General features: G+C 49.8%; 5 protein-coding genes across 7 annotated transcripts; 2 read left to right on the forward strand and 3 right to left on the reverse strand.

Moving 5' to 3' along the window:
* Positions 1-6098: 6098 nt before the first annotated feature.
* On the reverse strand, positions 6099-8406 carry LOC115534329 (homeobox protein Nkx-2.2-like). The gene is made up of 2 exons (XM_030345237.1): positions 8129-8406; positions 6099-6679 (listed from the first exon to the last, which is right to left on the reverse strand). The coding sequence occupies exons 1-2, from the start codon at positions 8343-8345 to the stop codon at positions 6135-6137; spliced, it is 762 nt and encodes a 253-aa protein (XP_030201097.1). The 5' UTR covers positions 8346-8406; the 3' UTR covers positions 6099-6134.
* Positions 8407-13062: 4656 nt separating this feature from the next.
* pax1b (paired box 1b) lies at positions 13063-16121 on the forward strand. The gene is made up of 5 exons (XM_030346116.1): positions 13063-13066; positions 13654-14271; positions 14750-14877; positions 15039-15240; positions 15687-16121. Exons 1-5 carry the CDS (start codon positions 13063-13065, stop codon positions 15773-15775), a joined length of 1041 nt encoding a protein of 346 aa, XP_030201976.1. The 3' UTR covers positions 15776-16121.
* Positions 16122-42842: 26721 nt separating this feature from the next.
* LOC115534301 (forkhead box protein A2) lies at positions 42843-47072 on the reverse strand. Its single transcript, XM_030345190.1, has 3 exons — positions 46756-47072; positions 45126-46641; positions 42843-44495 (listed from the first exon to the last, which is right to left on the reverse strand). Exons 2-3 carry the CDS (start codon positions 45192-45194, stop codon positions 43191-43193), a joined length of 1374 nt encoding a protein of 457 aa, XP_030201050.1. The 5' UTR covers positions 45195-46641; positions 46756-47072; the 3' UTR covers positions 42843-43190.
* A 376-nt stretch (positions 47073-47448) lies between these two features.
* LOC115534339 (protein CEBPZOS) lies at positions 47449-49498 on the forward strand. Of its 3 annotated transcripts, none has more exons than XM_030345252.1 (5): positions 47449-47619; positions 47970-48087; positions 48213-48257; positions 48818-48927; positions 49024-49498. In XM_030345252.1, exons 2-4 carry the CDS (start codon positions 47970-47972, stop codon positions 48898-48900), a joined length of 246 nt encoding a protein of 81 aa, XP_030201112.1. In that variant the 5' UTR covers positions 47449-47619; the 3' UTR covers positions 48901-48927; positions 49024-49498. The 3 variants fall into 3 exon arrangements, with proteins under 3 accessions (XP_030201112.1, XP_030201113.1, XP_030201111.1); XM_030345253.1 differs by having other exon boundaries at positions 47472-47619; positions 49044-49498; XM_030345251.1 differs by having other exon boundaries at positions 47472-47619; positions 48818-49498.
* cebpz (CCAAT enhancer binding protein zeta) lies at positions 48089-57108 on the reverse strand. Its single transcript, XM_030345115.1, has 17 exons — positions 56872-57108; positions 54825-56335; positions 54257-54488; positions 53693-53900; positions 53492-53580; positions 53144-53197; positions 52744-52846; positions 52165-52233; positions 51864-51930; positions 51586-51692; positions 51265-51325; positions 50942-51108; positions 50577-50621; positions 50260-50355; positions 49990-50054; positions 49665-49746; positions 48089-49108 (listed from the first exon to the last, which is right to left on the reverse strand). The coding sequence occupies exons 1-17, from the start codon at positions 57067-57069 to the stop codon at positions 48939-48941; spliced, it is 3324 nt and encodes a 1107-aa protein (XP_030200975.1). The 5' UTR covers positions 57070-57108; the 3' UTR covers positions 48089-48938.
* Positions 57109-61807: the final 4699 nt, after the last annotated feature.

Raw genomic sequence — 61807 nt, forward strand, 5'->3', positions numbered from 1 at the left:
GTGAGGGATGAGGAAGGGGCCGTTCAGACACGAAGACCCCGAGCAGAGGATGAAGTGGAGGAAGACCTTCAGTCCAAACGGTCCGCTTGACGTCACCCTGCCGCGTCAGAACGTGGTCCAGATACCGCGACCAGGTCCTGTCCGACCGGGTCCAGTCCGACCGGGTCCAGTACGGACCGGGTCCAGTACGGACCGGGTCTGGTCTGCCCCCCACAAGCACCCCCCCCACACACACACACACACACACACACACACCCCCGTCTGAGTTTAGATGTGATGGAGGCTGGAGAAAACGTAGCCTATTCCTCCCCCGAGTTTAATTTAAAAAACAAACCCAAAACCACTATAACACCGTTCGTATAATTGTTATTTATTAAGAAACTATTTTTGTTAGGCCTATATAGGGATATAAAATATTTAAAATTACTTTAAAGCCTATAGCGATATAGAAGTTAAATAGACTATCAACGAAGTTGGACCCACGTGACTTTAATGCGGAGCGGAACGAAAGGCCTGCCGGGAGAAGGCCGATTTGGGACGGCGGAAACTTCCTCTGTAATGAATATTAACCTTTTAGCTCCTCTGTTGTTCCGTTAGCCTGATAGTTCTTTTTTATAGGCCTATCTCTGCTCCCAGTCGCAATCCCATTCCCAGTACCTGTTCCAGTCCCAGTCCCAGTCCCGGCTCGGTTCCTCTTAGTGAAGTACCATATGACTCAACCCGGGCACCACCTGTAGTGAGGCCCCCATCACTGAACCCCCTCCCCTCTGTGGTCATCTAACCCTTCCGGCCTCTTTCCCTCCCCCTCTCCCTCCCTCTCCTTCTCTCTCTCCCTCCCTCTTCCCTTGCTCCCCCTTCCTCCCTCTCTCTTTCTCCCTTCCTCTCTCCTCCTTCACTCTCTCCCCCCTCTCAAACCCCTTACTCTTCCTCGCTGCCTTTCCCTCCTTCCACCCCATCTCCCTCTCCCTCCCCCCATCTCCCTCTCCCTCCCCCCATCTCCTTCTCTCTCTCCACCTCCTCCTCTCTGTCCCCCCCCCCCCTCTCTCTCTCTCTCTCTCTCTCCTCTTCCTCACCCCCCTCTCTCCCTCCCTCTCTCTCCCTCCCACTCCCCCCCCTCTCTCTCTCTCTCTCTCCCCCTCCTCTCTCTCTCCCCCTCTCCCTCCCCCTCTCTCCCCCACCTAATCCCCTTCTGTGGGGGAGACCACCAGGCCCAGCAGCTGTGTGAGTGCTTCAGAAGACGGCCCACTTGAGTCAGGGTGGGGGGGTGGGGGGGGGGATGGGGGGGGGGGGGAACTGATCTAGAGTCAGACCTACACGTTACAGAACTGATCTAGAGTCAGACCTACACGTTACAGAACTGATCTAGAGTCAGACCTACACGTTACAGAACTGATCTAGAGACAGACCTACACGTTACAGAACTGATCTAGAGTCAGACCTACACGTTACAGAACTGATCTAGAGACAGACCTACACGTTACAGAACTGATCTAGAGTCAGACCTACACGTTACAGAACTGATCTAGAGACAGACCTACACGTTACAGAACTGATCTAGAGTCAGACCTACACGTTACAGAACTGATCTAGAGTCAGACCTACACGTTACAGAACTGATCTAGAGTCAGACCTACACGTTACAGAACTGATCTAGAGACAGACCTACACGTTACAGAACTGATCTAGATTCAGACCTACACGTTACAGAACTGATCTAGAGTCAGACCTACACGTTACAGAACTGATCTAGAGTCAGACCTACACGTTACAGAACTGATCTAGAGTCAGACCTACACGTTACAGAACTGATGTAGAGACAGACCTACACGTTACAGAACTGATCTAGAGTCAGACCTACACGTTACAGAACTGATCTAGAGTCAGACCTACACGTTACAGAACTGATCTAGAGACAGACCTACACGTTACAGAACTGATCTAGAGTTAGACCTACACGTTACAGAACTGATCTAGAGTCAGACCTACACGTTACAGAACGGATACACACCCGTTCATAAGGGTCTTGTTTTTATTATATTTGACACTTTTTAAAGTTAATGACTTCTCGTGTTCTTCCATTGAGTTTAATTTGACCGACTGGTTAAAGAACTTAACTTAAATCCCCGGACATACAACCCAGTTTAAATGATGAACAGGGATCAGACTGAATCAGCAGCAGCACACACACACACACACACACACACACACACACACACACACACACACACACACACACACACACACACACACACACACACACACATTTTAATTCTTTATTTGAATCCACCAATCACATTACAAGAGACAGGTTCAAATATTTCAGAGATGAGATGAGGTCTTTGTTCAAGGGTACAAAAAACATCCAAACAACTGCCTATCACTGCTGATAGGGAGCATAACTTTGCTAAAGGTTTAGATTTTCTGCTGGAGAGCCCAGCCCGCCTTAACCCCCTGAAAACACGGTTGTGGACATGCCCCAAGATGCCAAAAATAAACACTATTAGCTTGCATTGGTGGCCTAGGTCCCTTAGTAATTCCAGAATGGGCTGGTACTTAACGATTTTATCGTTGAAAGCAATTTCCATGTACAGATCAAACACACAGCCTATCTCAAGTAGGAGCACTTCCCTTCTGTCTCTGTTTAAAAACACAACATCAGGGGTTTGGGATGCAACAAAACACATCAACAGAGCTGTTAAACCATTCCGGCATGATACGTGAATGTTTGTACATTTTCTAGAAATACATCTTTAACATTGCAGGAAATCAGTTAGACAAGTCGGTCATGGCGTGCAATATACAGTCCTTTGTACATAGTACAGCCATTCACAACATGGGCAACTACAAATTGATGGCCAGAGTGCATTATACAGTGTGGATGGTGGTGGGCAGGATACCATAATGCCAGATTGTACTTAGGTAGCACCTGCAGCCTAGCTTTGGCCGTGAAACAGAGGATGTCCTCCCCAACAGCAGCATTTCTGTACATGGAGTGGAAAGCAGAGTGGTCGGCAAAGTCTAGACATGCTAGCTTTCCCTTACAAAGTGTTTGTGTCTGTCACTAAATCAACGTGGCCGTGGGACTAAACATCCGTTATCCCCCAGACCCGTCGACGTGGTCTCTGGGTAAAGGCTCGGTCAGACCGCGGACCCGGGTACGCCTTCGGAACCGGGAACGAAAACGTCTCCACTTGACCTCTAAATGGCGCCAGCCCCAAAGGTCAGGGCGGCCTGCGCCATTATGCGGGGCTCTGCGTCTGCTCCACCTGCTGCTCATCAAAACCACACCGGCTCTTTTGTTCTCCGGGCGCTCGTGCGCATGCGCCGCTCCGCGTGGGCGCCGGGAGTCGAGCCCCGCTGAGTACCTGAGGTCTGCGAGGGATTAGCTCCGTAGCCTAGCAACCCCACTACAACACCACCGCCAGGTCCGTGATGTAAGCCCCGCTGCACCAACGTTAAGGCTTAAGCTCCGCCGTGTAGCCGCAACTTCCCATCGCCTCCCTCTGCGAGAGAGAGTTGAAAAGTCGACTTTAGTTTGGAACCCCTTGGATCAACAGTTTTTATTGATGTTGGTACTCAGCCATGAATAGTGTAATAACGTTCATACTCAATAGTATAATAACAGTGATAAAGCACTCTGAGCTCCCTATCTGTAACATGAGTGAGGACGACATCTCGGATCATAACAGTAATATTAACTGTACATTTCATCTCAAGTTCAGGAGGGTTCATGAACTGCTTTTAAATATAGGCTGTTACGTCAAAGGGTCTGTTCTATCATGATCCGTGTGGGTTTCATCCCCCCCCCCACCTCTATTTCTGTCTCACTCTCTCCCACTAGTGATACCACACACACACACGCACGCACACACACGCACACGCACGAAAACCACCCAGAGACCCTCTAGCGCCCCCTCACGGAGGTGTTGGACATAACGTTAATCAATCAGTGACATCAAAAACATTTATTTTGGTTGAGTAACATACTAATGCTGTGCATCAGGAATCAGTCGTCATTAATAAATCCTCTTTTTTTTTTTTTTTTTTTCCTTCAGCGTGTGAGACGGAGACTTTGAATTCGCAGTCTTTCGCTACCAGCTGTTGCACTGGGGTGCCCCCTGGCGGCAAGACGTCGACCTCACAGCTCAGAGGAGGACTAACCATCCGTTCAAACCGGTGAATTCATATCTTTATGATTATTGCTGATGTCTAGACAGGAGGCTTCACCTCAGAACCTTCCCTTGGTGGGAAACAAACTCACGATTGAAGATTTTTTGTAAATAGATAGACAAAGTAAATGGATTAATACTAATATTTAGAATATCATAGCCTACTTAAGCATTAGTATTAAGATAATACTTAGAATAATTTATTCTAATAATTCTGTCAACAAGATATTTTCAGAAGGCTTTATGTTTAATGCCTTTCTACTAGCCTAATCCAACATATGAATACAAATGAGTTGCATTCAAGATATTTTGCATTGATGGACTTTATAGCCAACCCGTAGGCCTGTGTTAAATATTTAATGCGCAGACAATCCACGTGTGTTCGTTTGTTTTTTTAGTTAAGAAGAAGATACCTTTTTGTTCAATTATGTTGTCTCTGATCTCGATCTCGTGAGTTGTGTGTCTCCCGGTCTGTCCAGATCACGGCTTGTTTTCTGAGGATCTGCTGCCATCGTGCGGTCACACGTGTCATGGGTTCACATCCCAGCTCTATACATGGTGAAACTCCTACATTAAATAATGGTGGTTATTTACTGCCAATAGGCATTGCATTGGCCTGAATTATAACAATGCAAGAGACGTTGGATTTTGATAAATTTAGATGTTTGCGTGTGTAAAAAGCAGCAGAAAAAGAACCTCAAAGAACAGGTGCGTTTAGAAGAGACGCGCACTCTTTTCATCGGATCTTCTTTGGGATGGAATCCAAAACGTCGACAGAAGTTCCAGCCTGGATAGAAACCATCAGACCTATACCGCTCAGCCTTTATGGGGATGAGCCGACCGTATCTGAATAAAGAGCCCCCAACACACACACACACACACACACACACACACACACACACACACACACACACACACACACACACACACACACACACACACACACACACACACACACACACACACACACACACACACACACACAGGGACTCACTAAAGGGTTTATGGGTCTTTCATTGTCAAACGATGAGTAATTCTGGCTTTGCAAAACCCTGTAATCCCGGTGCCCTTTGACCCCGGGACCCGACGTGTTGTGTTAGGGGCGTCTCTGTTACTGTAACCCCTCAATGTTTAGTCTGCAGCGGCGGCAATTAAAACTAATAGAAGCGATCTTTAATTGGGCTGGTCGGTTTGTTTTCCTGTCGTTAACGTGGTGGTCGCGGGCCTACAGTCGTTGATCTTCAGACGGATTAGGAGCAGGATTATCAGCCTCGGAATCTCGTTTGCGTTAGATGACCGTCTCCATGTTCCTACAGATGATAAAGATCTTTAGAGCGGCGTGAAAATAGACGGATCCAATTGGCCCGATAAAAGATCCGTCTGTGAAAAGGCAGTAGAACAAGTGAAAGTTGTGTCGCCTTTACGGAATTGTCACCAAGTCCTCTTTGGTGAAGTTTACATTTTTTGGCTCGTGGGTCGGCAGCTGGTTTTGTAACAAAGGAGATGTTGTCTCTAATGACATCAGAGTCCAGGCCTGAATGAAGCCTATACGTCTGTCATTTAATCGAAACAAATATTCGGTATTTATGCTGGCTTATATGGTATATTTGTGTTTTCAGATTTGTTTTTCTCAAAGTTAAATTCGAGTGTCACAACGTGCATAATAAGTACCATGGTTTATTCATCACATAAATATCAAGTTATCACGCACAAAGCACCTTCATAAATATAAAACGCACGGGAAGTTTCTCACAGTCAAAATAGCATTTCCTTTATCAAACACAACGGTCAGAAAATACCAAAAATATCAAACACGATCAAATGATGCACCACAAGTTGTTTTTTGAAATTCAAATTTTCTCTCCTCATTTTCTCAGCTCCAGTCCCCCCCCCCCCCCCCCCCCCCCACACACACACACACACCGGAACAAGTCAGTGCCGTTCAGGTAGTCCGCTGAGAGGTGTTTATTTCCCGGGGCAGGTCCAGCGGTACAGCCCGTGCAAGCCGGACAGCTGCGACATCACGTCCGGCCCATAGTGGGAGTGCACGTGCATGTGGGACAGGGAGTAGCCACTGCACGTGGAGAGGGGCAGCCCGGCCCTGAGCGTGGCCTCCACGGCCTCGTGCTTCCTGAAGCCCTCGTACGCCATCCCGTCCCGCACCAGAATGGGGATGGCCACGCGCCGCGGAGGCGACACGAGCTGGATCATCTCCATGCTCCTCTCGGCCCGCGCACGCTTCATCTTGTAGCGGTGGTTCTGGAACCAGATCTTCACCTGGGTGGGCGTCAGTCGCAGCGCGCGGGCCAGGTGTTCGCGCTCGGGCGCCGACAGGTAGCGCTGCTGCCGGAAGCGCCGCTCGAGCTCGTAGGTCTGTGCCTTGGAGAAGAGCACGCGCCGCTTCCGCTTCTTCACGCCGTCCTCGCGCCCCGTGAGGCGGTCCACGTCCTGGGACTCATCCGTGGAGAGTTCTGGAGACTTGGACCTCGAGCCCGCCGCGAGACTGTGGACTGGGGAAGAGAGGCACCGTTAGGACTCGTTATTAATACAGCATCTTGTGATTATAATATTACTAACTTATATACCTTTAGAACTCTTGTGGTCAGGAACAAAATATAAAAAACTCATAGAACTCTTATATTTATGCTCACAAGATAACTTATATATACCTTTAGAACTCTTATAGTTAATACATATATGATTATAATATAACTTGTATCCAATTAGCTCTCTTATATTTAATACATATCTTATGATTATAATATGAATAACTCATATACCCTTATAACTGAGTTATAATGCAGCAGTTTATATCATAATATAACTCAAATACCTTTATAACTCTTATTGTTATACAATGCAGCAGCTTATGATTATATTATAATTTATATACCTTTAGAACCTCTCTTATAGTTAATACATCTTATATTTTTATATAGATAACTTATAAACCTTTATAACATATTTTATAATTAATACAATACAGCATCTTTTCATTTGAATATAACTTGTATTGCTTCATAAAGTCTCTTATAGATGCAGAATCTATCGATTTGAACATGAATAACTTAATCAGTCATTTAACGTCTCTTATAATTAATACACTACAGTAGCTTAGGATTCTAATATTGATCACTTTTATTAATTTATAACGTCTCTTGTAGGCCTAGTTAATAATATACAGCATCGTACGATTTTAATAAAGATAATTAATATAGGCCTACATTTAATAATGTCTCTTATAGCATCGAATGAATTGGAAATATATACATTTCATAACTGCCCTTGTGGAATCTTTGGTACTAATAACGATATAGGCATATATGAATAATATGTATAGGCCTATTAAATGTATCAAACTTTAAATACACATGCACATTTTGTAATTAATTCATGCAATCATGTAACTTAATAAAAAATAATACAGATAACAATACAGATAATTATCTAGTTAAAAAAATTCAAATAATATATACTTGGCTACTAGAAATAGTCCCCTTCTAAATGGCAATATAAATCACTCAAGTCGTATCCATATCACATTTTTAATAAACATTAACTCGATTTAAAAACGAATGGAATAGCCTTCAAACAGGCCAACTTAAATAATTGAACTTGTTGAAGACAGAGTTAATATGGGATGGGGCTTTAAACGTCCTCTGTCATAACATATATTAAATATAACATAATATCATGGAATACGCCACTAATAGACTTCCTTAACGACTGAAGGAAGTAAACGATCATTTACGGTATTAAAGTTAAGGGATAATTTAGGGTATTAAAGTTAAGGGATAATTTAGGGTCTTAAAGTTAAGGGATCATTATGGTGCTTAAAGTAATGGGATCTTAAGGTTAAGGGATCTTATAGTAAAGGGATCTTAAGTTAAAAGGATCTTAAAGTAACGGTATCTTAAAGTAAGTGGATCATTTAAGGTCCTAAAGTAATGGGATCTTACTCGCTGATTCCGCCCATCTCGTGTAGTTCCCGGAACTGTTCGGGCTCAGTCGGCTCTCTAGCTCCGCTTGTTTGACGGCTCCGCCTCGGGTCGGGTCCACGACCCGGTGCGTCAACCCTTCGTCCTCGGTCTCCTCGGGTCCAGACCCTCCGGCCGGGTCGGGGAGGTCCAGGATGTCCCTCACGGAGAAGCCCGTCTTCGAGGCGGAGAAGGACATGATAGGAAGGCGCTACTGTTGAGCAGAACTCCTGCCGCCGCTGCGTCTGGATGCCCTCTCTGCCTCCCCCTCTCTTCCCCCCCCCCCCCCCCCCCTCTCTCTCTCGCTCTCTCTTCTCCCTCCCTCTCTCTCTCTCTCTCTCTCTCTCTCTCTCTCTCTCTCGCTAGCGCGGTAAACGGGACTACGGTGGCTTTATGAGGAGGAGAGGAATGTCCTCCCGGTCTCGTCGCTCGCGGCAGAGTGCCGGTCGCGTCGCTCGGCGCGTTAACACCTCCATCAACATAACGCAGTGCTACGCTGACCTATGAGCGCTAAGCGGCGGGGGCGCGGTGGAAACGCAGAGGTAGAAAAGGTTACCGAACGCGGAGGCGGGACCCGGGAGTCAAGTTGATGCGCGCCGCGTCTCGGGTGAACGCGGTTCAGGGCGGGTGAAGGCCCCATCAGTGGTGCTTCAGAGCCCGTGAGTGTTTAGCTGATATCAGCGGCGTTTATGCTGCATATATAGTGGTTTTAAACCCGCCCCCCCTACATGTAGTGTTTTTACCCCCCCCCCCCCCCCCCCCATATAATGGCTTCCCCCCCCCCCCCTTATATAGTGGTTGTATCCCCATACTGGTTTTAACACCCTCTATATACTGGTTCTAACCCCTCCTGCCTGGTCCCACACATTATTCCCGTCTCAGCGGTTCATAACCCGGCACCAGACCCGGCTGGGGATGGAGGGGTTCCGGGTCCCAGGCCCGGGTCCATGACGGGTCTCAGAGGGATTCGAGTCTATGACGGGTCTCAGCGTCAATATTTGGTCGCGGCTTAACTCGAGGAGCGGACGGCGCGCGCGGAGCTCCCCGTGTTTGCACGTCCTCGTAACGTGGCTTATCGGTTCGAGAGGGTGAGGAGAGATGATCCATCCACAAGGCGTGATTGTACCTTTTACGGGCGTCGGTTTTTTTTTAAGTGAGACGTCAGTAGGCGGGAACGACCGAATGACTCCGGGGGGACACGAGGGTCGGATCCAGACGTAAGGGGCGGCGGGCCTTTGTCATATTTATGACCTGCTCGATATTAATATTGTTCCCTGGTTAATAGCTGATAACTATATTTATATCGGCTATGGAGTCCTTGAACGAGATGATGAACGAGAGGAGGCTTTTTATATCTCGTTTCTCTCCGCGTCACTTCTGATCTATGTCGCCGGGCGGTTCGGGCGCGCGGCGGGCGGCCCCGCCATCGGCGGCCATGTTTTCTTGATTCAATTTAAATGTTTACGTTCCCCTCGCATGCTCCAGTGCAGCGCGAGCCTCACCCGTTCTCAGCAGGGGGGGGGGGGGGCGATCCTGGGTGGTCGCCGCTGAGCAAACACACGTACAAACCGATTGCTAAGCTGCGGACAAAGGCGGCGATGTGGACAAATGTCCGGCTGGCATTGGAAGTGTTTGTAAGGAGCGCGTTTCGGCATTCATGCGGGGCGCGAGATGATGCTGAGTGACGCCCCCAGCACAAAGCGCACTAACTGGGTGGAATAAACCCGCGGGCGCTGCTAGTTGTCATGGCATTCAACCTCAATGGACTATCTCTTCATTCATCTTCCCTCGGAGGACCACAGCCACCCACGCACACACACACACACACACACACACACACACACACACACACACACACACACACACACACACACACACACACACACACACACACACACACACACACGTGTACACGCAGACACCACGTACACTCACGCAAGCACGCGCAGACACAAATACACACGCACGCACACATACACGCACACACACAAAGATAAACAGATATACAGACACATCACTCGCATAATAAATCATATTCTCGTCCCATTTCGTCTTTAAAAACTAAAAGCAATAAAAAACGAGCTAGAAGAGAAACTACGGGTCAAAATGTTTCCATTAAACCCATGAGATCCACATCCATTCACTGACTTGCGGGATTGATATTCATTAGCCCCCCATTATCTGGCGATCATTGCATTCAAATCGCGTTAATCCGGTTTATTTGCCGCCTGATTTCAGACGTTATATGGGTCAGCTCACGCGCCAGACAAACTTTTGGTTTGAGTTTTATGACCAGAACAGCCCAGAGGGGCGGAGCTTTACTGACTGGACCAGCCCAGAGGGGAGGGGTTTGACTGACTGGACCAGCCCATAGAGGCGAAGTTTTACTGCGGTATACAAACACATCATTAGTACCTTTTATGACTAGTTGGACTATTAACTGTTATTGCTGTTAGTGTCTCTAATGAATTAACCAATTCGTTTACAAATTCAATGAGTGGGCCTAGTTAATGACAAAAAATAACGAATAACGAAAACTAACCCGATGGTGGCTATCTATAGGTGTCATTATCCAGAAATACAATGTGGCAAGGTAATGCATATAGAGGCCTAATTAAACGCAATAGCTCCACTCAGAAGGGACCTGGGCCTACTTAGGGTGACCTGTAGGTCAAAGGTCAGAGTGTGTATAGTGTGTATCTTCCCCTCAGCTCTCTGTTGGCTGATTATTTGTGTCCCTTTTTATAAATACTTCAGTTATTTCAAACGTTGTGACACTTAGGATAATAATAATAATAATAATAATAATAATAATAATAATAATAATAATAATAATAATAATAATAATAATAATATAATAATAACAACAAACTCAGTTAAAGCAATAGGCCCTGCTCTATGCGTCGGAGGCCCCTTTAAGGCCCCTAACGGAACACTGGGCCCCTGAAGGTAAATACGGAGATGGTCCGTTTCTGTCCCCTGCTTTTGGCAATCTATAGAAAACACGTTGTTGTCCGCAAATACCGTTGTCAACCTCTTTAAAAATGGGCGGAGAGCGACACCTAGTGGTAGAGCTCCATATCTCCACGCCTTCCGTCTCCAGTACTGATTACACAGAGATTCAATTATAAAATAAATTACTGCACATGTACGCACAGATTAACCGAGTTAAGATTATTAACTATGGCTAAACAGTTTTTCAGATCTAATTTAGATCTCCTACAACTCTCCACCTGATTACCACAGCTAAAAGCCTTTATTTCAATCTGAGTATCATAGTCTCTGTTTGGACATTCAGACAGACGGCGTCATGTAGATTCCGGAGGTTATGTGAAGAGTTGCGATGCGGTTACCCCTCCAGAGGGGGGCGCTGTAGTACCTCAAATAGATACCGCTTCGCCTGCGAACCTGAAAGTTGGTGAAGCGTATCCATCCGGCCAGAGATGAGATGCTTTAGGATTTTGAACTTAACTGTATTAAGGTCTTCGTTACCATCACGCTTTTAAAGGCCCCTCGTTACAAACATTCCTGGTTATTTATGGGATATTTTTTATTATCACGGGTAGGGAATTTAGGCCTACTGCGGCAAAATATGACATATCAGTGCAAATAAAGATAACATTTAAATAAAAAAGAAATAAGAACAAAAAATAGAAAAGTTATAGGCCCTATAGGCCTAGGGCTTTTTTTTATATCAAATATATGAAATATCTTTCCAAGACATGTCTCTCTCGGTCGGCCTAAGACAGACCGACGTCCTTATCTCTGACCTTCTAACGCAATAATCAATGTGAAGTAACTCGTTAATACTCTCTTCTGCCCACTTCTCTCGGGGGCGGGACGGACTCCATGACGACCACTTATCTACCTAATGGAGTGGGCGGGTCTAGGACAACGTCCGGTTGGCAGATATGCCCACAGGGTTTGAACCGGACAGATCAATGATACGTTCAAATCGAGGTGTCCTTCTGTGGTTTGAGGGATATCTGACTTTAGAATCAATGGGTTATGGTTCAATTGATAATTAATTCAATTTAATGGGATCCATATTAGGCCTACTTTTTTATTATTTTAATCGACGGATAACAAACACACATTACACATCCAGTTAGGAATGGAAAATGTTGCAACTCTTAAGTTACAGTTTATGTATATCAGAGCTTTGAATTAAACTTTGAATTGTGTAATTTTAATTTTCGTCTATTTTTCCATTTTCGTTTCTCGTTCCCAAAGAAAAATGTCCTGTGTCTCTGCGCACTGTCCCACAAATAACTTTTTCTCATTCAATAATCGCACGAATTGTAGTGTTGGTTTAGGCCTAATTAAAGTTTGCAATTTGTTCCCGATCCACCGTATTACTTGAAGTTATATTATAAAGTTTAACACGAACCTTCCAAAAAGTAGAGAACGCTTAGTAGACGTATGTTTATATAGCCTACTTTAAAATATGTATTTTATCGTACTTTTTAACTTTTGAATTAGTATTTTTTTGATTGGAAGGGGGGAGGGGTTAAATATTAACAACAGGTACGAGGTGGGGGGGCGGGGGGGGGGGGGGGGGGGTTAAATAATAACATCAGGTATGAGTATGAGAGGGAGGGAGGAGGGGGGAGGAGTTAAATAATATCCACCACGCGCTGAGGTCCATTTGGAATCTGAACCACGCGAATTGCGTGGGACGTCCTGTCGACCGTCCAGCTCCAAGGAGGAGAGGCTCTGGAGGAGCATCACGGAGCGAGAGGAGGGACAGTAGGGCCGACTCCAGAGCGGCGGAGCAGAAGTACGGCGTACAGCGCGCTCCGGCCCACTGCGTAAAGCTCGTTTTACGCACATGGGGACGTCGGAGTGACGGCTCACAGCGGGTCTCTATGCCTGAGGAAATGGTTTTCTGCCTCCGCTGAAAGGAGCCGCGGGCCATGGGTAGGACCAATATAACTATTCCAGAAGCCGTTCATCTTTGTATATCTCTGTCTGTCTGTACATGAGGATAGCAATATTTGGCGATCCAGCCTCAATGTAGTGTGAAGCTGACGTGTTCATACTAACCTTGGATGAGCCACACATTAACTGAATAGTGTTGAGTGGATAGCCTACACTTCGAAGTGATGTTACAATTATTGTAATGCAGGAAGAATGAATTAATCATTGTTCATTATTATGTGACCTTTAAATATTAACAATATATTGGAGATAATTCTTTTTTTATTCATCCAAAGAAATAGGATATAAAACCCACCGAAGTGGGCTGTTGTGTTTCTATGTTTGATTCCTCTACTCATAACCTCCATTAATGTTTAATTCCTTTACCATAACCTCCACTTTATCTTTAATTCCTTTACCATAACCTCCACTTTATATTTAATTCCTTCATCCTAACCTCCACTTAATGTTTGATTCCTTCATCCTAACCTCCACTTAATGTTTGATTCCTTTACCCTACCCTCCACTTAATGTTTCATTCCTTTTCCCTAAACTCCACCCCTCCCGTTCGCCCTCCGTCTCTCCAGACCAGTCCTACGGGGAGGTCAACCAGCTCGGCGGGGTCTTCGTCAACGGCCGCCCGCTGCCAAACGGGCTCCGGATCCGCATCGTGGAGCTGGCCCAGCTGGGGGTCCGCCCGTGCGACATCAGCCGCCAGCTGCGCGTGTCCCACGGCTGCGTGAGCAAGATCCTCGCGCGGTACCACGAGACCGGCTCGGTCCTGCCCGGCGCCATCGGCGGCAGCAAGCCACGCGTGACCACGCCGCACGTGGTGAAGAACATCCGTGAATACAAACAGGGAGACCCGGGGATCTTCGCGTGGGAGATTCGGGATCGGCTCCTCGCGGACGCGGTCTGTGACAAATACAACGTCCCATCCGTGAGCTCCATCAGCCGGATCTTACGGAACAAGATCGGGAACCTCTCCCAGTCGAACCAGTATGAGAACCACCACACCAAGACCCACCCAGGCCCACTGGCCGGCAGCCCCGTGCACGCCTACGCCTTCCCGGGGCCCCTGGGGCCCTCACCGGGGAGCAAGGTCGGAGGGGTCTCCGCGACGCACGTGGGGCTCTCGCGGGCCTGGCCGTCCGTGCACACCGTAAGCAACATCCTCGGGATCCGCTCCTTCATGGACCCTTCAGGTGGGCGCAGAACGTGACAACCTCCTATGGTCGGTCTCGAGCGCACACATCAGCGTTGACGCCCGCGCCGTTACGCATGCCTTTACGCCACGTACCGTTAACCATTGAGGCTTTTAGAAAGAGATACGAAAAGAAGGCAAACACACACAGCGGCCGCTCAGTGACCTGGTACCAATGAGCCAGGCAGCTGGGATGTTGCACCAGATAGTCCAAGAATGAATGAGAACATTTTACATTTAATCCAACACGTGGTTCAATAGAGGAGAGACAACTAAATTTTTTCATTTCAAATTAATAATTTATTTAAATTAATCGAAAATTAGAAAAATTGAATTCAGTGCGTAAAACTAAATGAACTCGTCAGGTTAAAATCTGATATCAAAACATTATAGATCTTGGCTTATACAGACCTTTTTCAATCTGGATAAGACGGACAGCCTCACTAAATTCTGCACATTCAATCTAAATGTTCTCCCAGCTTCATCCGGACCGGACGGATACGCGCCAATAATGGATGAGGGGGCGGGCAGGGCCGGCGCGTTCCCCTCCGCGCGCGCTGTCCACGTGGACAAGACCGCGTCAGACCCAGACGTCAAATACTCTCAGGTACACCCTGTGTGTGTGTGTGTGTGTGTGTGTGTGTGTGTGTGTGTGTGTGTGTGTGTGTGTGTGTGTGTGTGTGTGTGTGTGTGTGTGTGTGTGTGTGTGTGTGTGTGTGTGTGTGTGTGTGTGTGATATACTCTGACCGATAAATGTGTACGCCTCAGTGCTCGTCGAACCTGTCCGGGTACGTGTCGACCTGCGCCTACTCGCCTCCCGGCCAGTACGGGCTCTACGGCGGGTCAGGGTACATGAGCCCTGCTGGGGCGGGCTGGCAGGCCCAGAGCCCCGGCTTCAGCCACCCGCTAACCACGGCCTCACCGACCTGCGGAGACTTCCATTCCGCGGGGCCGCTGAAGCAGAGACTCGGTGAGGACCGGAGGCCTCTCCACTAAATGAAATGGTTTGATTTCATAACATTTAGTTTCGGACATTATATGAAACAGAACCGTTTTAATTGTTGTCTTCTTAAAGACTGGCCCTTTATTCTATTATTTTATTATTTTATCAATACAAATAATGATAGTATTGTTGTATCATTAGGCTATTTTTGTTTTTGTCATTTAATTAATTAAAAAAATCAAATGTATTTATTTTTTATTAAAATTTACATTAGCTGTTAGCTTTTTAGGACAGATTGGCACAATCAGAAAAACGGTTAAAGTCTTAGGTCTGTAACACTAAAAAGTACATTATTGAACGGTTTTATGGCTTCATATTGCAGTTCAGGATTAATGTTTCCTAAATTAAGGAGGAGAGGGGATCTTGATATTAATTATTAGATTATTAAATATATATTGGTTTGTTCCCTCCAGGTGACCGGAAGCCGGTGGGGGGGCTCAGCAGGTATCCCCCGGAGCAAGTGACCTGCCCCCAGCGCCTCTCGCCCAGCGGCGCCTCGTGAAGTCAGAAGAACCACTCGAATGCTCGTTGATCCGTGGATGACGTCATCAGAGTGACGACATCGTGTCCGTCCCGTCGTGTTTTCCTGCAACCCCTTCAGCCTCGTGCTCAGGTGACCGCAGCTCCTCCTCGTCATCGGCGGGTCCTCGTGGACGTTAAGGAAAAAAAACGTCCACGAGCTCCCGCGCGCTCTGATCGTGGGGAGTGCTTGACAGACATGGCGGCTTCCAATGATATTATTCTTAATACGATGCGTTAAATGCAAATGTATTTTTATGAAATTATTTGTTACTTATGTTTGTTGTTCTAAAATAAAGTTACGCAATTCAAAGTGTGTCGACATGTGAGAAGTGAAAACAGTTGTAAATTAACGGCGCTTCGCGAAATGATATCTCAGCTCGTGGGCGTCGCACTGCGTCACGCGTCACGCGCCTTCATAAACATGATCGCCTCCACAACAAGCAGACGGAAAGAAACCCGAGACCCCACGCAGTATCCTTACGATCTAAACTTCTAAACTTCTTCTTGTATTTTATGAAGGTACTACTTTGGTATTGTATTGAAGCTGGGTGTTTCTAAATAACTCTGAACAGGACGTAGAACGGGGCCGGATGGGTCTCTCTCTCTCTCTCTCTCTCTCTCTCTCTCTCTCTCTCTCTCTCTCTCTCTCTCTCTCTCTCTCTCTCTCTCTCTCTCTCTCTCTCTCTCTCTCTCTCTCTCTCTCTCTCTCTCTCTCTCAGGGCCCCTCCCCTCTCCAGTCAGGGGCCCATCGTCCTGAGACCCCTCTAACCTGGGTCTCACTGCGGGGTCTCCAGCCCAGACACACAGCTCTGGGGACTGGATCTAACCTCCCCCTCACACCCTCTGCCCCCTGCCTCACCCCTCCTACCTCCCACCCTCTCCCCCCTTGCCTCCCACCCCCTCCCACCCTCTCCCCCCTTGCCTCCCCCCTCCTCACACCCTCTCCCCCCTGCCTCACCCTCCTCCCACCCTCTCCCCCCTGCTCTCCCCCCCTCCACCACTGGTGAGCAGTGTCACTGGTATCACTGGTTTAACCACAGGTTGGGGGGTGACTCTGGGTGAGCCAGCAGCCCTTCTCCTGTCCATCGTCTCCCGTCTGTTCAGAGGACCGGAGTGCCCCCCCCCCCCCCCCCTCCCCCATGCCTGGGGGGAGAACCAATCCCCGTCTCTACGCATGTGTTCCCGTATTATGGTTACCAGTGGGCGTCCCAGTGAGCTGCTGGTGTTGGACTGGGCGGGGACAGATGTGGGAGGCGGTAAACCCTCTGGTCCGACCTCAGGGGGCGAGTGAGGGGGAGACGGGGGGACGGGGTGTGAGGACGGGCCAGGAGATCTCTCTCTCTCTCTCTCCCTCCCTCCCTCCCTCTCTCTCTCTCTCTCTCTCCCTCTCTCCCTCTCTCCGTCTCTCTCTCTGTCTCTCTCTCTCTCTCTCTCTCTCTCTCTCTCTCTCTCTCTCGCTCTCGCTCTCTCTCTCTCTCTCTCTCTCTCTCTCTCTCTCCCTCTCTCCCTCTCTCCCTCTCTCTCTCTCTCTCTCTCTCTCTCTCTCTCTGTCTCTCTCTCTCTCTCTCTCGCTCTCGCTCTCGCTCTCGCTCTCGCTCTCTCTCTCTCTCTCTCTCTCTCTCTCTCTCTCTCTCTCTCTCTCTCTCTCTCTCTCTCTCTCTCTCTCTCTCTCCCTCTCTCTGTCTCTGTCTCTCGGCTAAGCAAAGCTACGTCGCTACGGAGACGGATAGGCTGTCCAAACAAGATGGCTGCCAAACTTGCGTGGAGTTTCTGACGTCAGCGGTAGGCCTCCGCTTTGCTGGTATGGAGCCAGGTGTGTGTGGTGTGTGTGTGTGTGTGTGTGTGTGTGTGTGTGTGTGTGTGTGTGTGTGTGTGTGTGTGTGTGTGTGTGTGTGTGTGTGTGTGTGGATAGGAGGGCGCACCTATAGGAGGGCGCATGCCCTCCTATAGGTCCGCTATTAAACCCTCACCCTAAAGACACGAAGGCCCGGATATAACGGGAGATTTACCGGAATTTACAGAGAAAACAGATCACGTGTCGGGCTTTGAAATCCTCCAACTTCTCCCGGCTTTGATGTCCCGTGTGTGTGTGTGTGTGTGTGTGTGTGTGTGTGTGTGTGTGTGTGTGTGTGTGTGTGTGTGTGTGTGTGTGTGTGTGTGTGGGGGGGGGGGGGGGGGGGGGGGTCTGGGCAGATGCTGACATTTTCGATGACACATCTAAACCTGCGGTTATGTAGCAACCAGAGTTTCTCCGATTTTATTTTGATGTTTCATATAGACACGTGTACACAACCACACGCACACACAAAGAACACCAGCCAGGAGGTTTATTTAAGGACCAGTGTACTGAACACTGCCCGTATCTCTAACACCAGATGCTAGCTTTAGCTTTATATTTACATATTCGATTATTGAAAATCATACAATTAGGAATTATACAATTAACCCCACATCATCAAACCTTTGAGGCCCATCAGTGTCAGGCAGCGAAAGGCTTTTCACCTTATGCTGCTTTCTCCTTAGAGTATATGAAACCCAAAAAAGCGACCCCATTTATTAATGTGTGGCAAAAAAACAGTTCCTGGGTTCAAAAACGGCCGGAAACATGATTTAAATTTTTCAAATCTAAGCGACAAACGCCACCACCTGTTTCCACTTAATTCACCAAAGACACTATGACGGGCCGACCCTCTCTGGCTATAAAGCAGCAGAACCATTAACCCCCTCGCTGGAGTTATACAACATCACCAAACTCTAGCAGAGGAAAGCGCAGTTTGTCTGAACCCTAAAAGGGGGCCGGGTTCGGAACGCGTTCCGGACGATTGACCAACAGCCCGACACGCAAGACCTGCAGCCGAGGCTCCAGAGAACCGCTGGATTCTGCGGTCTCCAGCACACGGCAGCCCCGACCGGGAACGACAGAAAACTCATCTCGTGTTGGTACGCATGTTTAAATTATGTGACGAACATTTATCTTAATTATGTGGTAGATCTGAACTGCTTACACATGTTTGGACTGAAACGTATTTCCATAAAAATCCCTTCCTCGTGGATCGCCTGCGAAACAGTGCCATGTAGCGACGAAAATAAGTCATTGCATAAACAGAAGACGCATCGTAACAGTACCAGCACCTTTCATGTTATGCTGCTTATTGATAACCTAGCACGATGGAGACACTGAAAACCGCAGTAACCCATGTTATTAAAATAATAGACACGATAAATAGATGTAGCCCTATCACATCAATACATTAAGATAAGACGGCCCCCTAAAATGTGAAACCACAATTTATTAGAATATGAACATGTTTTCACATGTTACAAGTGGGCTGTGGGAGACGAGAGCTCCCGGGTTCGGGTTAACATCTTGTGAGGGCTTCGCGTCTTTTTTTCAACGCACGGCCGAGCGGCCGCGTGGGGAGACTGGAGAGGAAGTCGTGAAAATAGATGGAAAGAGAAAGTCCCCGATGGGCCGTTGCGGTGGTCTTTCCAGCCGAAGACACGGCCTGTGTTTATGTTTAGAGGAGCGCTTCACATTCATCATTCCCAGTGCTTAATTTGTCAAGTGGGAGCTCCCGGAGCGCTGAGGACGAGTAGAAAAAAAGCGGCGGGGGGGGGGGGGGGGGGGGGGGGGGGGGTGTTTCAACATCGCAAGAAATTAGCCTACTAAAGCCTCGTGAATGGGGATGTACGCAGAAAAAATAGTAAACATATGTTAGGTTGGAGAGACACACAGCCACACGTTATAAAGTTTACCGTTGTTTACTAACAGTTGAGGAATATGTCATGCACTCGCAGGTGCGTCATTGAGTCATTGTATTCTCAACACAACAAAATACACCAAGTCCTTGAAAATGGATCTCCGTCGCATCAAAAGATGAAAACAAATAGATAGGCTACCTCATAGATTATAGTAGGCCTAGTTAGAACAACAATCTGGCATGACAACTTGGCCACGTTAACAAATAGATACATATTATTAACCAGAACAATACCAGAATACCACAAAAACCATAATAATAATAAAGTTCACTACTTTCGCTAACTCCTCGCAGATTTATCACACATCACTCAACCGACTCGCGTCACTCCAAGTCCAACCTCTCTTGCTGCACATCTGAACAAAACACACACATGCACACAGTATTAGCCCCTCACACACACACAGACACACACACACTCAAGATCCAGCTGGCGGAGCGCACGTCAGAGCTTCCGGAGCGCGCTCCCCCTTGCTCCCCCTCAAATTAAGCACTGATCATTCCTATTGGACGGTCGGCTCGGACCCGTTCCATGCTGCCACACGCTGCTCCGCTGGCTGGGGGGGCGGGGGGGGAGACGGGGGGAAATCGAGAGAAGCCGAGGGAGACAATCTTTATAGTTTGGAGTTACCGTTCAGACTATACTTCGATCTTAGTTTTGGAACGTGATGGGCAGTGCCCGTATGATGCGGGGGGGGGGGGGTGGCATTGTGTGGGGTTTGTCTCAATGGGTTAGTTAATGTTACTGTGTGATGGTGAGTTATTGTTCCCGACACACGTTAATTAGTTATTGTGAGTGTGTTTTGGTGTGTCGTGTCATATGCGTCAAAAAGTCGTGCGGTGGAAGGGGCGCGAGAGCTGTATAACTGCTGAACTTGCGCTCCCGTCTCGTAGTGATGGGGATTTCGGCTCTTTTTAGGGAGCCGGATCATTTGGATCAGCTCACCAACAAGAGAAGGCTCGTTCGGCTCCCAAACGGCTCAGCCAAATGTAGCCCGTTTTGAATTAGGATTTGGATGTGTACGGCTATATATCACTTAAATTATTCAATACATCCTATTATTATTCAAAAGTAAAAATTACATTTTCTAATGTCAATAAATTGCTGTAGCTGATTGTTTTCATTGCATATGAGCGCAGCAACCATTCCCGCCCCTCGGTGCTTGTTTAATGATCCTCGTCCATCCCCACTTTATTGGTTGCATGTATGCACGTCAGTCACTGCACACACGCATAGCATGCACGGAGCACCCGTAGCGCGGAGATCTTCATATCATTCTGCCTAGGCAAACTTTATATAAAATAAAATAAACAGCTCTCGGTCGGGAGCCGACTCCCATTGTTCACTTAAAAGAGCCGGCTCTTTGAACCGGCTCGTTCGACACCGACCCATCACTACCGTCTCGACCTTCCCGTGCTGCCCGCCACAATACTGTAGCGTTGTCAAATCTGGGCCGCATCATTTGGACTACACTGTCTAGTTTTGGAACGTGATGGGCAGTATCAGAACGACCACGATATGTAGTCTTGGAACGTGATGGCCAGTGTCCTTATGACTATACTGTGTTGTCATGTATGGGCATTGGGCCGTATGATTTGGACTACACTGTCTAGTGTTGGAACATGATGGGCAGTAGCCTATCAGAACGAGCTGTCTAGGGATAGCTTCTTATCCATGGGCGGCACCACACAGCTTGGTGTAGCTTTCCTTGGATGATGATGAGGTTCTCGTACGTGACGTACGGTCATCTATAAACATCTCATCTTCAGCCCCTGGCTACACCCTGTGTATATTCCTTGCCCCCCCCCCCCCCCCCCCCCCCTCTCCCTTCCATTGCTATGTAACGGATCCACTCCAAAGATCACAAATGCAGTAACCAGAAGGAATGTTCCCAAACAAGAACCGAACCGAGCCAAAGGCCGGACTCACTGTCCGCTCCCCCACACAGCCCGGACCCCGGCGGACCTATTCTGGGGTTGGCGGACGTTCTCTCCCGCGGGTCTGTTGGTGGCCTTCGCTTTCCTGCTGGGTTCTCCTCCAGGACTAAACGCTGCCCGGACAATGTGTTTCCATGGGCAGGTCCAGCTTCCCCGAAGGCCTGTATTGCGTTGTGTCTTTGACGGCGTTCTTCAGCCGCCCACCCCCCCCCCCCCCCCCCCCCCCCCCCCCCCCCCCCCCCCCCCCCCCCCCCCCCCCCCCCCCCCCCGAAGGCCTGCGGTGGCCGTCTGCTCGGACGGTCGGTCGGGTTTTACGAGCCGTTGGGGACAGCAGGGCCACAGTCTCCGGACTGGAGGAGGGATAGGAGTTCACTTCTGTTCAGAAAACAAAGTTCTACAAAAAACGCTGCTTCCGATCATTTCCTTTAAGAGGTCTTCGGGGGTTTGAGGACCGAGCTGACAGCCCGCCCAGCGATAGGCTTTGGTCGGACCCGAGGACCGGGGAACGCACAGAAGAGTGCACTGTGCATGTATTTAAATACTTGTTCGAACCTTAAAAAGAAAACCATTGAAACCACCGTTCTCTGTCTGTACAATTCTTGGCTCAAAAGCACAAACGGGATATGCACATGTATTTTTGACTCATAGTTCTTATCCACACAATTTACGACTGACATTTTGATATCCTGCTTTAAAGTTAAACGGTTCTATAACTGCATGTAAAAACCTTCAATTGACTGTGTAATTGTCCAAATAATTTCTGTTTTATAAAGCTTTTTCTGAAGTGCAGCATATGTTTTACGAAAGAAACCACAGCTTTCGATTGTGGTGGTGTTTACTAGGTACCTAGAGATCTTTACAACACTATAATTTAGATTTGGATCAAAGGGAAAATGTTGGTCGACGCGGGATTCGATACTACGGCGGAAGATGCGGGTGTATCGCTGCGATTCTGCCACGAGGTGGCGACACGGCACCTTTGTCGAACAGCCCGCAGGCATGCTAGGTTCTCAAATAAAACATTCCTCCCGAGGTTATGGCCTGTAGGCTACAGGATTGGCTTCCTTAACATAAACAGATGAGAAAGATTCACAATGTTATAGTTTCGTCTGTTTGTTGTTTGAGATCCGTATTATTCGGTTAGCCAGGATAGCTATGTGGTTTGCCACTCTTGTTTTCTATGTATGCCTAAGATATCACGTTGACCAATCAACCTATGTCTTCGGCTTTATCTCTAAGAAACGTTAAGTAACTTACCTGCTTATTCGTTTCTTTGTTATGTGATTATTTAAACAGATGCTATTGAAGAAACGAAGGAGGACGTCATCTGTAGGCCTACTAGGCCTATGTACCATCATCCCTCATAGAAGCGGTGCTGACCAGGTAGGCCTGCTGACACGCAGCGCAATGACGGACATTCACCCGTAGGCGGCGCCGTGGAACCACTTTTTATACTGCGCGTCCCCGGGTGATGAGACAAAAGAACGCGTGCTGTCGTCGAGACCGTTTACAACCAGGAGTCTCGATTGAGAACCCTCTTCACATGCTTCAGCGTTCTCGCCTTGTTATGTAGATCTATGGAAAATAGCTGTATAGGTCGGAAATGCTACGGTTTGTGTTGTAGGCCATGTTGTCATAAAACTGATTTTGTCTCAATGATCCAGATCAATCGCTGGCAGGCGATTGTTTGATTTGCAGATCAATGTCATTTCCACGGAAAAATAGAAATGATGGACGGCCAAAATAAACGTGTCATGTTTATTCTAGGGAGGTAAAATACGATTGAAAACCAATCGGTCTGTATTCACTGTGTCTTTAATGTAGGCTGTATCATTGTTTCTGTCTTCAAGATGGGGAGCCTCACACTATAATTAGGCTATAGAATAGTCAAATCTAAGCCCATTCATTTTGGCAATTTTAGACGTGTCAAAGTGAACTTCATTGTCAATCAGAGCATGCAACAAGTAATTACACAGAGGACTGAAATTGCGTTTCCCCATACTCCAAATGTGCAAGTAATATTTTTAGCATACAACCTATAGCATAATACTGCACAAAGAAAGTAAGTAAAGAAAGTAAACACAACATATACAGACAGACAGTGGGCATATACAATAATGCAGAATATAATGTATTCAGTGTTTTGAGGTTCTGTTGAGTGTGACGGTATGACAACATATTTAACGTACATCGTTAGCGCGAGGAGCGGCAGCTGGAGTAGCCGCAGGCCGCATTAGTAAAATATGATTTTAATGAGTTTGCAAATAATAATTCGGTAAAATGCTTTGCGTTCTCCTGCATAACAGCCCTAGAGCTTAAGTGTTGGTAGGCTGGGGGTTAGATGATCCAGCGGGCCGAGTCCAGAGTGGGCGGGGCCTCTCTCCTGGACTGACCAATCAGCGGCTCTCCCCATGCCGGGTCTCCCTCGCTCTGACGAGAATATAAAAAGGATGGAAGGCAATTTAAGCGATTAACACGAAGGCTTTGTCTGTTGGTTTATAAAGAGGTTAAATGAACGACAAATACAGTTTCCTCCCCTACCGTTTTCTCTATTATTATTTCAGGAAGTGTTTGTCTATAGGCTACTGCAGTTATTATTTAAATAGTTTAAACTTTCATTCACTTTCGTTTGGCCTGCAGGCTGTTTATCCAGCAGCTCATGAAGGATTTGACTTTTCTTTTTTAGAAGAATATGTTTTGGCTCAATTCGTTCATAAAGAAAATAACTAGCATAACAGCCTAATTCTCATTAGTTTATTTCGTGAAGGCCTGAAGGAAACAAGTAGGTTAGTTCAGATTGGCGAATAGCCTAGACAATAACGATCTTTATAAAAAATGTTGTCCTTGGCCTTTATAATTCTGCTGTTAATTTGTAGAATACTGACCATATTGTTAAAAGGCTATAGCCTATACCCCGACACCTGCAGGTCCCCATTGAGGAGAGGAAACAGCCGAGTCCGGCAATAAATACAAACCGAGGACAGCGCTGCGCTGTTTGCTGTAAACGGGAGATGATGCGCCTTTACGCCGCGGGGCACGGAGTTAAACCCTCTTCCCGCCTCGCCTCGTTCTCCTCCCATTGCCATGGAAACCGGAGAGGGACGTGCGGAGGTTAATGAACATAAAGCGCCGCTCCTCTTTGTTCCTTGAACACACTTGGAGCTGGAAGGTGGAAGAGCCCATATCCGCTACACTTCTTACATGTTACTGTAGCCTATCTGGTCACCAAATGCTTTATTATGCGAATCTTTTGCCTGTGAATTCTCATTTAATGACAGATGTCTCGAATAATCAGCCCGCGGTCCAGATATTTCTATAAGTGGAAGAGAAGGTCCGCCTGGTCAGACCTGGGGGTCCCGCAGGTACACCCAGACTGCAGACCCCCGGTTCACACTTTTGTGTTGTTGTGGGTTTTGTCAGCGTCACGTCGATCGGTGTCATCACGTCGTCACGTCAGTGTCGAGCGGCCCTCGGGCCCCGTCGCTGAGCCGGTCCATTCTGACGGGATTAGCCGCAGACGGGGGCTCCTGTCCCGGCGGCTTTAGCGGATAAATGAGGGGTTTGCGGTGTTAGTGGGGGGGTCTTAAAGCCTGGCCACCCAGGTTCAGCGTGCACGCATACACACACACACACACACACACACACACACACACACACACACACACACACACACACACACACACACACACACACACACACACACACACACACACACACACACACACACACACACACACACACACGGGACATCAAAGCCAGGAGAAGTTGGAGGATTTCAAAGCCCGACACGTGATCTGTTTTCTCTGTAAATTCCGGTAAATCTCCCGTTATATCCGGGCCTTCGTGTCTTTAGGGTGAGGGTTTAATAGCGGACCTATAGGAGGGCATGCGGCCCACCAGCCGCTGCCTTGGCGGGAGACGAACATTGTTTAGTGATCCTCGGCATGAGGATGGAGAGATAGTGGAAATATGAAGCGGCTCCGAGTCACGTGCTACGAGTAGGCCTACAGCCTTCATCTTTACAATTCTCCAATTCTAAATATTAAATATTCATCAACTCCTACGAATTTATTAATCTTACGAATCCTCAGAATTAAAGATATATATATATTTTATATTTCAGATAATGTAATTATTTACCTGTTCTACACGGCTGCGTTTTTAATATTAGCCTGGCTATAGGCCTATAGCATATTAGCCTAAATATTAGATTTTTGAGATAACACTTTTCTTCCGCAATTAATTAAAACTGTGCCCTTTATTCGGAAAACATGTGAATGATAACTTAATGGCTTTTATTTAGGCTTAATCCTATGGGGTTTACATATTTTTTTCCCAACAAAGGTGTTCTTCATCGGCTGTTAGGCCTATATAAAACCTGATCTTGATAATTTAAATCAGTGTTTGCAGGAGGGGGCGAGTTTAACCGTTCCCTTATCAGCCGGAAGTCCTCCGTCATGTTTCCGTCTCGATAAGCGACTGTCGATTATTAACCCGCTTTGTTCGGCCTGCGTTGAAATGTGCTGTAATAGGCCTACACATTATTATTGTTCAATTAATTTTATTTATTTTTTTCTCTTTGTCATGTTCTTCGTTTGTCAATATATTTACAGATAGGCTGACATATTTATGAAAAAAATAGTTTAGAAATCGGACAACGAATCAAATTGTCTGTTGGCGGCTCAACCCTGTAACCATGACGACATGTCAACGATACGCATGACAACGATGCTCTGCATGACAACCAACTCATTGTACAGAGATTAAATAAACACCGAATTTCGGAAGTTTTTTGTTTTTTTTCTTCTAGGACCCAAATCTAGTCCCGATCGGAGGCAATATTTACTCTGACCCCACCGGCAGTTTGGGAAGCGTCGTGGTCGTCGAGTTGGCGGTAACCATGACAACCACTAGGCTATACTAGGTTATTACCTTTATACTGTAGTTTACCTCTCCTGATTCATCGTTTGGTCCTCTCCATGGAGTGTAGCTCTGTTTGGCTGAGAAGGAACTACAAGCTGTAGGGCTACCATCACCTTATATCTGTTATCAAACATCTGGATGGACCCCCCCCCCCCCCCCCCCGTGTGAAGTCCCTGGAGGCCAGATGTGGAGGGGGCCTGTGATGGCAGATCAACATCACACCAGGTGTTAAAGTAGGGCCCTTTCAAAAGTAATTTACCCGTTACAACATCTGATCGTTCACAACCCCTCTCCCCTTTGTCTCTGAAGTCTCATCTCCTCCTCCCCTCCTCACCCCCTCCTCCCCTCCTCCTCCCCTCCTCACCCCCTGGTCTGTTTGTTGGCTCTGAGCTGTCAGAAGAGCTGGGGGTCTCAGCACCCAGCCGGAGGCTCGCCCCCCATGGTGATCTAGTGGTCCCAGGCGGTCGGGGCCTATACGGTCCCCCTCCTGGTCAGGTCTGGTCCAGGCTGTCTGGGTCTGATGCCCCCCTGGTCTGGGCCTACGGTCCCCCTCCTGGTCAGGTCTGGTCCAGGCTGCCTGGGTCTGATGCCCCCCTGGTCTGGGCCTACGGTCCCCCTCCTGGTCAGGTCTGGTCCAGGCTGTCTGGGTCTGATGCTCGCCTACTGCTGGGTCCTGGTACTTTCGGTCCAGGTCTGAGGCAGAGCAGGATCCCAAACAGATACTTGAGGCCCACCAACAAAGCTGCAGCAGGGCAAGAACCATGTCCCACATCACGACCAGGATGGTTTAAATACTGCGTGACTTTCACAATGTTTCACACACTGCAAACTCTCCAATGGATGCAGGATCCTAAAACTTAGGCAGGCAATTGCATCATTGATAATTAAAGCTGCATGGTGTAACTTTTCTACTCACTCGAAAATGTTGGACAGCCCCTACCTGTACTATCGACACTCCAAAAACCTTCCCACTCAGCATAAGCCACTCCCACTCGGCATAAGCCCCTCCCACTCAGGCCCCCCAGCTAGCCGAGCTACGCTTGTCCGCGGCACACAGCTCCCAGCCGGTCAGCGTGGACAGAAGTGTTATTGAGGGTTATGAATTCTGAAAGTCTGCTGCACGCTAACTGGGCGGGGCTCCATCACAGGCTGAGACATTAATCAGTAGTAAAGCAAGTCCTACATGGGGCCAAGTGTATTAATGACCTGTGTCAGGGTTAAGCATCCCTGAACTCCACCTTCATGGCGGGGTCCTGGGAACCGCTGGTCTCGGGGCTGGGGCGTCTCCCAGCGGAAAGGTGCTGAGTTCAATCTCCTCGTTCTGCAGCCCACCTCCAGGCCCGCTGGAGCAACATGGCCGCTCCCTCATCACCTTCATCAGAGAACGACCACAGGGAAAATTATGTCAACGACCTGAGATTCAACTCAAGCCGTAGCATGAAGGAAAAACCACCGTAGACTTCATCTGTCCACCCGTTCCTTCAGCTATACGCTCCACGTTGATTTCAGAAGGGTATTAATTCAGAAAAAAATATTTTGGGAAAGGATTGTGCATAATAATGAGTCCTCCCCTCGCTCCATACCTCCGTCTCCATCGGATTAATATTCATAGCGTGGCAGCTCCGGGTTTGATGTTTATTCCCCGCTAGCGCGGCGGCGGCGGCGGCGGCAGCTGGGCGGGGCGGCTGCGTTTGCTTAAGGAAGCAATCGGCGCTTTATGAATAATGATGGCTGCTCAGGCCGGGCCGAGGTGGGGGGGGGGCGGGGGCGGCGGCATGCCTGTCGGGCTGCGGTACAGCTTTACAGGGAAGCTTAGCTGTCAGATATCTGTTTGAACAAGAGACCTTTACCATCATTGATCTATTTGGGGGGGAGGGAGAAGGGGGGGGGGGGGGAGGGGGCGATTCCGTGCACGCACATGCATACTGTGCCTGTCATCAGCGAGGGGGATGTTTGCCATCTTTACATGCACAGTAACGCGCGCGCTCCTGCGGAAAAACCAAAAACAAACCCGGGGCCATGTGATCGCACGCTGGGTCGATGGGAGACGGCCGAATCGGTATTAGCAACGCGACTCCACCAGCGACTCCACCAGCATACGCACTCCAGAGCTACACCAGTTAGCCTGGCACTACGGGTACATGCTAGTTAGCATAGCATAATCACTATTTTATATGCATAATAGTTAGTTAGTTTAGCACTCTGCAGCTATAAACGAGTTAGCCTAACACAGGTTCACTATAGTTAGTCTATCCTAATCTCTACAGATGTAATTTGTTAGCCTAGCATAATCACTATATGATGGTGCTAGTTAGCATAACTTAATCACTAGATTTGCCTGGCATTATCAGTATCGCACAAGCTAGTTAGCCTATCTTAATCACTCAGTAGATATAAAGTAGTTAGCCTAGATTACATTGATTTATTGTTTATTTCGAAAGCGACTTCAACCTCTAAGTGGATTCAACCATAAAAACATAACCCAGACATTCGGAATCATGCGTGAATTATACATTTAATCAAATAGGCAATCCCTCTCTCTCTCCATCTCTGACTCTGTCTCTTCGATAATACTAATCTAGCCTAGCATAATCCTCTCGTTGATAGAAACTAGTGAATATTCAGGATTTATGTCCGTTACGTAGTGTTGGATAACGGATAATGATTTAATTTGTCAAATGAGCATACGAAATACTATCTGTTATAGAATGCTTCCAGACCACTATCCAACACAATAAGGATGCCCACACACTTCAACCCTGTTGAATCACAGAAGCTCTTCCTGCACTTTGGTGGCTGCAGCCTGTGAGGACGTCGCTGGGAGCCGCCCCAGCTGGGGGTCGGCTTAGCTCAGGAGGCAGAGCAGTTGTCTTGTAACCGAAAGGTTACTAGTTCGATCCCCGGCTCCTCCTAGCTGAGTGTTGACGTGTCCCTGAGCGAGACACTTAACCCTAACTGCTCCTGACGAGCTGGCGGTCGCCTTGCATGGTTGACTCTGCCGTCGGTGTGTCAATGTGTGCATTAACGGATGTAAGTCGCTTTGGATAGAAGTGTCTGCTCAATGCCCTGAATGTAATTATAAATGCCCCGTGCGTTGTGGTCGGCTCTGGACTACCCTTGCACCATCACGAGCGTTCGCTTCCCTGCCGGTTCTCTGGATGGCTGAGGGGTCCGGCGTCCTTCAGGGGTCCCCTCCCTCGCTCCCACTAAACAAACCTCCTCATGCCCCCCCCCCGTCAGCTCTTGTTTGCGTTGGGCTTTGTCAGGCCCTGATTGGCTGGCAGGACAAAGGGGTTGTCAGCCAACATGCACATCAGGGGTTTGTTCCAACACAAACTCCCACTTCCTGCTGCTCGTCTACCCTCGAGGAGATGAGAAATATCAGTTGGTGGTCGAGGAGGAGGAAACTTTATGTTAAATAAAGTTCAGCTGTGGGCCAATCAGAATCTTCAGACCTGATCTGGACCAATCACAGCCTTCAGATCTGATCTGGACCAATCACAACCTTCAGACCTGATCTGGGCCTATCCAAGCCTTCAGATCTTGGCCAATCACAGCCTTCAGACCTGATCTGGACCAATCACAGCCTTCAGACCAGATCTGTAACAATCAGAACCTTCAGACCTGATCTGGACCAATCACAGCCTTCAGATCTGATCTGGACCAATCACAACCTTCAGACCTGATTTGGCCAATGAAAGCCTTCAGATCTTGGCCAATCACAGCCTTCAGACCTGATTTTGACCAATCACAGCCTTCAGACCAGATCTGGAACAATCACAGCCTTCAGACCTGATCTTGACCAATCAAAACCTTCAGACCTGATCTTGACCAATCACAGCCTTCAGACCTGATCTTGACCAATCACAGCCTTCAGACCTGATCTTGACCAATCACAGCCTTCTGACCTGATCTGGGCCAATCAAAGCCTTCAGACCTGCTCTGGACCAATCACAGCCTTCAGACCTGATCTGGGCCAATCAAAGCCTTCAGACCTGCTCTGGACCAATCACAGCCTCCAGACTCTCCTCATGGTAGTCTCAGGCCGTCCCAGAGCGCGGCCTGTGTAGGAGCCAATGAGGCAGCCTGAGGCTGAGGCTGCTTGGACGCCCGCTCTAATCTGCTCGTCAATACGTCGTGTTTGGACCGTGGGGTCAATATGTGGAGAACTGAAGCCAGGGGACGCAGAATCCACTATTGGAATGCACCCCAGGCCTCTGGTCTCTCAACACGGCGGGGAAAGTTTCTGAGAGAGGTCACGTTAGGTTAGGGTTAGGGTCAAGGTGAGGTCACCCCGACAAGGTCATCCAGCCTTTGAATTTGACCCAAAGGGTTTCTGGGCGCGCTCTCTCTCTCTCTCTCTCTCTCTCTCTCTCTCTCTCTCTCTCTCTCTCTCTCTCTCTCTCTCTCTCTCTCTCTCTCTCTCTCTCTCTCTCTCTCTCTCTCTCTCTCTCTCTCTCTCTCTCTCTCTCTCTCTCTCTCTCTCTCTCTCTCTCTCTCTCTCTCTCTCTCTCTCTCTCTCTCTCTCTCTCTCTCTTATGGACACACAGTCTGTTAGCCTTAATAATCGTCCTCACCCAATGCAGTTTTAAGGAAATTCAATAATAGAAAATTCGGATTTAAATAAGTTCCTGTAGGTCAAATAAAGCCCTAGAACATGATCTAGTACTCCCATGACAAAAGCTTTAAGACTGTTTGTACAGAACTGCTGGGAACCGAACTCCAAACCAGACTCCCCCCCCCCCCCAAACAGGCGGGTTCTGTGTGAGGGCTGACCCCCCCCCCCCCCCTCCTCACACGGGGGTGTCGCTGCTGTCCTCCAGGAGGCCCTCCATCTTGGCAGCGGTGGTGTTTTATAGCCACTCCCGGGGCCCACATGGGTCTGCTGCTAGTTCAGACTCGGGGCCGAGGAAACCGGAACCGGTTTGGACTGGGACCGGAACACTGGACCGGAGTAGAGCGGAACTGGATTAGAATGGACTGGACCGGAACACTGGACCGGATTAGAATGGACTGGACCGGAACACTAGACCGGAACGCTGGACCGGATTCGAATGGACTGGACCGGAACACTGGACCGGAACACTGGCCCGGAGTAGGGCGGTGCTTCTGTAGTGTTCAATTTTTTCTGGCCAGTCCGGCTATTTGTCAAATCAGCAGCTCATATACACACTCGCACACACTGCTAGCTGCTATTGTAAGCCTCCCATTATACTAACACACACACACACACACACACACACACACACACACACACACACACACACACACACACACACACACACACACACACACACACACACACACACACACACACACACACACAGTCTGTTCTGTTTACCTGGGAGACAGGTGATGTCTGGCAGCTGGCTCAGAGTGCACATAGTCCTACGTGCACAGACCCACAGTGTGCACGGCGCGACGGTGTGCACGGTGGAGTGGTGTGCACGGACCGACGGCGTGCCCGGTGGGTTGCGTGATGCTACAGCCACACGTCTGTTCTCCACTGCACTGGTTCTCTCCAGAACACAACTCTGGGTTGTCGTTCATCTCTTCAAGTTTTGTGTCATTACTATCAATTAATGACATATCTGTTAAACAGCACGTTTAACCGTTGATCCAGCCTATCATATAGTGTTCCATTGCACAACTGTCAGTCTTGTGATCATAGCAAAATCTATAAAATCATCAGAAAAATATGTTAAAGGCAATTTATAGACAATCTTTTTCATCCCAAGTAGTCCTATCCCCCTTGTCCTCTACCAGAGGCCCCCCCCCCCCCACACTGGGGCCCCCCATCACCAGGGGCCTGCCAGTGGGGGGCCCCCCATCACCAGGGGCCTGCCAGTGGGGGACCGCCGGGGCCCTCAGAGGCAAATGACCCCACTTGAGTTAAACACATTGGTCTCGTCTTCAGAGCCGACGCAATGACTCAGAGAGAGAGAGAGAGAGAGAGAGAGAGAGAGAGAGAGAGAGAGAGAGAGAGAGAGAGAGAGAGAGAGAGAGAGAGAGAGAGAGAGAGAGAGAGAGAGAGAGAGAGAGAGAGAGAGAGAGAGATAGTGTAGCTGTGACTGGGTGTGGCCTGGCGGTCCGTGTTTGCTGTAGTCCCTGGCAGCCCCGCTAACTCCCCAACACCTGTGTTTGCTCACCGGCTTCCCCTCCTCCTCCTCCGCCACGCGTCACGTGCCGACCAGAAAACCCGGCGGCAGCGAATAGAAAGGAGGAGGGCTCTAATACAGTCAATGATTAATGGGTCGCTGCGACCCGTCCTTTGTTCCCCTCAGACCCAAGGACAAGTCCTCTGGTCCTAGGAGGCTGGTCCTCTGGTCCTAGGAGGCTGGTCCTCTGGTCCTATAGGAGGCTGGTCCCCTGGTCCTAGGAGGCTGGTCCTCTGGTCCTAGGAGGCTGGTCCTCTGGTCCTACGAGGCTGGTCCTCTGGTCCTACGAGGCTGGTCCTCTGGTCCTAGGAGGCTGGTCCTCTGGTCCTAGGAGGCTGGTCCTCTGGTCCTATAGGAGGCTGGTCCCCTGGTCCTAGGAGGCTGGTCCTCTGGTCCTAGGAGGCTGGTCCTCTGGTCCTAGGAGGCAGGTCCTCTGGTCCTAGGAGGCTGGTCCCCTGGTCCTTTAGGAGGCTGGTCCTCTGGTCCTAGGAGGCTGGTCCTCTGGTCCTAGGAGGCTGGTCCCCTGGTCCTAGGAGGCTGGTCCCCTGGTCCTATAGGAGGCTGGTCCTCTGGTCCTAGGAGGCTGGTCCTCTGGTCCTAGGAGGCTGGTCCCCTGGTCCTAGGAGGCTGGTCTCCTGGTCCTATAGGAGGCTGGTCCTCTGGTCCTAGGAGGCTGGTCCTCTGGTCCTATAGGAGGCTGGTCCTCTGGTCCTATGGAGGCCGGTCCTCTGGTCCTAGGAGGCTGGTCCCCTGGTCCTAGGAGGCTGGTCCTCTGGTCCTAGGAGGCTGGTCCTCTGGTCCTAGGAGGCTGGTCCTCTGATCCTAGGAGGCTGGTCCCCTGGTCCTAGGAGGCTGGTCCCCTGGTCCTATGAGGCTGGTCCCCTGGTCCTATAGGAGGCTGGTCCCCTGGTCCTATAGGAGGCTGGTCCTCTGGTCCTAGGAGGCTGGTCCCCTGGTCCTAGGAGGCTGGTCCCCTGGTCCTATGAGGCTGGTCCCCTGGTCCTAGGAGGCTGGTCCCCTGGTCCTATAGGAGGCTGGTCCTCTGGTCCTAGGAGGCTGGTCCTCTGGTCCTAGGAGGCTGGTTCTGGTCTGGGTCCTCTGGTCCTAGTCCTCTCTGGTACCCTGGTCCTGGTCCTCTGGTCCTCTTGTCCGGGGCTGGTCCTGGTCCTCTCTGGTCCTGGTCCTGGTCCTGGTCCTGGTCCGGGTCCGGGTCCTGGTCCTGGTCCGGGTCCTCTGGTACTACTGCATCCCTACGTTCATGTGGCAGAACGAACAAACCTCCTCACTCTGCCAACGCAGCCTGTGATCCGCTCGCGTACAATATCTATTATATTCAATAAATGTAAATGTAAATGGACTGCATTTATATAGCGCTTTTCTAACCATTGGCCACTCAAAGCGCTTTACAATATTGCCTCACATTCACCATTCACGCACACAGTATAATAGATATAATAGATATCATAGAGATATCATAGAGATTATATAATGAACAACGCACATCTGTATAGTCGCGCTGACCAAAAATCAAACCAAAGGAAACCGTTTTAAGTAACTAAATAATAAAAACAATCTTCATGGAATTTGCCGAGTTGGAATTAGTTGGAATGCTTGAGCTCTTGAATGATCCAGCCTTGCCTAGCCTTGCCTAGCCTAGCCTAGCCTAGCCTAGCCTGGACACAGTTAAAGTCTTGCATTAGCTGAAAAACAATATATATTCAGAATATATCTGCCTAATAAAAAAGCAGGGCTAATTGTATTTGCTAAACATGGATAGAATTGTATTTTATTGAATAGATATATATTTATAGTATAATTCATCTAGGGCTAAAGACATTTTAGTGAGCATGTTGTAATTTCCAGCTCCATAAGCTGGACTCAACCCTGGGTTGGATGATGACGACTGGACTCCCCTCTGTCGTTTAAATCTTTGGATTTGTTTCCATCTCATCCTTCCATCCTCCAACCAATCAGCGAGCCCGCAATATAAATCTATTGTGATTCTGCTTAGCGGTTCGTTACCCCGTTGAGGGCAGTATATATATCTACATAAGCTTATATAAGGACTCAATAGGCATCTATTTGTTCAATATTTATTTTCATATTCAGTAAATAATTAACCTCAACATCAATAAATGAACACGAAAAGGGGATATATATACGGTCGGTCAAATCTTGAAAAAAAACATTCCTATTGATTTTAGCACATTTCACAGCAGCTTTAAAACTGACTTAAATCAACTATTCTCTGTCCTTTGAGCGGATTGGTGGGCCATCTGTGAGGTCACAGGGTCACATGGTGAGCAGGAGCCCTGCTCTCAGACGGTTCCGTCAAACAGCCCGTACTGATGGCCGCGCGACGCGGCGTGTTGACACAACCAGAGAACCCCCTTCCTCCTCTAATGTCATCTGTATCTCGGAGGCACCTCTCCCTCTCACCTCGGCCGCTGGGCCAAAGGTCCTCCTTACTATTCTTTGCATTTTAAACGTTGGTGAAGCCAACCACACGACACAGCGGAGCCGGCAGTGGGGGTCAGCGTGGTTCCCTATTGTAGAGCCGACTGTGGAAACCGGACCAGGCCCAGCTAACACCTCCATGGTCCGGTCCACCCATTGTGTGGTTCTGGTTCAGGTCCTGCTGGTCATATCCTCCGCTAGAAAGGACTTAAAGTTGTATGATTTAGTAAAGAGAGGAGATCAGTTGTTTTAACTTCATTTCTCATAAACCACAATCAACAGTTTGTCGTGACCTCTGAAGTCGTACAGAGGCTTGGACACACCTGTGTTAACGGTGACGGTTCAGAGTTGAGCCTCTCTGGGGATTGAACCCTCAACCTCAGTTGAGTTTTATTGGCGGTTCTTTCTTGGTGTGAGTAATGCCGGGCACTCCGTCCGCTCCGACGACACAAAGCCTGCATTCAGCTCACCTGCGTTCCTGCTCCCGCATTCCTCCTGAATCAGTCATTGTTATCGCCGCGACCCTTATGACTTCACGACTTGCAGCGCGGCCGAGTATCTGCTACGGCAACACAACCACCGCATTGTACCGTCAACAGCACTTCAAACACCGCCCACCCTGCACCCCTGAACCAAAGAACGCCACCCCTCTCCGTCATCCCGGGTGACGGATCCGCAAAGAAACGCTTCGCCCAAGTAGATCTCAAATAAGGGAAGGGTTCGGGGAATGCATGTTCTTTAGAGAGCGAGAGCTCAGCCAAAGACGGATGCCTTGGCAAACACCGAGCGCATACCTAGGCCGGTGTCACCGCGGGGTCAGGAGGGAACCAGGGGAGATCTCCAGCCCCTCTCAGGTTGGGAGTGTTTGACAAAGCCCTTCACACGGCGGCCATTACTCCATTCAGGACCGCGGAGGACCGGTGACGCCTCGAGTGTCGAGTGGAGGACAGTGAGGAGGACAGTGAGGAGGACAGTGAGGAGTCAGTGAGGAGGACAGTGAGGAGTCAGTGAGGAGGACAGTGAGGAGTCAGTGAGGAGGACAGTGAGGAGTCAGTGAGGAGGACAGTGAGGAGTCAGTGAGGAGGCTCAGTGAGGAGGACAGTGAGGAGGACAGTGAGGAGGACAGTGAGGAGGAGGACAGTGAGGAGGACAGTGAGGAGGACAGTGAAGAGGACAGTGAGGAGGACAGTGAGGAGGACAGTGAGGAGGACAGTGAGGAGGAGGACAGTGAGGAGGACAGCGAGGAGGACAGTGAAGAGGACAGTGAGGAGGACAGTGAGGAGGACAGTGAGGAGGCTCAGTGAGGAGGCTCAGTGAAGAGGACAGTGAGGAGGACAGTGAGGAGGAGGACAGTGAGGAGGAGGACAGTGAGGAGGACAGTGAGGAGGAGGACAGTGAGGAGGACAGTGAGGAAGCTCAGTGAGGAGGACAGTGAGGAGTCAGTGAGGAGGACAGTGAGGAGGAGGACAGTGAGGAGGAGGACAGTGAGGAGGCTCAGTGAGGAGTCAGTGAGGAGGACAGTGAGGAGGACAGTGAGGAGGACAGTGAGGAGGAGGCTCAGTGAGGAGTCAGTGAGGAGGACAGTGAGGAGGAGGCTCAGTGAGGAGGCTCAGTGAGGAGGACACTGCGGCATCGAAGGGTGAATTCAAAGTTTTGGAAACGTAGGTGTTCGATATGCAACAAGAACCAAAGAAGAGGCGGGAGAAAGTGAATTAATGGCGGGGAATCGGTGGACAGGCTCGGCCCAGATCAGAGACCACTGGGTTTTAGCTAAACATCTGTTTTGCCATTCATAGCGATGTACAAAGACGCTTTCTTAAAGGTGAAAACGGCTTAGCAGAGTTGTATATGGCTTTAAGTCTGGGCCACCCAGGGAGCCAGGGCGGGGGGGGAACGAGAGACTAGACCAAATGTCAACAACAGCTAGAAGTCAGGAAGCTGATAGAGCCGCCACTTTTCATCACAGATCGCAGCCCTCGCAGAAACAAATCAATGATTTCTTACACTTTTCCAAAAGCTAAAGCGTTTCGGGAGCTGGAAAGCGCTCGCTAAACAGCAAATGTCAAGATCAACATTCGTCGTTCCCAAAGCAAACTTTAGCACATGCAGGGACAGACCTGGGCAGCCTCACAGCTGGCCCGAGCTCAAAACGCATCGAATGGTACACAAATCAAAGGACACACACCACAGCTAAGTCTCATGATGGTACAATCCCACCGTGTAAAGAGGGTTTTTTATAGTTTTGCAATTAACAAAAATGAGGAAACAGAAAACGTATGAATGTGTTTTTTATGTCCAGGGTTAGGGTGAGGAGATCCACAGCCAACAAAAGGGGAGAGGGTCCAGCTTTGTTGGAGCCGGGGCTCTGCCTTTGTGACTGCTCTGCCACTGAGCAAATATTCCAAACTGCTCATTCTCCCCTGGCCCTATTCTCTCCTCCCAGCACATTGTTTGTGTCCTTGCATTTCATTCTGCCGGGGGAAGATTGCTCTCAGAGCCAGAGAGCAAACAGAGCAGGGGCAGAAAGAGAGTCTGCCATCTCCCGTCTGTTCCCAGGAGAACTCACTCCTTTCTGAGGCCCAAGCTGTCGCGCTGAGTGAGGAGTTTATGTCAGAATGCTGAATTAATTGCTTTAAGCCGACGGGGCCGTCCACCTATCAAGCAGGGGTTCTGTTAAACGCCTCTCTGGCCGTGTTTACCTCCACCCCCCCCCCCCCCCCCCCCCCCCCCTCTGTCATTAAACCTCGCTCCCGCTGTGCAAGCATGTCGAGGAGAACAGAAACGCTGAGCGGTCCGTCTTCGATCGCTTCTATCGGTTTCGCTTCGTCCTCTGTGTGTAACTATCTGGGAGCGCCCCGAGCTTGTGGGGCGCTGAAGGGGTTTGACCCCCGGCCCAATGGTTCTGGGGTCGAACCCCGATGTCCGCAGCCTGCAGCCCACCTGAGCGCATCGACTGAACCGGTTTGAACCGGATGTGTCACCCCTATCCACTCATTGATCGACCGGATCTCACTGGATCGCTTTACTTCATATACTAGTAGTATAATTTGTACTATATATTAATAATATCGTTCATATGAGTGCTTGAATATAATATGTACTACTATGTTTATACTAGTACCGCTATATATACTTATCCTAGCTGTCTCTGTGATATACAGGGATTGGTTAACCTAGTGATGGTTAGTGCTTGGCACTTGTTTCTATGAACATCGTTACTGTACCGACAGAGATATATTATTGTTTCTTTCTTCTGACAAATGTACTTATTGTAAGTGGCTTTGGACACTGTAAAATGTAAACCATATACTGCTATATATAGAAGTTTGAGAGTATCGGCGGTCTGGTTTGTACCCTCAAGCAACCCTTCACCAGATAAAGTGTTTTCCCAATAACCTGGTGCAAGGTACTGATCGATGGTGGTGACCGGGTGGAGGAGGGGTGGAGGAGGGGTGGAGGTGGGGTTGTTAATGTTTAAACTGACCGGGCTCAACCTGATCTGCACCGACCAAACAAACCTGTGAAGGGCACTCCACTGACCTGACTGTTGGAGCAGGGCGTTGACAGGGCTGGGGGGGGGCTCCCCCTCCTCATCCACGGGGTGGCCGTGAAGGGGTTTGTGTGAAGGGGTTTGTGTGAAGGGGTTTGTGTGAAGGGGTTTGTGTGAAGGGGTTTGTGTGAAGGGGTTTGTGTGAAGGGGTGGCCGTTTAGACGCTTTTGTCCAAAGCCACTTACAATAAGTACATTTGTCAGAAGAAAGAGAAACAACAATATATATCTGTGGGTACAGTAAGGATGTGCATAGAACCAAGTGCCAAGCACTAACAATCACTAGGTTAACCCATTCCCCGTGGACAACAGAGATAGCTAGGATAAGATGCTACATGATGCTGAATACTATTTTAAAGCGCAAGGATGTACAACACATAATAAGTGTGTAAGAGGGGTGTGGGGGGGGTGTTGCAGAGGGTTGGTGAACTCTGAATAAGTGACTCTTGATTAAACTTATTCAACGGTGTGCAGAGAGAACTTGATGACGAAGGTGTGCGTATTGTTGCACTGGATCATCACTCTGCTGACATGGTTTCCACCACTAGTCAACAGCCGTTCTGAGTACATTTCCACAGACCATCCATCAAGTGCACCTTGTGTTGTCACCTGTGGAGCGAGCCAGGATGGATGTGGGTTGTTGGAGAGGTTAAATGAGGGACAGACGTTCAGTGTCTCTACAGCAGAGGTTCAGCCTGGAGCTTTTCACGGCCACCAAACTGATCAGATGGCCGACCGGCACGATGATTTGATGGTTATTTGGAGATGGAGAGAGGTGTTGATGATCTGAGGGTCCTTTGGTTCCATAGAGAAGGTTCAGTGAACCCTTGTTCTCAGTTCCTGGTCGTTCTCGGAACGACCAGGAACACGGGGCGTGGTGTGATGTACCCCCATCCCAGGCGCGAGATTGAATCCCGAGTGTAGATTTGTCTCCCTGGACTTGGCATGACGTTTTGTCCTGTTTTTTCCAACAGTTATGGACGACATTTTCCTAAAGTTGTATTTACAGTATACAGTCTGTATTATTACAGTATACATTTACAGAGTAGAGTGGACCCAATGATCACTTTTTGAGTCAAACTACTTATGCACTTTTACCTTTGTACTTTTCCACCCTTACATTAAGTAGATATAAAACCGTTGGCCGATCTATTGATCTGATGTTAGCTTCGTCTAATTCATGTGTCTGCTTTAGAAACGTTCCCCACACCGCTTATACCACTAGCTAGGTTAGCACGGCTGGCTAGGTTAGCATGCCTAGCTTGGTTAGCACGGCTGGCTCGATTTGCAATCCTGTCTCGGTTAGGACGCCTGGCAAGATTAGCACGGCTGCCAAGGTTAGCAGGGCTGGCTAATTCAGCCTGGCTCGCTTAAGGTTTGCTAGGCTGTGTATTGCCTTGATTCATCCCTGCTTTCAGTCCTCCATGCCTCTGGTCTTACAGTGGTGATCCCACTGAGGCCACTGACTCCATCCGGGAGCCTCCAGACTCCATTCTCGGGCTGCTGGTTCAAATCCCCATTGAGGGGACGGCCGGCCTCCCGGTGGGACTCATTCTGTTGCTAATGGTGTTAGCTAATGGTGTTAGCTGTGATCCTGGGAGATCAGCGTCTGTGGGTGGTGTCAGGGTGTTGCATTGTACCTACATCTCTAATCCCACTGATCCAACCCTCCCAGGCCCCGGGTCCCTCACCGGCCCCGGGTCCCTCACCCCTCGGCCCGTGGGGGAACCCTGGGGGAACCCTGGAGGTTCTCACTGAGGTTAGAACCTAGTGAAGGGTTGCTTTAGGGTACAAACCAGACTGCAGATACTCTCACACTACTCTATACAATAATAAACGGTTTACATTCAGGGCATTTAGCAGACGCTTTGTCCTCCAATACACACCTTCTGGGAGGTTCTCAGGTTCATGTTCGGCGGTGGAGCTCGCTCGCAGAACCAGGTTCTCGTGGTCTGGGAGTCATGAGGACTGGTGAAATGCGTCAGTGACTAGCTGGTGGTGTTCAGCTTGCGGGGGGAAGCTCGGTTTGTGTGTGTCTGAATACTGGAAGAATCTTTAATCCGTACACACGCTAAAGCTGGGAAATTAAAAAAGGCCCAAATGTTTCAGCAATGATATTCATTTTAGATTATATACTTTTTTCTTAGCGTTGTGTAGTGACTTATTAACTACGCAATTGTGAGGGATTGGCTCTTGAACATCCTGACGATTTGTTTTTGTTTCTATTTCTTCTGACAAATGGACTTATTGTAAGTCTCTTTCTATAAAAGCGTCTGATAAATGCCCTCAATGTAAATAGAGATGAGGATAGTCTAATTTTAGACTATTCCTCATTTTAGGAATAAAAACAAGTTACTTCCCTTTTTAATAAGGCAAGGCCTTTACATCTATCAGTGTCGCGTAGCCTACCTCTGATAACATGAGATTTATTGAAAACCAATTTGTAAAGTGTGTGTGTGTGTGTGTGTGTGTGTGTGTGTGTGTGTGTGTGTGTGTGTGTGTGTGTGTGTGTGTGTGTGTGTGTGTGTGTGTGTGTGTGTGTGTGTGTGTGTGTGTGTGTGTGTGTGTGTGTGTGTGATGAGATAGCGCCTGGTTCAGAATGCGGGTCCGCTCAGTGAGTCAATGGCCAGTGTTGACTCAGAGGACACTGTCTACCAATGTAAACGGCAGGTCCCTGAACGTGTCTCCTAAATATTTCGCACCAGTGCGCCAGAATTGGCCGGGCCGCTCGGACTCTCCCCCGGCGCCCGGCGCGTCCGCAATGCTCAAGATGCGCTCTCACTCGCTCCTGTAATGTCTCGCTTTTTATTTCGACATGACGCTGGTGTCGGTTTTTGGTTTTGTGAACCACCCGCTAGACAGGGTCGAACAGGGTCCATGGTGGGGTCTAACGTCCATGGTGGGGTCTAGCTTCCACTTCTCAGCGGGTGGTCGTCTAGGACCAAAAGTCGTCTGATTTTGCTGAAGCGCAACTCAAAACGCGAATATTTCAAACTTGCCTCAACTTTAACGCTACTCCGCAAACAGGACCTGTCCTAGTCTGGTCCCGGTAGAGTCCCAGTCTGGTCCCATGGAGTCCGATTCTGGTACCTGGTCCCGGTCTGGACCCAGTCTGAAGCCTGCTCGGAGGCTCTGACTCAACAACACCCAACAGTTCGAAGTCGGCAAGGTTAAATAGATATTAGGCCTACAGAAAATAAATGTTTTTATTTCGAAGGCCTTCCGTTGTTGTGGTTGTTGTGGTTGTTGTTTTTTTCTTTTTTTTGTAGGCCTACATTTAGATGTCGGTGTTAGAAGGCTATTGCCTTAATTACAGATGGGGGAAATTAAATGCCGTTTGCCTATGCCCATAATTGTATGCTAACATTGGAATAGGCCTACATGACGATTCTGAGTTCAAATGTATTTAATGATTTACTTTAGATTTGTGTAAGAACCTTATGAAGTCCTAGACATTGTCAGCATGAAAGACATCAAGAGGAGAAAAAACGATTTAAAAAGAAAGCATATAATGTTTGGTCCTACGACATTATAGTGTATAGGTCCAATATGGGATAGAACCAAACATTATAGGTCCTATCTGTGTATTGGTCCTTTCCATAGTGTATAGGTCCAATTAAACCAGTGTAAGGCCTAGATCCTTTAGATATCCATAGTCACAGTATATAGCTATGTACATACCCACAGTGTTGCATATTGTTAAGTTTTATTCTAAGGTCTGGTTTGATCTTTCTTTTAAATGTAGTTTTTTTAAACGGGTCCTTAAAGAGCCTACTTTAAAGGAAGTGGGCCTACAGCCGTCACTTCAGAATAACCAAATAACGAATGCGGAACGAATTATACTCGGAATGATCCCTTCAGGCTCGAGTTGCTTATCTGGTATCCACTGAGGGCCTTTGATTGGGGCGCGGGTTCGAGTCCGCGGTGTTATCGGCTGATCAGCCGGCCTATTGTTCTCTGTTCTCCGCGTCTTATCTCGGCACTTCTCGGTGACCTGCAGCTCAGACGTCATCTCTGGAGATTAGTATTAAATGCATCGTCCAAAAAATAACGGATATATTCGATTATAATTAAAATAGAGAAAATTAAGGTTTATCTTCTTTGATTTAAATTGTATGATCTAAAGTTAAAACAATTAGGCCCAGTATATAATACCTTTCCCTCATTATTGGAATCATTTAAATCGCCTAGTTGAAATATTTTTCCCGGTTTTCCCAATACCTTTTTACTAGAATAAAAAATAACATTTTAGGAGACAACATTCAGATTATATTTTAATATAAAGATTTTTTTTCTAGACAAATACGGATGGCATTGTTCGTTTATTTACGTCGCATCCTTAGAAAAGAGCATCACGGAGCTGCTCCCACAGACCCTCCGGACGGGGCTCCAACACCTCAGCCAACCAACGAACCAAGCGCTCATTTATACAAATACACGGTCCGTCTCACAGTCCCCTAGTCCCGGGTACAGTCCCGGGTCCAGTCCGCTCCGACAGCCCCCCAGTCCGGCGTCTAGGCCGCTCCGACAGCCCCCCAGTAGTCCCGCGTCCAGGCCGCTCCGACAGCCCCCCTGTATAGTCCCGGGTACAGCCTCAGGTCCAGGCCTCTCACGTGGAGTTCATGACCGGCCGGGAGTACACCCCCTGGTAGTAGGAGGTGTCGGCGGGCGTGGAGCCATCGAACGAGGCCTTGGCGGCCATGGGCCCCATGCAGAGGGCCCCTGAGCCGGCGGTGGACCCGTACCCGTAGCCCATGACCTGGTCGTACGTCCGCAGGTCCATCCTGTGCTGCTGGTGGCTCTGCTGCTCCGACATGAGGTTGTTGATGGAGAACGGGTGGTTGAAGGAGTAGTGGTGATGGAGCGGGTGGTGCTCAGGTTTCAGCTGTCCCGCGGTGTGCGCGTCGTGCACGAGCACCGAGTGTGGGTGATTGGGATGATGATGATGATGGGCGAAGAGCTGGTGCGTCTGGAGCGCGGGAGACGGAAGGCGCGCGGGGCTGGTGGTGGACACCTCGTGCGCCCGCAGCGGTTTGGACTCGCTGGCCGCCGCCGCAGTTGCGCGCTTGGCCTCCTTCGCCGGGGACGCGTGCACGTGCGGCGACTCGGTCCCCGCGCCGCGGCTGTCCGTGCAGCTGGCCACCGCGCCCGCTTCGCACGAGGGCTTCCCCCCCGCGGCGGGCTCCTTGCACACCTTGATCTCGCACTTGAAGCGCTTCTGCCGCCGGAGGTAGCAGCCGTTCTCGAACATGTTTCCCGAGTCGGGGTGCAGCGCCCAGAACGAGCCCTTTCCGGGCTTGTCGGAGGAGCGCGGGACCTTGATGAAGCAGTCGTTGAAGGAAAGCGAGTGGCGGATGGAGTTCTGCCAGCGCTGCTGGTTCTGCCGGTAGAACGGGAACAGGTCCATGATCCACTGGTAGATCTCGTTCAGGGTCAGCATCTTGGAGCCGGACTGCTGCAGGGCCATCGTGATCAGCGAGATGTACGAGTACGGGGGCTTCGCGTGCGTGTAGCTCCGCCGGTAGGATTTCGGTGGCTCGCGCGCGCGGCCAAGGTTGGCCTGGTGGCCACCGTACACCGGGCTCATCACGGACACGCCGCCGTAGGGCGTCAGTGCGTTCATGGACGCGGACTGCGCGCCCAGGGGGCTCGTGCTGCCCCCTCCCGCGGACATCATCCCCCCCGCGGCGGCGCCCATCGCGTGCATTGCCCCGGTGCCCGGGGACATCCCGGGCACGGCGTGGTGGTGGTGGCTGACCCCCCCGCCAGGGTTCATGTAGGACACGTTGACCGGGCTGCCGGCCATGCCGCCCCCGCCCGGGAGGCCGGACATGCCGGGGGGGGCGCTCATGTAGCCCCCCATGGTGGTCATCCCGAGGCCCCCCGCGGTGAGGCTCCCGAACGAGGAGTAGCTCTGGAGGAGAGGAGACGAGGATCAGTCATCGATGCTTTACATGAGGAACGGCGCAAAATGAACCACAAAATATTCATCGTAACAATAATCCAGAACCAATTAGTGAATAAGAGAGTTAGAAAATCCACTGAACACTTTCTATCAATATAACGAGCACGAATGAACATATTCGAATGGATGAAACGAGTTTAATTAGAGGAGATCATTAGAAAGCACTTGTGTGTTGTGATGTTATCATTAATCCGACGCGATTGTCTCCGTGATTCTCTGCGTTTTAGGGTCCGTGTCGGGAGATCCAGACCTGCTCGGCTCGTCGGGTCAATATTTGATCGCAAAAGTTAATATTATCTCAAGGCTAATACTGAGGGTTGTATAAACAGCGCGATACTACATATAAACGGTACACTCATAGACACACCGACACACACACACACACACACACACACACACACACACACACACACACACACACACACACACACACACACACACACACACACACACACACACACACCAAGACAAACACAAACACACACGCGTACACACACACACACCGATACAAACACACACTCACACACACAAACACAAACCGATACAGACAACCTCACACACACACAAACACACACCCACCTCGGCGTCCCCGTAGTATCCGCTCCAGTCTGCGTGATCGTGGCCTTCCATTTTCACGGCGCTCAGCATTGTGAGGCTCGGAACGACTGAGTCCTCTCCCCGCGTCTCGCTCAGACCTGGAGGGGAGAGGAGGGGAGGGGTGGGGGACACCGCCGCCGGCACAACCCCTAATGAATGGACGGATCCCAGGTTCTGGGCGCCTGGGGGGCGGAGCCTCTGTCCTCGGTGGACCAATCAATGGTCAGCACAGGTAGTGTAGGGTCTGGAATAAAACGCCTTTGAAAATGTAAAACGTAAATATGTGTTTGTTTATTCAAGGCGTACGCTAAGGAAAAGCTTTTCTCACGTTCGGCGGATGAAAGTCACTGGAATGTTTGGCGTTTTTAATAGTTATGGGATCGCTGATTGGCTCGGAACAGAGTGATGCCCCGCCCTGTACGCTCGGACCCTTGGACCGCGCGCTCAGCCTCGGAGCTCAGGTTGAGCCGCGACGTCTGAGTGACATTTTAATGTTTTATTATTGACACGGCGAAACTAGAAACCAAACCAATCATCCCCAATTACAGAATATTCCGTGTGAAGCGCCGCTAGGCCTATATGCTGTATAAATAGGGCTGTATTTTTATACGGATGTAAATATAGGCCTATCTTAAAAGATTAAAGATATATAGGCCTATCAATATATATATGTATCGATGTATATATAAATATCTAGAGATATAAATACATAAACAGATATAAATTATATTTACACACAAAAGATGGATAGAGGGATAAACGAAAGACATCGGATGACGGTTGCTTATTTAGGCTATAGGCCTACCTTGTTTACTCCGAGTCCGTCGGTCCTTATTGATCGAGTCTCTGCGATAAGAACGAGTCCGCGTTCACCGAATCTCGATTCCACACATTTGGTAAATATGTGATCATCCTCGAAAAAACACTTTCATTAGTCAACAGAGCTTTTCCTAAACCTGCTGTTATTTGACAAAAGGGCTATTTAATCCATTTATTTGTCTACGGTCATGTCCTTAAAAAAATATTAAAAAAAAACATTGTTGCCATCGAGTTTTATGAATGATTATTATAGCCCTATAATGGGCTATAGGCTGAATCAGTATGTGAAGGCGATCCTTAACATTATGGTAATAAACCATACTATTTGAAGAAGGCTAATTGATCCGATGAATGCCTTCTGCTCAGGATAAAAACCTCCCTTAGAAGCGTTAAGTTGAACCTATAGGGAAATCTCTCATCTGAATTCATTGCGTTATAGGCCTTTCCCGGTCAGATATCTGGGCTACACAGGCCTACAGCTAATAATATATAAAATATAATGGATAATAAATAACTTTTTATTATATATAGGCTAATAGGCCTATATCATATGAATTGGTCTGTAGATAGACAGTGATTAGTTTCAGTGATTCCAAACACGCCCACTGAGTTGAGTCGCGAAGAGCCGTCTCCACTTTGCAGAGCAGCGGTTGATGGTTCGAGACCCGGCCCGCGGCCCCTGTTATGACCAGAATATAATCACTATTCATGACAGAAGTCTGGCTCGGATGTTCTCATGTCACCCCGACCTGTCAGTCAAAGCGGTGACATTAAATATTTAGCATTGACTCACCGAAGCCAATTCACTTACAGAATCCCTCCGTTACTGCGGTTTACACAGAAGACACTTTTAGAATTCAGTCGGTCCATCAGCCTCTGGTGCGACGGTCTGATATGAATTAATCAAAAGGTGGAAACAAGGCGAAAAAAAACATAATTCCATGTCTTCTCAGAAGACAAGACAAGTCTACCTCTCTCTCGCCCCCCCGCGGCTGGGGTCCGTGGAGGGAAACTGACTGCATTTATACCGCGCTTTTCTAACCGGTGGCCATTCAAAGCCCTTTACAATATATCGATCCAGCCACTTTCCGTTGACCAGCCCACCCGATACCTTCTGAGCCACATGCATCCCAGCCCGGGTGGGCAGGGTCCGGTGGAGGTCTGGTCTGGTAGACTGGTCTGGTGGTCGTGGACGGACAGGGTCTGGTCTGGTAGAGTAGAGAGGGGTGTGTTGGACTGAGTCTGGGTCCATGGAACATGGGTTAATGGTTCGATTCCCAGTGTGACTCACATGTGATAATGGTGGTTATGGTATAGTTTAGTTTGTCAGCGACCTCATCATCGGTTGTCCATGTGAAAATTTACATTTAAATGAACAATACACTATGAGAACCGACATTCAGTTGCACACTTAAACATTAAATCAACACATGTGCTCAGTAACCAAATATTATAAAACGAACACATTCGTTTCGACTTCTGACATATTTGTGCCAACCGGGACTCCGTACTCCGGAAGTCGAATGCATGTATCAGATATCCGCGGTGTGTAGTCCTCAGTTGTAGTCCTCGGAGTTGTAGTCCTGCCGACAGTGGAACTTTTGGTTGTCTTAAGATCCACGGTTCATATCCTCCAGCTGGTGTGACTCAAACCACGGTACGTCTGATGTTCAGCTGTGACTGTAGACCCGGGAGGAGTAGCGGTCCACCTGAGGTCATGTTCATGAGGACCAGACAGGGTTGCCAGATTGGGCCAGATTTCCCTCACAATCTGGGAACCCTGCCCACAGAAGTACCAGCTACTACTGTCGTAAAACGATAGCCAGCCATAGATTTAAGACTAAAGCAGGTTAAACAAAGCTTGTTCGTGATTCAACCATTCTCTCTACGACTACGCACTGAGGTAGAGATGCTAGGTATGATTGCAAAGTGTTTGTACGGCTTTCTGATCGCGGAATGTGCTGTGCTGTTATGCCATGATCTCGCTGTAACCCGCGGGATCTGCAGATGGCCCCCAGGACGCTCGAGCCCCTGGCCAAGCGGCTCTTCAAAGGCCTCATCGCCCTCGAGCTGCTAGGTGTGTTCGGCGCGTACGGCCTCTTCCACAAGATGAACACGAGTCAAGGTACGGCTTTAAAAACGGTTTATTGAACAGCAAAAAATAATGACATATAAAGGGTAATCTGACGGACATTTCAACGTGTCCGTTTGATAGTATGTACACATTTAAACCGTCACTCTGTCCCGTAGACTTCAGGAACACCATGAACCGACGGCTCCCGTCTGTACTGGAAGGTAAGAACGATATTATGCTATTTTATTTAGAAGGACTAAGGCGTAAACTGCTGCAGTGAGCTTTAAAGATGGGCACACCAAGTGAAAACCAATCCCTCTATAACAGCCAATGAGAAGACCAATTTAAACGGGCCCATCTTCTGATTGGTCACAACAAGGCAATCCACTGGTGGTGACGTCACAAGTGGGAGGGTCCACCCTCCAGTACAGTCCCACTTGTAATGTCAAAGGATCAATAAAAAAAACAAAAAACGTTTGTAATGGCTCATCAGCCTTATAGCAGGTGGTAAAAACATGCCCGTTAAGATATCAGTTCAATTGTGAGATTGCCAATATTTTATCCTTGATTGCATATGAAATGCTTCGGGTCCAAACACAAAACATGGACGTCCCTCATCACCCATTGGCTGGTCAGTCATCCCTCTCGCTTAGAACGTTGACGTAACTCGTGAACTTTGTTAGCTACTAACATGACAGAAAACGCTTTGTTCAAACCGTCCAGTCAGACCTCTGAACCTCCATTCTCCTGAATGAGACTTAAATACGTCTTTCCCTTCCAGTATACTACCAGTCCAACGAATGGGCGGGGGTCTACGGCATCCGGGAGCAGGACCACCAGACCTGGTCCTCTAAGTCCGACTGACCCCCCCAGGACCAGAACCAGAACCAGGTCGGAGGAAGTTACTTTTTCTTCTTGAAAACCTTTTTGGCCATTTTGGCTTTCCCCGCCACCTTGGCCTTAACAAAGTCCTTCTTCTTGTTGAAGGCGGTCTTCTTCTTCCTCAGGGTCTGGGCGTCGCGGCCGTGCACCCAGTCGTCTCGCTTGGACTCCCACTTCAGCTGCTTCAGCCCTGGGGGGGAGAGAGGGGTGAGGGGGGAGAGAGAGGGGTGAGGCTGCGTTCTGATACCAGAGTCCCGCTCCATGGCTTCGGGAACAAACCCGTCTGCATCGTCAACTCGGTCCGCAAAGATCTCTCAAAGTCGGACATCAGGAGAACGTAAATCCCGACGAATGATATGAACTCTACAGATTTCTTCTACGGACTTGAGGTTAGGGTTGCTGACGTTGTTCATAACCCCCTCATGAAGCAGCACTCTGATATTACGATAGCCAGTTGTGATTGGTCCCTTCAAAGGGAAGGACGTCTCTAAGCGCTGTGACGGAGCCAGGACCTCTGGGACTTATAGCTTCATCCGGCTAGCATCTAGCTACTATAATAAAGTTATGATTTAACCAGCAACGATGGTTTGTGTTTCATCTCTCTGCGTTTCCGGTTTCTCCTTAATAGGCACGTGGAATATTTTACTGTAGAAATTGTATTCTGAATGTTCTCCCCTCAAAGGTCAGCTTTTGTAATTCTTCCAGAACCCTCGGGCTAGCGTGCGCTGGTTCAAACCGGACCCTACCTGCTTTGTCTTTGTTGGCCATGGCGTTCATCCCGATGTTGTCGAACTTGGAGCCGGCGTTCTCGTCCAGCATCGATCCGAACTGAACACAAAAACAAAAGTTAGCGTGGCCAGCGGTAAGCGGGTCGCACTTCCCAGCAGCCTCTAGGTTCGGTCCTCAAAGGACTGGGTCCCAGTAGGACCTTGGGCTGGTCTAGACAGGACCGGTCCCGTCAACAGAGTCAAAGTCCTCCTCAGACCGGTCCTGCCAGCCAGGGCTGGCCCAGTACGAGTCCCAGTACGAGTCCCAGTCCAACCAGTCAGGACCGGAGTACATGTTGCTCACCTCCTCAGCCGACGTGAACAGGCCGGCGTCCTTCCTCCCCCTCTTCCTCTTCCCTCCGGCCGGTCCTGGTAGGAAACACGACAGTTAGTGACTGGGTCTGGTTCTACCTGGACTGAAGGGGGCGCTATACCGGGGTGGACCCCGCCCGGGGCAGAGCTCCTCAACACAATCCAGCAGTTTGAGCTCCGCCCACTCTGACGCTGTGAACAGATTCAAGATTACCCAGGATCCTTAGCGAACAGACCAACCCAGAGGTTAAGAGGCACTGACCTATGGAGCCGGAGAAGTCCAGCTCTGCAGGAGCCTTCCTCTTGTTCTTCTTACTGGGGGGTGTGGCTTCTGGAAGCCCCTCCTCTTCTTCGGAATCTACACACAAAACCAACCAGGTGAGCTTCTTCATTGTTGGTGGTAAACGGCACCATGCATTTGAATTGAACGAGTGAATTATCAGTGAATTGAACTTCTTGGCAGCTGAAACACGATGACCTGCTTTTGAGATGTTTGCTTGAAACATGACCTCCATCACTTCCTGTGTGTTGAACAATTGTGTGTTTGTTGTGACGGTGTCTGTGTGTGTTCCCACCCACCATCAAAAGCGAAATCTTCATCGTCACCTTCCTCGAGCTCAGGAACTGCAGAACCAGAGAAAAGAAGTTCATCAGATCAGAACTAGTACAAGTCCCCTTTACATTTACCTTTAGCAGACGCTTTTATCCGAAGGTACTTACAAAAAGTCAATTTTTCAGAAGAAGGAGAAACCACGTTATATCGCTGTCGGTACAGTAAGGATGTTCATAGTACCAAGCACTAACATTTACTAGGTGCACCCATTCCCTGTATACAGCAAAGACAGCTAGGATAAGACGCTACACAATGCCTTAGTTCTATTTTTAAGTGCAAGTTTCCAAGTTAAGACACAAATGAAGGTCTGAAACCACAACATCTTCCTCACCCTCCTCATCGTCGTCGTCTTCGTCGTTCACGAAGGTCCCTCCCTCCTCCCCCATCTCGTCTCCGAAGTCCTCCTCGTCCAGGCTGCCCAGAGAGATCTCGTCGTCGTCCAGGTCGTCCAGGTCCGAGTCATCCGAGCCCGACTCATTGGTCGGAGTCTTCACGTTGCTACGGGAGAAAAGAGAGAGTCGTCAGCAGGTGACCAATCACACGCTGTAGTAAGGTCTGAGGTGGACAGACAGACAGGCTGACTAACAGAGCACAGATCGTCCTACTGAGCTGGACAGACAGACAGGCTGACTAACAGAGCACAGATTTTCGTACCCAGCGAAGTCCAGGTTGACGTCCCCAAGGTCTGTGTAGTACGAGTCTCCTTCCACCGAGTCTGGACGGAGAAAACAATTCAGACGCATTGTTTACAAGCGACACACACCGTCTTCACACACCTGCTAATGTATCTATGAAGGGGTTACACAACGACAAACAGCATGTACTTGTACACACACTTGCTACTCTGTCTATGAAGGTGTTACATAACCAGGAATACAAGAACAATCAAACAATTTATCACGGTAAAAGTTATGTTTGTACCCGACGCCCTCAAAGCTATTATTTTATTTCTTTCTCATCTTGGTCCAATCTTACCGAGAATCCTCTCAAACTCGTCGTCCTCCACGTCCTCTAAGCTCTCCGTGTCGCTGCCCCCTGGTGGCCGGCGGAGGAACTTATCCGCGGCGCGCTTCTTGAAGTACCTGCAAGGGGAATTAGTAATCCAGAACAGATAGTTGATGTTATATTGTAGTTAAGCTACAATACTGCGTTATAATAAAGAGTTATACTGTCGTAATTCTACCATACAGTGTTAATGTAACAGGTTATTGGTAACCATGATGAATGATCAGTTAAATGAATACGGTTCTTACCGGTGGAAGAACACCTGGTCCACGGGGATCTGGCTCTCGTCCTTATCCAGGAACTCCTTGCAGTTCACTGACAAAATAAACAACAAAGGGTTAACCAAGCGTTACCACAGTCCAACAAAATTGTGTTCTAATACCCTGTTTAGTTCCCGTTAAATGATCTGTCAGCAAGAGGAACCGTGATTTAAATACAATGTCTTCTGAGGAGACAAATGTTTTCTAAAGTAAATTAGAGTTTGAAGGTCAAACGTAAAGACAGTGTATATCAGTGGGTGTCTCCATCCTGGAGCAGACGGTCTCTCACCGGCCAGCGAGCGGATCTTGTTCTGGGCCAGCTTATGCTGCGGACGCATCACCGTGGCCTCCGTGTTCTCTACAGAACAGGACAGACGTTAGACATGGAACAAGACCGTCACTGTGTTCTCTACAGAACAGGACAGACGTTAGACATGGAACAAGACCGTCACTGTGTTCTCTACAGAACAGGACAGACGTTAGACATGGAACAAGACCGTCACTGTGTTCTCTACAGGACAGACATTAGACAGGGAACAAGACCGTCACTGTGTTCTCTACAGGACAGACATTAGACATGGAACACGTTCTTTCAGCGGTCTGATGCTCAGCTCTGAACAGTTGAATGCTCTGATCCGTTAATAAAATCAATGTTCAGTTTTACATTTGATTTTGTTTCTGTAAGCCATCATATTTTATACAATGAGTGTTGAACTTCTAAACATTACGGTGTTAACCTTTCAGACTATCGTCACTGTAAATGCAGTTATAAATCAGTGTATTTTATTATTGACATAATCTACTTTAATTTTCCATTCCAGTGAGAGAGAGGGAGAGAGAGAGATGTAGATATAGATAGATAGATTACGTTTTCCCTTCAGCTGCTTGGGGTTCCTGAAGACGAAGCGGTCGAGGAAGCGAATCAGAGTGAAGTCCTGGAGCGGATCTCCGGTGTACTGGACCGAGTCCCCCTGGTCAGAGGAGAGTCAGGGTTATCACCATGGTTACAGCAGGCAGACTCACACACACACACACACACACACGTGCGCGCACACAGACAACACACAACACACACACACACACACTCGTCTCTACTCAGGTCGGTTTCGCCAACGACTGAGTACATGGAAGTCATTTAGCCGGATGATCTCAGTAACAGACGCTACGGAACAGACCCCCCCCCGACCGGGCTGGGTGGTTTGACCCCCGATCGGGCGTGATCTCCTCCGACGTGGGAGGAGCTAGAGATGGAGGGGGTGGAGCTGTACCTGCAGGATGGTCTTGGCGAACAGGGAGACGGACGGGTGGAAGTGGAGAGACAGCTGGACGGGAGAGACACGGTTCAGCAGAGGAAGAGAGAGACACGCGTCAGCCACTCATTGATACTGTTTACACCATTGGTCCTGGCTGTTCTGTTTGTCTTTATTCTAGCATCTATTTATGTTTTCCTGAGCACTACTTTATACGTTGCTGCACCATATCTTATCCTGTGTCTCCCACTACCACTGTGACTAAGGAATGTGGGATTAATTATGTTCATCCATTTAAGGTTAAAGAATGATCGCCCCGGAGTCCCATCTCTACGTATCCATGGTTACTGGTCCTGCCCCACCCACCTGCTGGAGCTCCCATAGTGTGGTCCGGTCCGCCCCGCAGAACATGGGGTTCCTGTGTAAGGGGTCGTAGGTCTCCGTCTTCTTGCCCCCTGGAAGGACAGGAAGTCAGCCCACAGACAGGAAGTTAAAAAGCGGGTGGTTTTCAAGGCGCAGGTCGTTAGCGGATGTCGTTAACGAGCTGTGTGGAGTGATCTCCGTTACCTTCCAGGTTCTGGTGGTGTACCCATGATCCTTTGGGCTTTGGCTTCTCTGGCACTGGCTTCTCCTCATCGTCCTCCTCCTCGTCCTCCTCCTTCACCGCCGCCTTCGTCTCTTCTTCCACCACCTTGTCGGCGTCTACAAACCGCTCCTCTTCGTCGTCCTCCTCCTCCTCCTCGGCCAGGTCTTTGAAGTTCTCCTCGTCACCCGCCTGAGAAGAGACAAAGGCTGCTGACCGATCCCACACACACCGGGTGGACGGACGCGCCCACTCGGGACGTCACTAAAACACAGGAAGAGGCACGGCTGGTAACAGCTGATCCCGCTCCCGCCTGGTGGCCTTACACCCCCCCTCTAACCCTCTCCCTCCTCCATCTCCTCCCGGAGGAGGGGCCTTACACCCCCCCTCTAACCCTCTCCCTCCTCCATCTCCTCCGGGAGGAGGAGATGGAGGAGGGAGAGGGTTAGAGGGGCGGTGTAAGGCCACCACGCTCCCGCCTGGTGGCCTTACACCCCCCCTCTAACCCTCTCCCTCCTCCATCTCCTCCCGGAGGAGGCGCTCCTCACCTCGTTCTCCTGCAGCATGAGCCTCAGCCCGGGCTTGGCCTTCATGACCTCCGACACCAGGAAGAGCGCCCCGCAGGCGAAGGTGGCGTTCTGCTCGCAGCTGACCTGCAGCAGCCGCTTGACGAAGGCCCTGACGCGCCGCAGCACCACGTCCGCCTTCAGGGACTTGTAGAGCAGGTTGAGGAACATGCTCTGTCTGGAGCAGGCGCTCAGCCCGGGGTCCAGAAGCTTCCTGTGAGGAGGAGGAGGACGAGGAGGAGGAGGTATGGTGACGAGGTGGCACAAAAGAAAGGTCTCACTTAGTGTCTCCTCGGAGACTGAAGAAGACCAAAACAAATGAACAGAATCATGAATCGCTCTGGCGTCAACTCCGAGTTGACGCTCAAGCCTACAGTCACATTCTGTGTGTTCATATTTCATTTTCTGCTCCTCACTGTGTGTGTGGGAGAGTCAGTGTGTGTGTGTGCGCGCATTCACTTCCTGTATTCCTGCTTTGACACCCAACCCCCCCCCCCCTTCTGTCCACCACCTCCCAGAACCGACCAATCGCACGGCTCCCCCTCCTTACTTGTAGAGCGCCACGTAGTAGCGGTCCGACACCGACTGCTGCGAGTCCATGACCTGGAAGAGCAGCATGAGCGCCTGCACCGCCGTGTTGAACTTGACGGCGTGCACCACCTTGAACAGCGTGTCCAGCTGCTCCTTCACCTTGTCGTCCCCGGCGACGGCGTAGGGGTAGGCGCGGTTCACGCCCGACAGCAGCGCGCCCAGCATCTTGGACTCCACGTCCGCCTTCTTGATGCACGCGCGGAAGAAGGTGAAGTAGACGGAGATGAGGCGCCCGGCGAGCTCCGCCTCCTCGTGGCTGAGCAGCACCTGGCTCAGGAAGCACACGGCGTAGTACTGCGCCTTGCCGCTGATGTTGGGCCGGAACATGAGACGCTCCACCTCGCCGCACACCACCGCCTTCATGTTGGGGTGGCGGTGGAGCAGCGTCTCCAGCAGGTGGGACGCGCGCGCCGCCATCTTGTACTCGGGGTCGCCCAGCTTGTTGACGACCTGGACCAGCAGCGCCTTCTCCTGCTCGGGCCGCTGGGACAGCAGCTCGTGCGCCGTGGCCAGCGCCTTGCTCTTGGTGGCCGCCACGCTGTCCCGGGACACCTCCTCCAGCGCCACCACGAACTCCGCCACCAGCGCCTTCAGGCGGTGCTCGAAGAACCACAGGATGAGGCGGCGGTCGCGGGAGTCGCGGTTCCCGCTGGCGCGCTCCTCCAGCGTGTCGAACGGGTGCTGGGCGAACGAGCGCAGCTTGCGGTCGGCGGGCAGCAGCTCCGACAGCAGCAGCTCGCGCAGCGTGTCCAGCGCCATCAGCCCCATGCGCCGGCCCCCCTTCTTCTTCACCATGGCGATGAGGCTCTCCACGTGCTGCAGGCCGTGCACCGGCGCGTCCTGCAGCAGCACCGTCATGGCGGCCATGCGGTCCACCAGCGTGCCCTTGGACACCACCGTCTTCATCCAGGCTGAGTTGGCGCCCTTCTGCAGGCTCTTCTTGCTGCGGTACTGGCCCTCCTCCGCCTCGTACAGCCGCGCCGCCAGCGCCTTGTAGGCCGCCACCTGGGCCTCGTCCTGGGGCTCGCCGCAGCCCTCCGTCGTGTACTCCAGGTCGAACCACTTCCCCCCCGGCTTGATCAGCAGCAGCGACCGCTGGTGGAACTCGAACACGTCCGCGCTCTGCTTGGCCTTCTTCACGCCGGCGCCCGCCGCCGCCAACTCTTTGGTCTTCTTGGGTTTCTTCGTCTCCGCGGCGACGGCGGGTTCGCCGTTGGCTTTCGGCGCCGCTTTGGTCGCCGACGGCTCGCCGCCAGCGGGAGCTTTCTTGTCCTTTTTTTTCTTGGTGCTGCTGCCGCTTCCGAACTCGTCGTCGTCGGCGACGGTCTGCAGGGAGGCGTAGGCGCGGACGCCGAGCTTGGTGATGAACTTCTCCAGCTCCCCCGGCTCCAGGTCGTCGATGGCGCCCTTCTTCCCGCCATCGATCAGGTCGTGGTTGTCGTTGATGCCCGACAACAGCAGGAAGTCCGACTGACGAGGAGAACACACAGAACACCACGTTAATACACAATGAGCAGTCCTCCATCATCTTACTACCACCAATGATCTTCATCGGTCTTTCTCTGACCCTCTGTCTGTTTCCGTCTGTTCTTCTATCCAAAGCAACTTACAGTAAGTACATTTGTCAAAAGAAAAAGTTACCAAAAGCCATGGTGACGGAAAATCTAACGTTAATCAGGAGACACCCACTCTTTGTAAACGGAGATCCCTGATTAACGGTTAACTTGGATGACAACGTCAATCGTGTTATTACGCATCTACTACGTTCGGCTCTTAAGTACGTGAATAAACAGCCTGGGTGATTTGGTCTGTGTGACCAAGCCTATGATCTGGTCTAAGGACTGGTCGGTGTGAACTGGTCTGTGTGAACCGGTCTATATGAACTGCTCTTTATTATCTGGTCTCGGTGATCTGGTCAGTATTAAAGGGTCCGTGTGAACTGGTCTGTGTGAACTGGTCTGTGTGAACTGGTCTATATGAACTGGTCCGAGTGATCTCAGACGTACCTTCTTTCCTCCCAGCAGCAACACGTCGTCCAGGTTGAGCTCTCCGTCGTCCTCCTCCTCCTCATCCTCCTTCTGATCACCATCTTCATCTAAATACTCACTTTCAGGCTTCGGCTCCTCTTCAACAGTTGTATTATTACTCTTGACAACCGCCTTCTGGAACTTGTTTTTCGATGCCATGCTGACTGCAACCAGCATGGAGACCAGCTGACCCGGAAGTGAACGCTCAGCGTCGACTAGGAAATGCTCTCCGAAAATAAAATTAAAGTCCACGCATATTTTAATAATTTTCAAATTATTCAGGCAAATAATTTAAGTAGGAGAAATATTAAACGGCGGTTTAATGTTTTAATATAAGCAACATTTGCGGGTAAGGTTCAGAGGCTACGGTCGACCAATCAAATGCGGCTGTGCTAACCAGCCAATCAGATCACTGAACAGAACGGCCGGGTCACACGTGACAGCCGGTCTGGACTCTGGGGTCATTCTTTCAGAACTACATTATTATGGCAACTTCAGGATCTGCACACACATGTTGTTATAGTACACGGAAATACACAAATGTACATGTCATGTAAACATAGTAAACAGTCAGTCAACGACCTCGAGAGAAGGATGAGGTGATTTATAATCTCTGCATGTTAGTAGTTCTGAAAGCGCTCTGAGATCATCAAGTTAGACATCTAAACCCCATCTGAGAGGTTATCTGAGGACCACAGAGGGAGATGATGATCGCTTTGACGAGGATCCACGGTCTCTCCAGAGCCCTGGGCAGCTTTTCCTCACTCCGGGGTAAGAACATTTACAACCAGCTCGTTTCGCTGGTGCGTTTTTGTGTAATTTCAACAGTTTAAATCCCGTTGAAGCTTTTCCAATCGTATCTGATCAATGAGACCTAAACCATGGCCAATCATAACACTGATATTTAAATGTCATCTTCCGTCTCCTCCACGGTTCTCTCTGCAGGTTGCAGAGCTGCTCAACACGTCATGTATCTCAGCTCCTCGCAGGAGGACAGCAAGACGCACGCCAGGATGCTGCGACACCTGGTCACCAAAATAAAATCCACGGGTCCCATCTCTGTAGCAGAGTACATGAGGGAGGTGCTCACCAACCCTGTGACGGTGAATCACCCCCACCTTCATCATTCAATGTGTGCAGTGAACGCTGCCAGAACATTCATTCTTGTATTTAAAGTTTACCATGTGTTTTAAATCTCAGGGGTACTATGTTAATAATGACATGTTTTGTTTTATATCCCAGGAGTGCTTTGTTAATCATGACATGTTGAATATTTAATCTCAAGGCATACTATCTTAATAATGCAATGTGTTTTATTTATCCGGGGTACTATATTAATAATGACATGTTGTGTTTGTCAGGGGTACTATATTAATAATGACATGTTGTGTTTCTCAGGGGTACTATGTTAATAATGACATGTTGTGTTTCTCAGGGGTACTATGTTAATAATGACATGTTGGGACCAGATGGAGATTTCATCACTTCTCCTGAAATCAGTCAGGTCTTTGGAGAGGTGAGGAGAGCCAGGGGACTCAAACCTTTACTTTAAAGCTACTTTAAAGCTCCACACATCCGTTGATAGTATGAGTTTCTATGTACGTACGATATGTTTCCAGCCCGGTCCTACCAGACTCTCGTCCTTCATTTCTTTTGTACAGAGATTGTGGACCTACTCAATTGACTAACGTTAACTCACTTGAAGGCGGGTGTCTGTTGAAGTTTAAAACGATTGGATCTGCCCATTGCCACTCTGGATCTGCCACGACCAATCACTAATGTTTGGCCGGGAATCACGTTGCGCGCAGGCTGTAAACAAACCAAACACTGTGCGTGACGATGTCCGTCAACGAGAGCTGACTATAACGTCATTGATCTCAGCCACTCCCCGTGTTCGCATATTGGACGCAGAAAGTTTATACGGAGAAAACCCAGTAACATACCGCAGACCAAGGACTAGCACTGAAGGGGAATTCAAACTGAGCGGACGTACTTAGGCGGGCGGAGCCAGGCTAGTATGTTTCTAGATTAAGGGGTAAATGTATGTGTGTAGCTGGTGTGTAACTGTGTAGGAGTGTCTCTGTGTAAAGTGTGTGTCTCCTGTGTAGCTGCTGGGGGTGTGGTGTGTGTGTCTTTGTGTTAAGTGTGTGTAGCTGGTGTGTAAAGTGTGTGTCCCTGTGTAGCTGCTGGGGGTGTGGTGTGTCAGTGAGTGGATGGGCGCTGGTCGGCCCGGCAGTCTGCAGCTGGTCGAGTTTGGACCTGGAAGAGGATCTCTGATGAACGACATCCTCAGGGTGGGACACACACGCGCGCACACTCGACACTCACTCACTCACTCACTCACTCACTCCAAACACACAACCAACACACAAAACACACACCAACCACACACACTCAACACACACACTCAACACACACACAGACACAGACACACACACACACACACAAAGACACAATGTCTGTCTACAACCTGCAGACATCCTAGAGCAGGTCATAACCAGTAAACATGATGTGATGACCAGTACACCTGATGGTCGCTCCACCATGTGACCCCAGGTGCTGGGGCAGCTGCGCTCGGCCCTGGGCCGGACGGAGGTGTCGGTCCACCTGGTGGAGGTCAGCCCCCGGCTGAGCCAGGTCCAGGCCGGCCTGCTGACCGGGGAGCAGAGCCGGCCGGCGGCCTCCGAGGACCAGGCCGTGTACCGCCACGGGGCCACCCCCGCCGGGGTCCCGGTCTCCTGGTACCGCCATCTGGACGACGTCCCCAGAGGTGGGAGGAGCAGGGTCAGGGGGTCCGCCACTACCGGGTCCACAGGAGCAGTGGGACTGAAGCGCCGCACGCTAACGAATGCTAACGCAGGCTAATGCACGCTAACGAATGCTAACGCACGCTAAAGCAGGCTAATGCATGCTAACGAATGCTAACGCAAGCTGACGCAGGCTTACGCACGCTAACACGGGCTAACGAATGCTAACGCACGCTAACGAATGCTAACGCACGCTAACGAATGCTAACACACGCTGCCAGTCTCGTTGTGTTTAGTTGCTATCGTTTTCACAATAGCAGATAGAGCAGCTAACTGAAGCCCCTCTGTTAACTATAGCAGCTAACTGAAGCCACTCTGTTCACTATAGCAGCTAACTGAAGCCACTCTGTTCACTATAGCAGCTAACTGAAGCCCCTCTGTTCACTATAGCAGCTAACTGAGGCCCCTCTGTTCACTATAGCAGCTAACTGAAGCCACTCTGTTCACCATAGCAGCTAACTGAAGCTAACTCTGTTCACTATAGCAGCTAACTGAAGCTAACTTGTCCTCCAGGGTTCAGCCTCTTCCTGGCTCACGAGTTCTTCGATGCCCTTCCGGTCCACAAGTTCCAGGTACGTTCCACAACATGTACATCGCAACGTGTGATTGGCTGACGACCACCAGGGACTTTAAGACAAGGGATCTGATTGGCCGAGGGGCGATCTTCCTGTCCTGTGAGGCACATAGCTGTGTGTGTGTGTGTGTGTGTGTGTGTGTGTGTGTGTGTGTGTGTGTGTGTGTGTGTGTGTGTGTGTGTGTGTGTGTGTGTGTGTGTGTGTGTGTGTGTGTGTGTGTGTGTGTGTGTAGCGGACCCCCCGGGGCTGGAGGGAGGTCATGGTGGACGTGGACCCAGAGGACCGGCTGAGGTTCGTCATCATCCCCGCCCCGACGCTGGCCTCCTCCACCCTCATCCAGGTACCTGTCTCACCCCCCTCCACCCTCATCCAGGTACCTGTCTCACCCTCCTCCTCCCTCATCCAGGTACCTGTCTCACCCCCCTCCTCCCTCATCCAGGTACCCGTCTCACCCTCCTCCTCCCTCATCCAGGTACCTGTCTCACCCTCCTCCTCCCTCATCCAGGTACCTGTCTCTCCCTCATCCAGGTACCCGTCTCACCCTCCTCCTCCCTCATCCAGGTACCTGTCTCACCCTCTTCCTCCCTCATCCAGGTACCTGTCTCACCCTCCTCCCTCTTCCAGGTACCTGTCTCACCCTCCTCCTCCCTCATCCAGGTACCCGTCTCACCCTCCTCCTCCCTCATCCAGGTACCCGTCTCACCCTCCTCCTCCCTCATCCAGGTACCCGTCTCACCCTTCTCCCCCATCCAGGTACCTGTCTCCCCCTCCCCCTATCCTTTTACCATCCCTGATGTTCATCAGTGGATGGTTGTGTTCAAGGTGCTGTTCCCTCTGTCACCACTGCGGGGCGCCAGTCGCCCATCTTACCTTTATCTTACCTTCATCAGCTCTGTCCACCACTGGTGCCTTGTTCAACGGCGGGCGTTCAATAGCGCTCAGTGAGGGGGAAATGAGTTCACTGCAGTCCATCCCCATGGCAACCAGACCCTGACTGGTGGTGGGGGGGGGGGGGGGGTTCGGTCTGAGACCCGGTCGACTCAGGGGGTCCGCGGAGTTCTGAAGCGGGGGGAGCGTTCGATATCGCTCCCCTCTCCTCCCCAGCAGGGTGGAGCAGAGGGAGCGTTCTATTTGTTTCGTCCAAACGGAGAACGACGTGTCTTTGAACTTCCTGCCATGGGGTGTGACATCATCGTGCATCCTTCGTGCTGATTGGTTGGGTCTGACATGCCGTGTGTCCAGTTGACTCTCTGTCTCTGTCTCTGTCTCTGTCTCTGTCTCTCTCTCTCTCTCTCTCTCTCTCTCTCTCTCTCTCTCTCTCTCTCTCAGGTGGATGAGAGGCGGGACCATGTGGAGGTGTGTCCGGGGGGCGGGGTCATCGTCCAGCAGCTGGCCAATCGGATCGCGGAGGACGGTGGCGCAGCGCTGATCGCCGACTACGGCCACGACGGGACCAAGACGGACACCTTCAGGGTACGGGGGGGGGGGGGGGGGGGGGGGGGGGGGGGGGTACGACGGGTGGGTGGGTGGGTG

This window comes from Gadus morhua, chromosome 21 (assembly GCF_902167405.1).
Source record: "Gadus morhua chromosome 21, gadMor3.0, whole genome shotgun sequence".
Classification (NCBI taxonomy): Eukaryota; Metazoa; Chordata; class Actinopteri; order Gadiformes; family Gadidae; genus Gadus; species Gadus morhua.

Excerpts from the sequence above, each read along its gene's own strand:
- pax1b (XM_030346116.1), top strand. Across the intron at positions 14,272-14,749 it reads CTCCTTCATGGACCCTTCAG|CTTCATCCGGACCGGACGGA; the intron begins GTGGGCGCAGAA and ends ATGTTCTCCCAG. Across the intron at positions 15,241-15,686 it reads GCCGCTGAAGCAGAGACTCG|GTGACCGGAAGCCGGTGGGG; the intron begins GTGAGGACCGGA and ends TGTTCCCTCCAG.
- cebpz (XM_030345115.1), bottom strand. The coding sequence starts at position 57,069 with ATGCTGGTTGCAGTCAGCATGGCATCGAAAAACAAGTTCCAGAAGGCG. Across the intron at positions 53,198-53,491 it reads CACTATGGGAGCTCCAGCAG|CTGTCTCTCCACTTCCACCC; the intron begins GTGGGTGGGGCA and ends TCTCCCGTCCAG. Across the intron at positions 51,931-52,164 it reads CAAGATCCGCTCGCTGGCCG|TGAACTGCAAGGAGTTCCTG; the intron begins GTGAGAGACCGT and ends TTATTTTGTCAG.
- LOC115534339 (XM_030345252.1), top strand. The coding sequence starts at position 47,970 with ATGGCCCCCAGGACGCTCGAGCCCCTGGCCAAGCGGCTCTTCAAAGGC. Across the intron at positions 48,088-48,212 it reads CAAGATGAACACGAGTCAAG|ACTTCAGGAACACCATGAAC; the intron begins GTACGGCTTTAA and ends TCTGTCCCGTAG. Across the intron at positions 48,258-48,817 it reads GCTCCCGTCTGTACTGGAAG|TATACTACCAGTCCAACGAA; the intron begins GTAAGAACGATA and ends TTTCCCTTCCAG.
- LOC115534301 (XM_030345190.1), bottom strand. The coding sequence starts at position 45,194 with ATGCTGAGCGCCGTGAAAATGGAAGGCCACGATCACGCAGACTGGAGC. Across the intron at positions 44,496-45,125 it reads GATACTACGGGGACGCCGAG|AGCTACTCCTCGTTCGGGAG; the intron begins GTGGGTGTGTGT and ends CCTCTCCTCCAG.
- LOC115534329 (XM_030345237.1), bottom strand. The coding sequence starts at position 8,345 with ATGTCCTTCTCCGCCTCGAAGACGGGCTTCTCCGTGAGGGACATCCTG. Across the intron at positions 6,680-8,128 it reads GAGATGGGCGGAATCAGCGA|TCCACAGTCTCGCGGCGGGC; the intron begins GTAAGATCCCAT and ends TCTCTTCCCCAG.